Source organism: Nuphar pumila, chromosome 7, assembly GCF_984573655.1.
Source record: "Nuphar pumila chromosome 7, dmNupPumi1.hap1.1, whole genome shotgun sequence".
Classification (NCBI taxonomy): domain Eukaryota; kingdom Viridiplantae; phylum Streptophyta; class Magnoliopsida; order Nymphaeales; family Nymphaeaceae; genus Nuphar; species Nuphar pumila.
Genome location: NC_143255.1, coordinates 88,774,147 through 88,846,235, shown reverse-complemented (window position 1 = coordinate 88,846,235; position 72,089 = coordinate 88,774,147). Strand labels below are relative to the sequence as shown.

The following is a 72,089-nucleotide window of genomic DNA, read 5'->3' as shown; positions in this document are numbered from 1 at the left end:
TTTATTAGTAGTTTATTTGATGTCCTTAAGATTCGTATTAAAACTTGTAGATGTTAATTTCAGCATAAGTTGCAGTCATTATTTTACATAGATTTTCGTTTCAAAAAATCCAAAAAAAAATATTTACAGTTATATTTATTTGTCCATGATCTCATATTAAAAATATAGATCCGTTTGAGTTTCGGAACCCTATCAAAAAAATCAAACCCTAAATAGGGTTTTCTGTCATCCAGAAATTTCAATTCCTGCTTTAGCAGACAAAAACCTTCGAATTCACACTTTTGTGGGATTTGAATCATTCTCTAAAAATCACAGTAGATTCATGATTGAATCTACTAATGATCTAGAAATTTTGAGTTTTTTCCAATTAGTTTTGACCTCTGTAAAAAATCAGATTTCTCAGACCTCTGGGAAAATATCGATTTTCTTTTGTCAGGGTATAGATAGACCTTAATGCACCAAGTCCATACAATCTGTAATCCGTCTGCAAAAACTTTCAACATGAAAGTTTTTCCTAACATATTTCCCTATCATTTTCCAAAATTTGGAGATTTTTGGATCTGTTTCATTATTTTTTCCGGATTTTCTGTTTCTGTCTAACAGATTCCAATGTCCAGAAATTCCAGAGATTTAGGTCTCTGATAACAGTGTGGCCTTTTCCAAACCATAACCCTAATCCCAATGGTGTTAAAATATCAAATATTCCTCTGTTTATCAGAGACATTTTACCACAATTTCAGCTATTTTTGAATCTGTCTGCTATTTTTCCCATATTTTCTACAAAAACCTATCTGTTTCCTTCATTTACTAGAGTCGCCGGATTCCGATCCGACTTGCCAGAGTGGTACAGCTCCGACCATAGGTCAAAACCAGAAAGTGTAAAAGGCAAAAATCCTTTCCCTACTGTCCTCTGTCCCCCCATAAAATTTGGGAAATTTGTATGGAAATTTGATATCCTAAATCCTCTTTGGAATCAATATTTTAGGCAAAAATCATAAAATTTAGGGTTTTTATTTGAATTTTCATATTTAAAAATACAAAAAAATAGATTTTCGAGCTCCATTCCGTTTTTAGGGTTATTTTAGGTGTCCATGCCAAATTTGGTTTAATTCCAAGTTCATTTGCTCCATGTGTTAGTTTATCTTTAAATTCAGAAGCGAAAATCAGGTTAAATTCGATATTTTATGATATTTTCGCCATTTTAGGATTTTTATCATGTACATAAGCATGTATAATCATTATAGGGTTAATTTAAATCTCCTTTGCAATTTATATTTTTCAATTTTGCAAAATTTATTTCAGAAAACCCTGGTTTCAAGTCCATAGTCTTGTTATCGGGGGTATTTTGGTCATTTTTACCTAAATTTCGAAATTTCAATTTCCAATTCTCCAAAATTTCATGCATATCATCATATTTCATCATATTATGTTTGATTTATTTCATTTGATTTTCAAAATTCCAAAATTTACATAAATTCTTTCTGAAAACCCTGATTTCAAGGTCATTAGGGGTATTTTGGTCATTTTGACCACAATTTCGAATTTTCAAGTTTATTTTCAAAATTTATTCATTATTTCTCATGTTTATATCAAAGGGGGTATGATTATGGGTTTATATCTGAATAATATCCGATAATTTTCCATATTTTCGGATAAATTCAGAAAAACCTACATTTTTGTGCTAACTTTGTTTTCCAGTTTTGCAGGAATATTAAAGAAGAAGACTTAGCCATTTTATTTATTTATTTTATTCAATTCAATGTAAAAATCAATGTAATATTTGGAATAAGAGTTACTTTTCTGCTTAGAATAGGGCTGCATTGCATATAGTTTAATTTATGCAAATTTTAATATGTGATGTATGATTCATGCACATTATTTCAAATTCACTATGATTTACACGAATGGCACGTGCACAAGTTTTTATGGAGTTTATAAACTCGGTGGGATTCGTATTTATGGCCATAGTCAGAATACGAAGAAAACCAAGATTTATGATCTTTATATCAGTCACATTCAGCCTACACTCTTAGGCTAACTTCAAAAATGCACTGCATTTCTCAAAGTTTCAAAAGAATTTCTCAATTCCTCAATGAAATTCCCTTTTCAAATTCATGTTCATTCATTCATATAATTCAAATTGCATTATTTTCAAATTCATTTTCCAATTTCAATTTAAAAAAAAAATCAGTTTTCTCAAGAATTTCCAAGTCTTTCTCAGGATCTGATTTTCTCAAAATCCTAAGTTTTCAAATGACATTTCAAAGCATTTCCCAGGTTCAAATCAAGATTTTCCTATGTTTTCAAATTCTCAAATTTCAAAATCCCAAGTTTTCAGAAATCGATTTTCTCATATTTTCCAGTTTTCCTGAGAATCCATTTTCCATTTCAAAAATCCTTTTCCAATAAATTTCTTAGATTTTCATAGAATTCTCAAATCCATTTTCTCAGAAAAGCAATTCCAAATTTCAAAATCGATTTTCCAAAGTTCAAATTTTCCTGAGAAATCATTTTACAATGCAAATTTCTGATTTCCAAACCTGTTATCATCGCAAAATTTCTGGTTATTAGACAAAAAAGCTAAAAAAAAAAAGAAACCTATGGCTGAACACAGCTCCCATTCAACGCCTCTTCTCTACCCATTCTCACGTCTCTCCCTCTCTCTCTCCTTCCCTCCCCTTGGCTGCTGCAGCCACAACAGCCACAGCAGCTCTCCCCTTGGCTGCAACTTCCAGCCATTGAAACTCCACCAAGCATCTTCAGCCAGCACCTACCACCACAGCCCACCTTGCCATCTTCAGCCAACACCTACCATCACAGCCCACCTTGCTGCATCTTCAGCTAGCTTCCCCTTTGAAGCTCCATGCCCAGCAGCAAGACCTTCACAACCATCTCCTTTGAAGCAGACCCTCTTCAGGTCACATCTTCAACAAGAACCTCCAAGGAAGCTCCCTCTTTCATCGGTGCAGCAGCCTCCCTCAAGCCATAGCTCCAGCCGGTGCCACCTCTTCCAAAGGCTCCCACAGCAGCCATTGCTGCCATCGCTCCAGCTCACCAACAGTGCCGCCCTATTGCCATTCTCACGCCCAGATCCCTCTTGCAGCCCCTTCAAGTCCAAGATTTCAAATCTTCATCAGCAAAAGTTTCAGCACCCGTTCCAACACTTGCAGACGCCAACCAGCGTTCCAGGTCTCCATAGCTGCAACTGCTCCCAAGGAATATTCAAGAAGAAGACTTAGCCATTTTATTTCTTTTATTTCAATTCAATGTAAAAAATCAATGTAATATTTGGAATAAGAGTTACATTTCTGCTTAGAATAGGGTTGCATTGCATATAGTTTAATTTCTGCAAAATTTTAATATGTGATGTATGATTCATGCACATTATTTCAAATTCACTATGGTTTACACGAATGGCACGTGCACAAGCTTTTATGGAGTTTATAAACTCGGTGGGATTCGTATTTATGGCCATAGTCAGAATACGAAGAAAACCAAGATTTATGATCTTCGTATTAGCCACATTCAGCCTACACACTTAGGCTAACTTCAAAATGCACTGCATTTTTTAAAGTTTTAAAAGGATTTCCCAATTCCTCAATGAAATTCCCTTTTCAAATTCATATTCATTCATTCATATAATTCAAATTGCATTATTCTCAAATTCATTTTCCAATTTCAATTTCAGAAAATTCAGCTTTCTCAAGAATTTCCAAGTCTTTCTCAGGATCTAATTTTCTCAAAATCCTGAGTTTTCAAAAGAGATTTCAAAGCATTTCCCAAGTTCAAACCAAGATTTTCCAATGTTTTAAAATTCTAAAATTTCAAAATCCCAAGTTTTCAAAAATCGATTTTATCAGATTTCCTATTTTTCTGAGAACCCAGTTTTCCTGAGAATTCATTCTCCTTTTCAGAAATCCTTTTCCAATGAATTTCTTGATTTTCCCAGCATTTCTCAAATTCATTTTCTCATAAAATCAATTCCAAGTTTCCAATCTCAAAACCAATTTTCTCAGATTTTTAAGCTTTCCTGAGAAATCACTTTCCAATGCAAATTTCTGATTGTCAATGAACTTCAATGATTTTCCCAGGAATCCCAATTTCAAGTACTTTTCCAATCATTTTTCCAGCATATTTCAATTTTCCAAAGCAAACATTATGTTTCTCAAACTTGCATTATTTTCAAAATTTCATAGCACAAGCCTGATTCTTTGTGCATTCTAGGAAAAATAGAGCATAATTTAGATATTTGAGTCAAGTTAAAGCATGTAATTGATCCTTGGTTCAATTACCCTTGGTAAAGGCGCCAGGAACGGTTGAACCTCGTACCGACAGGCGGATCCCATTCCACGGAATTTTCCCGCAAATTTTCAAAACGGAGGCGAGTAATTTTCAAAACAATTTTCAAAACTTTGGTCGAGTTTGACTCGCGAAATTCGTTTCTCTCTCGCAAGGGAGGGGAAAATTTTTTGCGATGATAACAGGTTTGGCAACCGAGATGGGACCTGTCTTCGTCTGATCAAGTATGTGCTTTAACTTAGCTTAATTATCAAAATTAGGCTCTATGGAATGTCAGCTTTTAATTTCTGATATCATGTGAACCTAGGAGCCTAGACTTGAACCCAGCTGACATGGATTGCATGTAGACTAGGCATGGTTTGGTAGGACCATATTGAGGAGAATTATGCATGCTCACTTAGACTTAGGTCTGAAATACAACACTCCTCAATCTAGGACTTGTGTGAAAACAATGTTTGCTTCTTCAAAAAAATTCAAAATTCTATCTCTTTAGGATTTAGAGCCTTCTGTTTGTCTGCATGTGATCATATTTCAGAAACCACCCCACCTATGTCTACCCGGTCTTCACGTTGCTGGGCTCTTTTCCAGAACCATAGTTCGGGACAGAGCCTCACAACTGGGCCACTTATTTGGGCTAATGCCCCCCTGCCACGTACCAAGGGCCATAGTCCAACGTATATCGGCAGGCGCTCAAGGATGTTGGGAAAACACAAGCCTAGAACCGGAGATGAATTTTTATGCCACGTACATCGAGCCTCGGTTCGAGTATATCGGCATAGCATGGTTGGACACAGATGATCTGAGCCTAGAGTCAGGATTAGGGTCCTACAGATCTTTCAAAATTGATGCATTTAGAGTCAGCTTCTTAGGGAATGTTGTATGTGCATAATTGTTTGTGTAGGATGTGATTAAATGCATTCTTCTTTTATTTCTCAATTCTCTTTTATTTTCCTTTTACAAATTTCATCTATTTTTCTTCAACAATTTTATCAAAAACCCTGGACGATTTTCAAAACCTCATATTTTTTCTCAAAAGTCCAGGCGATTTTCCTTTTCCTACCTTTCCTCTGGACTTCGAATTTCTAACCTTATTTTGATCCTGCCTGCAATTTTTCAAATGTTCAAATCTTGTCAAACTTCTCTTCTTCATATATGTCTTCCAAATTCTATTCAGAATTTTTGTCTCTTTCCAAGTCCTTAGACATCTCCTTCATCATCTCTATTTTTCCCAAAAATCCTTCAGTCTAAACTATTCCTTTATTCTGCAGAAAGTATTGGTATTTCACTATAGTTCAAACAAGGTCGGGAAAGAGAACAACACCAAGCAGTATCGAAGAGATGAGTTCTTCAAGGCCAGTCAAGAAGCAGGACAAGACAAGTGAAGATGAGATTGATCCAGTCATGTACAAAATGTTTCAAAAAAATGATGACAAAGATGCTATTAGAGCTACCCGAGTCAAGCACCAGAAAGGAACCAGCCAAGCGGAATGATCAACCTCTCCAGTCCAGTACCCAGCATAAAGGGAAGGAGAAAGAAAAACCAAAACACAAAGACTGGAGCGCTGATCGAAAGTTCACCCCTCTGGATCAGAAGCTCGAGACTATTTTAGAAAATTTGCTTGCAAAAGGCATGGTCCATTTACCAAAAGTCGTTGATCCTCCGTCAATCATGGGCAGATTCAAAGAGCAATTTTGCAAGTTTCACCGTGCAATAGGACACGATACAAAAAATTGTTTTGTCTTCAAGAATATCGTTCAGGATCATGTTGATAAGAATATTTTAGGGGAAAGCAAAATAGTAGACTAGCCGGCTGTCCTAGCCAAACCCCTTCAATCCCGCTCCCAGCAGAAAGCAAGCAGTCAAAAGAAGCCAAAACATGACAGTTGGGGTTACGATCGCGAATTTACCCCTCTAGATCAGCCCCTCGAAGAGGTCCTTGAATACATGCTGAGCAAAGGAATGGTTAAACTTCCAAGAATTGCTAATCCTCTGGTCGCCCTAGGGAAATGGAAAGATCGCTTCTGCAAATTCCACCGAGCTATAGGGCATGATACTGAGCGATGTTTCATCTTCAAAAATATCGTTCAAGACTGCGTTGACAAGAATCTTCCTATTAAAGAGGAAGACCAGTCGGCCGTTCTGACCGAGCCTTTCCTTGATCATTCATGAAGACGACAAATGCCAATGCTTTCTCATTTCCATCATTTCTGCTTTTTGCTTCTCTGAATAAATGTAGTCTCCAGTTGCTTTCTTTAAATTTGTCATCCTTCCTCCATGACATCAATAAAATCATCAGTTTTCCTTATATTTGGAGGTCATTTTCTTCATAATGTTATTTTCTGAACTCTCCTGCAATATGCCCTTTGGGATGAATGCTTTTCCCTGAAAAAATTCTTCCTTCTCAGATAACCTCCCAAGTTCGTAGGGAAGCTCATTACCAATTATGCATTACTTTGTTATATTCCTTTAAAAATGTCTTTTTCTTCATGGTTGACGGCCTCTCCTAGGTAACAAGACATATCTCGGTTGTTTATTTCCTCTCATGGAATAACAATGCAATTGTCGCAATCCCAGCAATAATCCCATCCCTGGTAAAGGGATATCCTTCAAACTGTCCACCCAATTTCAGATCTTCATCCATTATTTTCATTCTATTCTCCAAGTCATTGCCTTCAAGAATTTTCTATCATTCTAATCATCCTATTTGTCTTACAGAGAGTTTCAGCATCGTGGAATGGTTCAGACCAGATCCAAGAAGAAAATAGTGTTGCTTCAGTACCCTAACAGTAGCAGCGAGCAAGAGATGGATTCTCCGCAATCTGCTAGGAACCAAAGTCAACAAGCCAATGATAATATCGATCCTCAGATGTATGCCATGTTTCAAAAGATGTTGAATAAGATAATGGCAGATCAAACAGGGGACAGTTCCGACAAGATTCCTACCAAGAAAAAGATCAAGGGCCGAACATTAGAGAAACAACTGAAGATATCCAAGAAGTGTATCCAACATAAGGATACATCTGATGAAGCAGAATCAGGAGGTGGCACCGATGAAGAGTGTGAGGTTCAGCAAGCTTTTCAGAAGATGACACAGGAGCAGGGGTCAGACAATAAGCTAAAAGATCATTCTGCTAATAACTCTGACCAGTCGCAACTCAGAGATGTGGTCAAAATGGTTAAGGATCTGCAAGCCCGCGACAAGGGCAAAAGGATTTTTACAAGCAAAGATTTCTATGATGGTTTAGATGGGGATGACAGCCTAGAAGATCTCCCCCGTAAATTTGTCAAATTTGATGGGACTGGCGATCCCAAGGCTCACCTGTCTATGTTCTTTGCCGAGTGCAATCGATTCAAGAGAGACAATCGTGCTTTGTTCAGATGTTTTCCTCACAGTCTGGAGGGCACCGCCGCCAAGTGGTACTCAGAGCATATCAATCCCATCGAATTGAAGGAATTTGATAAAGTGGTTAATCTGTTCATTGAACGATTCCTTTTAAACACCAAAGCGTCGCCAACGCTAAACCATCTCTATAATACAAAGCAAAGAGATAATGAGAAAGCCATAAACTTCATCTGCAGATGGAGGGGCACTTGCAATAAAATGAGAAATCCCATCTTAGAGGAGCACGCACTCCAGATTATTCTAAACAATTTCTCACAACCTTTGAGAGGTCTTATCTCCACCTCACCCTCCAAATCTTTTATTGAGCTTACTGAACGGGCCGAGTGGCTCGAGATGGGAATAGAGAATGGGGTCTATGATGGCATCACCCTTGTTAAGAATAATCAAGATTCAAAGAAGAAGGTAAATTTCATCTTCTCTGCCAATGTCGGCCGCAGTGGCCACAAAAATAGCAAGAGCAATCATGCAGGTCAGAAAGAAAAGTCTTCAAAGAAGAATGAAAAATTGAGTCAGCAGAAAGAAAAGATAAAACGGGATGGTTGGGGTGACGATCGTCAGTTTACTCCTCTTGAGCAACCTCTCGATGAAATCCTTGAATATATGTTGACCAAAGAAATGGTAAAGCTCCCAAGAGCCACAGATCCTCCCACGATCATGGGAAGGTTCATGGACCAATTCTGCAAATTCCATCGGGCAGTAGGACACGATACTGACCACTGTTTTGTCTTCAAGAACATTATTCAAGATTGCATTGATAAGAATATCCTCATTGAAGATAAAAAGAAGGACTAGCCATCTTTCCTCGATTACTCAAAAAGCCGACGATGCTAGCATTTTCCCATTTCTCATTTTGCCTTCAAAGGATGATGTAATCCTGTCTATCTTTCCTTGATTTGTCATTTTCCTTCAATGCATCAATAAAATTATCAATTTCTCCTTCTCTGCACCATGTCCTTCTGCGAGAAGTGATATTTTTCAGAGTCTCTCCTGAATCAATCAAAAGTCAGAAAGTATTCTTCAAATATCAATTACTTATCCTTTCATCCAACTTCTCACTCCCCAGTTATACTGGGGCATTATTTTGAAAATTGTCTTCAAAACATCCTGTATGCAGGTAGGGTCAAATAAATCTCTCATTTTGCATGCATTTGCATTCATTTATATACATTTGCATTTGCATGCATTCATTCGCATTCATTTGCATCCATATGTACCATTTTCATTTTCCCCTTCAGGTTAAGGGATAAACCTGAGTTACCCCTTCAGGATAAGGGATAAACCTGAGTTTCCCCTTCAGGTTAAGGGATAAACCTGAACTACCCATTCACGATAATGGATAAATCCTGAGACCCCGACAGTTGTCTAAGTCATTGTGAGGATGAAGATTGAAAATCTCTCATCAGAATCAGTTGGGTAAATTTTCAAAATCCAGTGTTCGTGCTGGTAAGATTTTCAAAAACCAGTGTTCGTGCTGGTAAAATTTTCAAAAAAAAAAAAAAAAAACCAATGTTCGTGCTGGTAAATTTTCAAAAACCAATGTTCGTGCTGGTAAGATTTTCAAAAACCAGTGTTCGTGCTGGTAAAATTTTCTAAATTCAGTGTTTGTATTGGTAATCTCTCAAAATCCAGTGCTCGTACTGGTAATTTTCCAAAACCCAGTATTCGTACTGGTAATCTTTCAAAACATAATGCTTGTACTGGTACGTTTTCAAAATCCAGTGCTCGTACTGGTACCCTTTAAAAATCTAACACTCGTGTTGGTGTCTTGCTCATTGGTCGTGTTATTCAATCTCTTAGGTGCAGTCTTCACGCTGACCTTTCATCAGAATTCAAGTTCAATATCAATTATGTCAATTTCGACCTTCGGGTCATCCAATTTCTAATTTCCAAATTTCTAATTTTGACCTCCGGGTCACCCAATTCTCTATTTCAACCTTTGGGACATCCAATTTGATCAATCAGGCCTCTGGGCCGCCCACTCTATCAGATTCTCAATTCAAGCCTTCGGGTTACGATCTTACCAACATCAATCATTCTCCTGCCTTCGGTTTACAACTTTGTCAATATCTATTACTTTCCAAGCCTTCGGGTTACAATTTCATTAATGTCAATCATTTTTAAATCAACAAAATCCTGCTTTCGAGCTGGTAAATCAAAACAAATCCTGCTTTCGAGCTGGTCGGTCATCAAATCCAGCTTCCAAGCTAGTAAGTCAAGACAAATCTTGCTTTCGAGCTGGTCGGTCATCAAATCCTGCTTTCGAGCTGGTCGGTCAACAAATCCTGCTTTCGAGCTGGTCGGTCAACAAATCCTGCTTTCGAGCTGGTCGGTCAACAAATCCTGCTTTCGAGCTGGTAAGTCAAAACAAATCCTGCTTTCGAGCTGGTCGGTCAACAAATCCTGCTTTCGAGCTGGTAAGTCAAAACAAATCCTGCTTTCGAGCTGGTCGGTCAACAAATCCTGCTTTCGAGCTGGTAAATCAAAACCAAACCTAACCTTTGAGTTGATCTCTTACTAAGTCTTTTCAGGATTCAATTTAGTCATGGATGTGTTGCGTTGCACCTCAAATGCTCACTTTCACAAGGGATTTCAAGAAAATTTTGCCAATTTGCCATTAAATATTTGTTGATTTCAAAAATTTTATTGCACAAAAACATTACCTCAGAATACCTTCAATATTATTTTCGAAAGGTCAAAGCTTTTGTGAAAAAGGATTCAAAATTCAAATTCTTTCTATTGGCCAACCAAAAGGATGAAGAATAAATCCTCGATATGGCCAGCAAAGGAAATTCAATGTTGTTGCAAAGCCATGAGTGATTGATATTGATCGCAGTCAATGGCACATTTTTAAAGATCATTCTTGGAAAATAAAGCAGTCGAAATATCCTGGGTGATACAGAAAAAGTCATTCAATCCCTATATCTCCTCAATCACCTAAAGCTGCAATTAAATATCTGCAAAAGGGATCTCTCAACTGTCGTCAAGATGAAGGCGAATTAGGCGAGTAGACCCCCGGGGCCAAAGAAGATTTGGATCATCTCCAAGATGAAGGAGTTTGTGACGGATCCTTCCAGGGAAAGTTCAGAGCACCGTCAAGATGAAGGCGACTGTGATGAGCCTCCCGACAAACCCTAAAGGATATTTAATTTCTGCTATCATCAAGAGACTTCCAACCAAAGAGCCAATAACTGTCAATATAATCCCTGAGAGAAAAGAAGGATCGAAACATCTCCAAGATGAAGGAGTTTGTGTCGTACCCTTCCCAAAAAAAAAAAAAGAGAGAAAAGTCAGGACATCTCCAAAATGAAGGATGATGTAATAAAATCCCCAAAAACCTAAGAGAGCTCTAATTCTGCCAAAAAAGAAAAAAAAAAGTGGGCAGAAAGATCATCATGAGAAAAGAATCCCAGGATATCAAACTGTCAAATTTGCCAAAGAATCTTCTTTAATTTTGTGAAATTCTATTATCAATATTCTTTCACCAATTGCTCTCACAATATCAAGAATACTCTCTTTTCCGCTCATGTCAAGGAAATTGATAGCTTCCTTGAAAGAAAGCCAATTGCAAGCAATTTGAATTCGAATCTTGATTCTACGAAGTTAAGCCCAGTCGGAGGTAATACTTCAGGTAGAAAAGAGGAAAGATTTTCATACCAATATACATCAATTTCAAGCATTTTGAATCAACAAACAATTTTTAACATTTTGGCAATATTTTCTTACTATCTTGACATGAAGTGAAGAGCTCGATGTCTATCTTGACACATCCTGATATCACCTTTTACCTCCTTGAGAGAGTAACCTTTTTCCATCTTTCGCGTTGTCGAAAGAATTCATCTTTTGCGTTGTCAAAAGAATCGCCTTACTCCTTTGGATCGCCTTGTCATCTTTCGCGTTGTTGAAAGAATCGCCTTGATCCTCTGGATCGCCTTGTCATCTTTCGCGTTGTCGAAAGAATTCATCTTTTGCGTTGTCAAAAGGATCGCCTTACTCCTTTGGATCGCCTTATCATCTTTCGCGTTGTTGAAAGAATCGCCTTGTTCCTTTGGATCGCCTTTTTCCATCTTTCGCGTTGTCGAAAGAATTCATCTTTTGCGTTGTCAAAAGAATCGCCTTACTCCTTTGGATCGCCTTGTCATCTTTTGCGTTGTCAAAAGAATCGCCTTGTTCCTTTGGATCGCCTTTTCCCATCTTTCACGTTGTCGAAAGAATTCATCTTTTGCGTTGTCAAAAGAATCGCCTTACTCCTTTGGATCGCCTTATCATCTTTCGCGTTGTTGAAAGAATCTCCTTGCTCCTTTGGATCGCCTTTTTCCATCTTTCGCGTTGTCGAAAGAATTCATCTTTGCGTTGTCAAAAGAATCGCCTTACTCCTTTGGATTGCCTTGTCATCTTTCGCGTTGTTGAAAGAATCGCCTTGCTCCTCTGGATCGCCTTGTCATCTTTCGCGTTGTCGAAAGAATTCATCTTTTGCGTTGTCAAAAGGATCGCCTTGCTCCTCTGGATCGCCTTGTCATCTTTCGCTTTGTTGAAAGAATCGCCTTGTTCCTTTGGATCGCCTTGTTATCTTTCGCGTTGTCGAAAGAATTCATCTTTCGTGTTGTTGAAAGAGTCACCTTATTCCTCTTCAAGGAAATTGTCTTATTCACCATCCAACTTACCATTTTCATTTTCTTCCCAATCAGGATAAGGGTACAAACCTCAGCCTCCTTTGATGAGGTATTTCATTTTCTTCCCAATCAGGATAAGGGTACAAACCTGAGCCTCCTTTGATGAGGTATTTCATTTTCTTCCCGATCAGGATAAGGGTACAAACCTGAGCCTCCTTTGATGAGGTATTTCATTTTCTGCCCAATCAGGATAAGGGTACAAACCTGAGCCTCCTTTGATGAGGTATTTCATTTTCCCCGCCCAATCAGGATAAGGGTATAAACCTGAGCCTCCTTTGATGAGGTATTTCATTTTCTGCCCAATCAGGATAAGGGTACAAACCTGAGCCTCCTTTGCTGAGGTATTTCATTTTCTGCCCAATCAGGATAAGGGTACAAACCTGAGCCTCCTTTGATGAGGTATTTCATTTTCCGCCCAATCAGGATAAGGGTACAAACCTAAGCCTCCTTTGATGAGGTATTTCATTTTCCGCCCAATCAGGATAAGGGTATAAACCTGAGCCTCCTTTGATGAGGTATTTCATTTCCCCGCCCAATCAAGATAAGGGTATAAACCTAAGCCTCCTTTGATGAGGTATTTCATTTTCTGCCCAATTAGGATAAGGGTACAAACCTGAGCCTCCTCGGATGAGGTATTTTATTTTCCGCCCAATCAGGATAAGGGTACAAACCTGAGTCTCATTTTGATGAGGTATTTCATTTTCCGGTCAGGTTAAGGGTTAAACCTGAGCTTCGTTTCTACACGAGGTATTTCATGTCCCATCCAGGTTAAGGGAAATAAACCTGAATCTCACTCCTTTGAAGTAAATTTCTCTTCTTCATTCTTTATTTCATATCTACCATTTTCATTAAGGCTAATCTCTTCATACCCAGTCAGATCCATCAAACTGGGGCATTTTTATGGCCAAATTTGGTGTTTTTCTTTGCCACTAAGCTCGTCTTCAAGCCGGCTTAGTAGCAAAGAGGGGCATCTGTAAACACCCCAAATTTTCCACATCCATTCTCAAACAATCCTTCTCAGGCAGTGCCAACCCTGTTAGGTCAATGTAGGAGTCAAACCCCGAGTCAGTTGAGCTAGTGTTTGAGCTTTGATTTTAGTTCACCTCAGTATTACTAACCTTTGTTTCAGCTCAAACCCAGCTCAGATTCGTAATTCATTTTGCTTCAGTGACCATTCCGTACTATTTCTCTGAAAATGGCAGCTTTTCTTGAAAATTTAGCCGGAAAGGTCAGTGAGTCAATGTCTGGTTAGTTCACTTGAGTTCTGAAACTCTAAAACCCAGCTGAATCCAGCTCATTTCAGTTTAATTTAGCTCGAACCCCAATTTTCAGTGTCACTCTAACCCAATAGAGTCTCGAAAACCATTTCTTAAGCTATTTTGCAAATTTTATCAATTTTAATGTTTTTTGAACTGGTATAAGTGTCAATCAGGGTCTAACATCCAAAATTCTTCATTCAGGGTCTGCATTTTGCATGTCATTTCTCATCATTTCATATCATTTCTCATCATTTCATAACATTTCATCACATTTCATTCCATTTTCGAAGTCCAGAACTCCAGTTTTATAAATTTCAATCAAGATCATGTTTCAAAAGCTTTCAGAAATCAATTTCAAACTCCGGGTTTCCAAAATTGACATTTTTACCCCCGGGAGTCTAAATTTGGAAATATTTTCTCAAGAAAAATAATCTGGATTTATTTCAAACTCAAAATTTTGAATTCTACACTGGATTTGCTTCGCAACGGGGTATTGAACTTCAAAATCCGAGCTCGTTTAAAAAAACTGCCAAAAATAGCTCGTTTCGTCTGGAAACCTTCTGAAAAGACTATTTTACCCCTCTAATCTTCAAAATGAATTTCAAAATTGAAATTTGGACCCGCTCTGAGATGGCCCATTCATTTGCATTTTTATTTTATTAAAAAAAAAAAGATGCTTCTTTTTATTTGTTTATTTTTGTTTTTATTGATTTTTATTTATTTTATATTTTTATTTTTTTAGAGAGGAGGTGGGACCCACAAGGTGGTCACCCAAGCCTCCAGCCCCACTTTTCATTTTCTCATTTTTTTTTCCTTTTTCCTTTTTCCCTCCTTTTCTTTCTTTCCTTTCTTTTTCCCTTTTCTTTCTTTTTCTTCTTCCTCTTCTTTCCTTCTTCCCTTCCTTCCTCCCTTCTTTTCCCTCTTGCCCAGCCATTCACGTAAAGGCTGTTTCCCTTTCCTTCCCTAATTAAAACTAAAACTTAGGGAAAGATAGGATCTTTCCCTAAGTTAAGAAAACCAAAAAAAAGAAAACAAAGGAGGAAGCTACGGCTGCTCCTCTCTCTCTCTCTCTCTCTCTCTCTCTCTCTCTCTCTTTGGAAGCCATCTTCCACCTTCACTAAGGGTAGCCACATCCAGTTGCAGCCTCCTTCAGCAGCATACCAGCCGGTGCATCATCAACTCCTTCTACTTTCAGCCAAGCCTTCTCCATTGCTTCAACCACCACCCAAGGTGGTAACCGGTCCAGCCACATCAACTCCATCCGGTAACCTCAACCTCCAGCCACCTGTCCAGTCTTTCACAGCAACAAAGTCCTTGCAGCAACCTTCCACTATTCCAAAGTCATCAGCCCACAACCGTTCCAGCAGCTGCATCTTCTTTGTGGCAAAGGACGCCTAACAAAGGGCACCGTACCATCTTACGGTTCCTGCAGCAAGGAGCAACCCCTTTGATCTAGCTTCAGTCACCTCCAAGTTGCAGCTACGTCTCCAACGTGCATCAAGATCCCAAGGTAAGACCCCAATCATCATTATTTTATGCTAAATCTATAGGTTAACGTTTTGATTGTCTCATGTTATGAGGCTATATCGAGGAAAAGGATCCGTCCGATCTATGGATCGGATCCTTTCCCATCAATAGCCAATATCAAGCCAACTTCGTATATCCCTGTTTTTCTTCATTTTAAACATTATTTTTATGTTAAATATGCATTTTAGGCATCTCATTAATTTAGTTTTATTGTTTTATTAGTAGTTTATTTGATGTCCTTAAGATTCGTATTAAAACTTGTAGATGTTAATTTCAGCATAAGTTGCAGTCATTATTTTACATAGATTTTCGTTTCAAAAAATCCAAAAAAAAATATTTATAGTTATATTTATTTGTCCATGATCTCATATTAAAAATATAGATCCGTTTGAGTTTCGAAACCCTATCAAAAAAATCAAACCCTAAATAGGGTTTTCTATCATCCAGAAATTTCAATTCCTGCTTTAGCAGACAAAAACCTTCGGATTCACACTTTTGTGGGATTTGAATCATTCTCTAAAAATCACAGTAGATTTATGATTGAATATACTAATGATCTAGAAATTTTGAGTTTTTTCCAATTAGTTTTGACCTCTGTAAAAAATCGGATTTCTCAGACCCCTAGGGAAATATCGATTTTCTTTTGTCAGGGTATAGATAGACCTTAATGCACCAAGTCCATACAATCTGTAATCCGTCTGCAAAACCTTTCAACATAAAAGTTTTTTCTAACATATTTCCCTATCATTTTCCAAAATTTGGAGATTTTTGGATCTGTTTCATTATTTTTCCCGGATTTTCTCTTTCTGTCTAACAGATTCCAATGTCCAGAAGTTCCAGAGATTTAGGTCTCTGATAACAGTGTGGCCTTTTCCAAACCGTAACCCTAATCCCAATGGTGTTAAAATATCAAATATTCCTCTGTTTGTCAGAGACATTTTACCACAATTTCAGCTATTTTCGAATCTGTCTGCCATTTTTGCCATATTTTCTACCAAAACCTATCTGTTTCCTTCATTTACTAGAGTCGCCGGATTCCGATCCGACTTGCCAGAGTGGTACAGCTCCGACCATAGGTCAAAACCAGAAAGTGTAAAAGGAAAAAATCCTTTCCCTACTGTCCTCTGTCTCCCCATAAAATTTGGGAAATTTGTATGGAAATTTGATATCCTAAATCCTCTTTAGAATCAATATTTTAGGCAAAAATCATAAAATTTAGGGTTTTTATTTGAATTTTCATATTTAAAAATACAAAAAAATAGATTTTCGAGCTCCATTCCATTTTTAGGGTTATTTTAGGTGTCCATGCCAAATTTGGTTTAATTCCAAGTTCATTTGCTCCATGTGTTAGTTTATCTTTAAATTCAGAAGCGAAAATCAGGTTAAATTCGATATTTTATGATATTTTCGCCATTTTAGGGTTTTTATCATGTACATAAGCATGTAGAATCATTATAGGGTTAATTTAAATCTCCTTTGCAATTTATATTTTTCAATTTTGCAAAATTTATTTCAGAAAACCCTGGTTTCAAGGCCATAGTCTTGTTATCGGGGGTATTTTGGTCATTTTTACCTAAATTTCGAAATTTCAATTTCCAATTCTCCAAAATTTCATGCATATCATCATATTTCATCATATTATGTTTGATTTATTTCATTTGATTTTCAAAATTCCAAAATTTACAAAAATTCTTTCTGAAAACCCTGATTTCAAGGTCATTAGGGGTATTTTGGTCATTTTGACCACAATTTCGAATTTTCAAGTTTATTTTCAAAATTTATTCATTATTTCTCATGTTTATATCAAAGGGGGTATGATTATGGGTTTATATCTGAATAATATCCGATAATTTTCCATATTTTCGGATAAATTCAGAAAAACCTACATTTTTGTGCTAACTTTGTTTTCCAGTTTTGCAGGAATATTAAAGAAGAAGACTTAGCCATTTTATTTATTTATTTTATTCAATTCAATGTAAAAATCAATGTAATATTTGGAATAAGAGTTACTTTTCTGCTTAGAATAGGGTTGCATTGCATATAGTTTAATTTATGCAAATTTTAATATGTGATGTATGATTCATGCACATTATTTCAAATTCACTATGATTTACACGAATGGCACGTGCACAAGCTTTTATGGAGTTTATAAACTCGGTGGGATTCGTATTTATGGCCATAGTCAGAATACGAAGAAAACCAAGATTTATGATCTTTATATCAGTCACATTCAGCCTACACTCTTAGGCTAACTTCAAAAATGCACTGCATTTCTCAAAGTTTCAAAAGAATTTCTCAATTCCTCAATGAAATTCCCTTTTCAAATTCATGTTCATTCATTCATATAATTCAAATTGCATTATTTTCAAATTCATTTTCCAATTTCAATTTAAAAAAAAAAAATCAGTTTTCTCAAGAATTTCCAAGTCTTTCTCAGGATCTGATTTTCTCAAAATCCTAAGTTTTCAAATGACATTTCAAAGCATTTCCCAGGTTCAAATCAAGATTTTCCTATGTTTTCAAATTCTCAAATTTCAAAATCCCAAGTTTTCAGAAATCGATTTTCTCATATTTTCCAGTTTTCCTGAGAATTCATTTTCCATTTCAAAAATCCTTTTCCAATAAATTTCTTAGATTTTCATAGAATTCTCAAATCCATTTTCTCAGAAAAGCAATTCCAAATTTCAAAATCGATTTTCCAAAGTTCAAATTTTCCTGAGAAATCATTTTACAATGCAAATTTCTGATTTCCAATGAATTTCAATGATTTTCCAAGGAATTCAATTTTCAAGTACTTTTTCAATCAATTTTCAAGCACATTTCAATTTTCCAAAGCAAACATCATATTTTCTCAAACTTGCATTTTTCAAAATTCCATAGCACAAGCCTGATTCTTTGTGCATTCTAGGAAAAATAGAGCATAATTTAGATATTTGAGTCAAGTTAAAGCACATAATTGGTCCTTGGTTCAATTACCCCTGGTAAAGGCGCCAGGAACGGTTGAACCTCGTACCGACAGGCGGATCCCATTCCATGGAATTTTCCCGCAAATTTTTAAAATGGAGGCGAGTAAATTTTCAAAACAATTTTCAAAACTTTGGTCGAGTTTGACTCGCGAAATTCGTTTCTCTCTCGCAAGGGAGGGGAAAAAATTTTGCGATGATAACACTTACCCTTGAATTTTCAGAGGTTAATTCATCCAGAATTGGGCTCTTCTTACTTATATACTGTATTTACGCAATTTTGGGTCGCACGCATAAAGCTGAAACATAAAGCATAATCAATTTATATCTAATTACGTGCTACCATCATAAACACACGAAAGTGTACATATATGAACTCTATGCAACAGTGAATTCCTCAGAAAATTTCACGGGTCTTACATTTGTAATCATGATGATCGTTTAACAAATGGGATAATTTGTATTATTAATGTGTTGTGCAGGTTAGCAATGTCTGCGACTCATCAGAGAAGAAATACCTCATTGTTCTATGGGTTGTGTATTAGATAAGTGATCCGCCAGTCCCATCTATCTGAGTTTTTTGAAAGGTACCAAAATATACTTAAGATTGAGAATGATAAAGACAAGGAAAAAGCATTGGAATTATATTATGCGGAGAATTATCCATCAGATATTGAGGTTGCGGACCAAAGGTAGAATGTTGATGAACTAAAGATGCAGAAGAACGATGACCAAGAGAAGGCAAAGCAAAGAAATAAGGAGGAGAATGAAAAGAAAAGGCAAAGGAAGAAGGAAGAGGAGATGAAAAGGCAAAAAAAGAATGAGGAGGAGAGCGAAAGGCAATTGAAAAATCTAAAGGAGGAGGCTATGAGGGAAATGCCAAAGATGTTCATGAAGCATAAAGTTATGCGAATGAGGGTAAAGCAAATGAAGGAGGCGGAGGAGAGGTGAAGGCAATTGAATAAGGAGGAGGAAGAAAAGGAAAGGCAAAGGAGGGAAAAGGAGTTTGAGGAAGAGAAGGAAAGTCAAAGGAAGAAGAAGGAGTTTGATGAAGAGAAGGAAAGGCAAAGAAAGGAGAAGGAGGATAAGGAAAAGAAGGAAAGAGAAAGGAAGGGGAAGGAGGAGGAGGAAGAAAGGGAAAGAGAAAGGAAGAAGCAAGAGGAGGAAGTGGAGGTAAGTAGGAAACAATATGAGGAAGAGAAGGAAAGACGACAGAAGGAGAAGGAGGATGAGGAAAAGAAGGAAAGAGAAAGGAAGGAGAAGGAGAAAGAAAATGAAAGAGAAAGGAAGAAGCAGAAGGAGCAAGTGGAGGAAACAAGGAAACAACATGAGGAAGAGAAAGAAAGGCGACAGAAGGAGAAGGAGGACAACGAAAAGAAGGAAAGAGAAAGGAAGGAGAAGGAGGAGGAGGAAGAGAAGGAAAGGAAAAGGAAGGAACAAATTGAAAATCAGATGATATCGGTGATAGAGCTAGGGACGGTAGAAGTGGAAAAGCAGTGGGAGGCAGTGGACCAACCAGAAAGGCCTAGGTTGGAGGGATTGGTTGAATAGAAGAAAAGTGTGACCAAGGTAAATAAATTTGTCCTGTCTGTAAAGATTTAATACAATGTTTAGCGATTACTGTGATAGGTATTAATATGTATAGCGATTATTGTGATAGTGTGTGTGCAACCAATATTATTTATAGCGATTAGTAGAATATTATTTATAAGTATAAATGAGACTAATTTACAATTGGTACAAATAATATGTTATTGTGTGTTACAGGGAGGTCAGAAGAGAAGTAGAGCATCAGGTGAAAAGCTCAGAGGTCGGTGTCAGTGGTTTGTAGTTCTGTCGTGGTATGGTCAGCTGAGTGCATATCAGAAGGACCGATTACGAAATATGCACTTCGGTGGCCTTTTGGACCAACAATATTTTGAAACTTACTGGAAGACCATGACCCACCTGGTAAATAAGTGGAATGATAAGACAAACACATTCCAGTTTGATTTTTTTGAGATCACCATGACCCTACAAGATGTGCCGCAGATAACTGGCCTTAATTGCGTTGGCAGTGCTGTCCTATTACGGAATTCAAACTATAACGCAAGGAAAAAATGCACGGCCCTTCTAGGAATGTCGATGGATGAATAAAGTCAATGTATTTCTGGTGGAATCAATTCCACATCAATGAAAGTCTCATCTTTTTGTAATAAATGGGAAGGCCGCTCCGCTACTTGTGCATCTGAAAGAGCTGACCAAGAGTTGCGCGACTTCCTTCTTTATTTTTTTGGTCTTACTTTATTTTCTGTTTGTTCTAGTTCGAGAATAAGTTACATGTGGCTGCAGTACCTTGAAGACTTAGACGTAGTCAACAACTATGCATGGGGTGATACTATGCTCGCACACTTATACAGTCAACTCTACCATGCGAGTAAGGGTATGAAAACAGTCGGGGGATTTTGGCAATTTGTTCAGGTATTTGTTTATTACTACTTGTAGACTAAGCTCATTGAAGGTTGTAGTGTTACTAATATATTGTTTTTGTTAGGCTTGGGCGTGGGAACATATTATCCAATTGCGTCCTCATTGTGGCCCTGCGATTTGTGGTTTTTCAAAGATCGGTCATTGGGCTAGAATAAATGTCACAATTCATAATGCTAAGTCCATTTTAGATGAGCTGCAACTAAATGAGGTAAATGTCCTAAAATTGTTTACAATCGGTTCAGCATTTATCATTCAGTATTATAAATCGTTGAAATGTTTAACATTCTTAAGTAATTATCACTGCAGGATTTTGTCTTTCTTAGTACAAATGGTTGTCGCCATAGCATTCTTAAGTAAATTGTAATATATTTTTCACTCATTATTAAATAGAATTACCAATGTACAGGTGTGAACACCCCAAATTTTTCAAAATCTTTTAAATATTCCCTTCTTGCCCCTAAATCCATCTTTGAGTAAATGAGTCATTTCAAATCTAAATTCCAGTTCATTTCTCAAATTTTACTGAATCTAAATTCATTTCATATGTTTAAATTGATTTTGGATCAGGATCCATTGTCCAGATCTAAATCTGAATCTCCTTGTTCAAATTTTAAATTAAAATTATAGAAAATACCAAAAATAGCCTTTAAATAACTCACATAGACCATTCGACATCCGTTTGGATCCATCACATTGAATTTCTCGATTCGAGTGTCAAAACTCGAACATTTTCTCAAAACCTGGGTCAAAATTTTTTTTTTCTAAAGAAATTTCCCCGAAATGGTTCGAAATTCTCAGAAAAATGCTTTTGTAAATATTTCTCAGAAAAATACAAAAATTAGTGTATAATCTTTGTTTTCTCGTAAAGTCTTAGATTTTCATTCCGAAAATACAAAAAAAAAATAAAAATATTGAGAAAAGAACGAAAAATTTCAGAAATAAATGATGGAAATTGCAAAAAAATAGTTTTTGAAAACCCATTTTAGAAAAAACTTTTTAAAGAAGCCCTTTTTTGGAAAAAGCTTATATTTGATGTTAAGAGTCAAGTTAGGGTTTTTTTGAAAACCCTAACTCTCGCCCTTCTCCTCCCTCAGCCGCCGCTCTCCTTCCCTCTCCATGGCTGAACCCCCCTTCTCTCCACCCTTCATCTCTAACAAAAGAGGCTTCTGGAGCTTCTTCTCCTGCTTTAAAAAGAGAGCCATCCCTTACACTCGGGGGGGGGGGGGGAGATTCATCATCCATCGGCATCGATCGTCCAGGCACTTCCTCTCTCCTTCATCACTGAGCTCCCTCCTGCAAGATCCCAAGCAATCCCCTGATCCCCTCCTCTCCTCCAGCGGCAGTAGGCCTCAAGAGTAGAAGAAAAGAGACCGGTCTTCACCTCCTCGGATCCTCCTTCACGATCCCGCAATCTGGTAAAACCCCCCTCTCTCTCTGCTGTGTTTACACTTTTTTTTTTCTTTCTTTTTTTTTTGTTGTTGTTTCCTTGCTTTAAAATCCATCAAAGCATACCTTGTAAACCCGATTTGCATATAGCAACATCGGTTTACATAATGCTATATCAACTGAATATCGATATTCCGACACTTCTTTTTTTTCTTTTTTTTGTTTGTTTTGTTTGTTCGTTCCCCTCCTGTGTTTTGCTGTTTGTATGATATCCTAGTCTAATGTTGCTTTTATTTTGTAAAAACTTGAAAATCGAAGGGGGGGTCCTTTGCAAAACTCTTGTTTAGGGTTTTAAAACCCTTCATAAGCAAAAATAGGCCACCACCTCTTACCTGTTGCACCTTCTTCTCACTGAAACCCTCTCCAAAACCTTCCCCTTCTGCCCAACTGCCTCCACCTTCTCTCCATTTTTGTACTCCATCGCCCGGCTATCCTCCCTAAGCCATCCATCTTCAATAACCCATTCCCCTTCCCGAACCTTCGTCCCCCTCCTTAAGAGGGGCACGATGAGAAAACCCAAAAAGGTCATCTGTTATCACCCCACCATCCCTCTACGTATACACTTTCCTCTTCTTCTTCTTCTCCTTCTCTCTGAGAGCCGCCCCCTCTAAGCGATTGAAGGAGCCGCAACCTCCTCCCTCGGAACCCCTGCCATTATAGGGTCAAGAAGAGAGTGGATCTCATCCTATAGCAGTAGATAAGAAGACAAGTCTTATTTCTCCCGATTGAAGCAGACTCACGGTAAAAAAAAAAACCTGTCTATTCTTCCTCTGTTCCGTTTTCTGTAAATTTATATTTTCTTTTTTTTTTTAGATTTTGATTCTCCGATTATTGGAGCAATGTATGCAATGTTGATCTGCTTATGGCAGTATCAACTTGCATTTTGCCATAGAAATCTGACCCTCTTCGAGGTTACAAGCCTTTCCTTGTTGGTTTATACGCTCTTGATTTATCGTATTCTCATTTTTCATTTTATTATGTATTGAACTTTCTGCGTTTCATCCAATATATTTGCCCGTTCCATCACCCTCCTGCGTATCATAGGTTATTCCTATTTTTCTGACTTTGTGTTTAATTTACATATTTTTTTTTAGTCCCAATTTATGTTTGATTCTGGTTTGTGATGGCATTCGGTCGTCTTTCTGACTGCATCTTCGTTCATACCATCCTCTGGGTTTCATTCATATTAAGTTACGTTGTGTTTCATTGCATCTAACTGTGTTCATAGCATAATTTTGTTTTTATTACATGCACAATGGTGTCTATCTGTACATCTCGGCAATGGCATCCCACCTTATTCATCATCGTGATTTAGAATATCATCCACATTCATGTCGCTTGCTACTTTGGAACCCATACTGGAGCTGTAGTAAAAGCCCAAACACTTAATTTAAAGATATTTTATTCTGATCTACAGCTGAGCTTATCCCTCAGCCATTCATGAAAGCTCTCCTAGCAGGGGATCTGAGATCAGATCTAGATTTGCTGCAAAAAAAAAATGTCTGTTATGCAATTCGCCCCTCCGTTACCTTCCATTTTTTTTTTTTTGTGTTTTGTGTAAAGTTGATGTTTGGTTCTGCATCATTATTCTTTCAGTTAATGGCTTATAGATTCACATGATATATTTTCATCGCCATTAGTTTCCCCTTTTGGAAATTAATGAATTCCTTTAGCTGTGCTTAATTTCCTGTGGTATTTTAAATTTTTTTTATCTTCCAACTAATAATGTTGGAATTAAGAGGTCATGAGGTGCTGTTTAAAACAGCAACAAGCTATTAGATATAATGTCTTCGGGTTCTGTTATTTAAATCTACCGTAGCAGATTTACTTCTCCCATAATTTTTGAATGGGGAGGAAGGACGAATGGTTGTTTAATGTCTTAAGAAGTTTCAATCCATGACAGGCCATTGGACCCTTTTATAATATCTCCTTTCTCAGCATTTATAGTTTACTGTGAATTATTTGTTGGATTTAGATCCATGTTCTGGACTGACTGTAGAACTTTATTATGATCCCCTAATATATTGTTCACTCTATTCATTGAAATTGAGAATTCTCAAAGGCTAATTATTGTGTTATGCTTTTACCTTTAACAGAAACTTCGTTTCTTTCTTTATTTTATGTTATAGCATACTTTCCAACGTCTTGATAGCAAAAGAGGTCTCATTATTGCAGGACGTCCAGGATCCCTCAATCATTTTTTATTGTGAGGCAGTCATAACAATTGTCTTGAAAGTTCTTGTTTGCAGCCTTCAGCATGACGTTCACTGGTTTAACAAAAGGTTCAGCTCTCTGAAAAGCTCTGAAGAGCATCTTCCCATGCATCCACCTCCTGTATTTCACCTGCTGGTTACCTGCACAATTTTTGTTAACAGCATTAATCACATCCCTACCACGTGAGTATCCCTTTTTACAGAATTTTTTTTTTTACTGATTATGTTAATTCTCTTAATTTTCTAAGATTATAACTGTTTTATTGGCTTACTTCGTGATTGGAATCCTTACATTTGTGCCTATAGCCATCTCTGTGATTATAACAAATGCCCTGTTTATATCTACTTTCATTTCTTTCTATTTTTCCTGCTATTAGTTTCCCCCTTTGCTTTACCATGTGCATATCAGCTGCCAAGGATGTGTTCGTTAGCTAAATTCTGGGCGTGTATATCTGTGTTTACATTGCAAAAACCCCACAAGCATTAGACCCATATTAGGTTTCCATTATATTAATAGTATCACATCCCATCACAATCACCTGTCTGTCATTGTTACAAAACATATTGTTCACTTCATTAATACCTTCACACCTCTACTTTGGAAAAGGAGGGGTGTTTGACAATATCAAGTTTGTGAGGGAGCCCAATCAAAGTACTAGTGTTCCATAAGCCTCATCCCATGCTGTTCACCTTCCTGTTTCAAGAAACACAAAGAAGCTTCCTTGTTCAAAATATGACATCCTGAGCAATATGAGTTGTCAGTAGCTTCGAGTAAAGTCCGAGATGCCTTAAAGAGTGAAAAACTTTGGAAAATCATATGCAGAATCAACTCCTCTGTAAATGGAAAGAATGAACTAAAGAAAGCCATGGAAGGAGAACTAGTCAGAGAGTTCACAAACAAGGTTTTGTCTATTGTTAGTTGACCAAAGACAAAATGGTTGCCTGTATATTCCCTGCAACAGAAAACTTACAAATTTTGTCTTTTGGTTTGCATGTGATCAGGACCAATTTATTATCTAAATATGGCATGGCATACATGATTTTGCATCCATTTCTTTTTTCTTACTCATGCTATGTTTGGCATCAGGTAGGTAGAAACGGCAGTATCTGTTACATTTAGCTACTATCAACCAGGCGTTTGCTCCATTTTGTAAACCATACCCCTTACAACACCTCCTGTTATAACAGCCCCAACAGCATGACACCCACTTCCCTAGTCCCCAATAGTGTGCAGCCATCACCTCACGGCAACTTATTGCTGTTGTGTGTTCTCTTCCCCTGCACTTTAGTCTACCCCATGATTGCTGCCATCATTATATCGATACCAGCAGGTACTCTTCTGCTAGAAACACTGCTCATTACCCAATCACCATCATCTTTTTATCATTCTTTTACAGTCGTTCACAGGGAACCACTGTAACTTCTTCTCTTTTTTTTTTATGATAGTTCATTCTTGAACTATCATAACTATCATTTTTTGTTATCATTCTTTTATAGTGGTTCACAGGGAACCACTGTAACTTCTTCTCTCTTTATGATAGTTCATTCTTGAACTATCATAACTATTATTTTTATTTTTTATAGTGGTTCACAGGGAACCACTGTAACTTCTTCTCTCTTTATGATAGTTCATTCTTGAACTATCATAACTATTATTTTTACTTTTTATAGTGGTTCATAGGGAACCACTATAACTTCTTCTCTCTTTATGATAGTTCATTCCTGAACTATCATAACTATTATTTTTATAGTGGTTCACAGGGAACCACTGTACCTTCTTCTCTCTTTGTTATGATAGTTCATTCTTGAACTATCATAACTATCATTTTTATCTTTCATCATTCTTTTACAGTGGTTCACAGAGAACCACTGTAACTTTTCTCTCTTTGTCATGATAGTTCATTCTTGAACTATCATAACTATCATTTTACCATTCTTTTGCAGTGGTTCACAAGGAACCACTGTAAATTTCTCTCTCTTTGTCATGATAATCCCTTTTAAGAGTTATCATTCTTTGTCATTCTTTTACTGTAAACCACAAGAAGTCAGTATTCCCATAATAGTTCGTCATGAGCTGCTATGGCCATGTTATTACATGATGATTCATTTCGGGTTACCCTGGCCCTTGCCTTCATTCATTGCATACAGATGTTCATTTAACTATGGCATCGCCCATATATATATATATATATATATATATATATATATATATACATGCTCCTATATATATGTGCATCTTTTAACAAATGCAGGGTAGGCCATGAGCCTTTCTCATTCAAATATGAGTAAAGCATCTTGTGTAAGACTTGGAATAGTCATCTACATTCACATTTTTAAATTTTCTTTTTGTGCTAATTCTATCTTGCAGGAATATGAGAAAAGCTTGAATTAGAAATTTTCGATGTTTTCAAGTGTTGTAACAAGCTAGATATTAAAAATTCTACATTTCCAGTCTTAGATTAGAATGGATGAGCATGTGAATAACATTTGTTTCATTATTCTCCTTTATTTCTGAAAATTCACGAATGGCATGTGCACCATTTCATAAAAGGTGATTGATCCTAAGTTGATGATTTACATCAATGGTCATAGTCAGGATGTAAACAAAACTTAGGATTTTCATCTTTTATGAAATAACATTGGATCCACACTGAGTCTCTTTCTAAAAATTCATCATATTTTCTTATTTAATGACCATAGTCAGGAGTGTATTATATCATTAATCTTATTTACATTCATTTAGAGAATGAAATATGATCTTCAAATCCAATTTTAAGATTATTTGAATTCATTTCATCATTTAGGATAGAATTGCATCATATTTTCAGAATTTCTTTTCTAAAATCCAAGTGATCTCAAATATTTTTCTTCAATCTCTATTTTAATTCATCCTTCTATCTTATTTCAAAGATTTAAATTTCAATTTCAAAGTCCAATTTGACTTTAAAATTTCAAAATCCAATCTTTATATTCAAAATCCCATTTCCAAATTCAAGTCCAATTTCAAAATTCAATTTAAATTTTGAGATTTCTGATCCATCTTCTGATTCAAAATTCGAATTTGAAGTCCAATTTGACTTCGAAATTCATTTGTATATCCCAAAAATTCTAAATTCTAAATCAAACTTCAAAAGTTCAATTTAACTTTGAAGTCATCTTCTGTTTCAAAATCAAGTTTAATTTTAAATCAAAGTTTGAGATTGATTCTAAATCTCAAAACTTGACCCTTCTTAAATTCTAATCTGGGCTTTCAAAACCCAGATCCATCTCCAAAAGTCCCATTTGGACTTCCAAAAAACCAAATCCAAAGTTAGAATCCAATCTCATCTTAGATTTTAGGTCTTGGATCCAACTCCACTTTAGGATCCAGAATTCAATTTCACTTTGGATCTCAGACTCCAGATCCAAAACCCATTTTAGGATCCAGAATTCGATTCCATCTTGGATCTCAGACTTCAGATTCAAATCCATTTTAGGATCCAGAAATCAACTTCTACTTTAGATCTCAGACTTCAGATCCAAAATCCATCTTAGGGTCTAGAGTCCAACTCTATTTTGGATCTCAGATTTCATATTTCAGATCCTAAATCCATTTTGAGATCCAAAATCCATTTTAGGATTCGAAATCCAATTCCATCTTGGATTCCAGATCTTGGATCTAATTCTATTCAGGATCCAGAATCTAATTCCATTCCCAATTCTAGATTTCAAATCCAATTCTGTTTTTTTTAGATCTCATCTGAACTTCCTAAATCCATTTCTATTTTTAAATACCATTTGATTTTCTCAAATCCATCCTGACTTCAAATTTTAAATCTAGAATTCAATATCACTTCAAATTTCATCTCCTTCTCTTAAAACCAGGTTCAAAATTTAAATTCAAAGTCAATTTCTGATTTTGAAAATTCATTCCTTTTTCCTTTTATCTCAGCTTCAAAAATCATTCTTTTCAAATCAAGATTTATTTTCCCAACCTTGATTATTTCAAAGACTTAGAACTTCTCTGATCTATCTCAAGTTCTAAGTTAAATTCTACTATTCAAAAACCATTTCTTCACTCCATTATCAAGTTCATCTCAGAACACTTGGAAATTTTCAAAACATCTTTCAAAAGAGCATACATCCTTGCATTGCACAAGCATGATTCTTTGTGCATTTAGACTTAGGATAAATTTTTAGATAATATTTAGGCAAAACAAAAGGCATAAATTCGATCCTTGGTTCGATTACCCGTGGTAAAGGCGCCAGGAACGGTCGAACCTCGTACCGACGAGCGAATCCTGTCTCTCCATTTTTCCCGCAAATTTTCAAAACAGAGGCGAGTAATTTTCTAAATATTTTCAAATCCAGGTCAAGTGAGACCCCGCAAAAGAGTTCCTCTCCCTCTCCCTCTTCTCTTTCTTTTCTTTTCTCTTCTCTCTTCTTTTCTGTCTTTTATTGTCTCCCTTCAAAAAGGAGGAAATAAAGGATAGAAAGCAAAAGAGAAGGAAGAGAGAGAAAGATACAAGAGAGGAAAAATTTTGCGATGATCCCAGTTTTGGCGACCGTGATGGGACTCGTCTCCGTCTGGTCGAATTTTTGCCTTTTGCTTTGCTTTGATATTATCTAAGTCTTTATTCTTCGAATGTCAGCTTCATTTCCATGCAAACCTTAGGAGCCTAGACTCTGTCCTAAAGCTGACATCATTGCATATAGGATTTAAGTATGGTTTGGTAGGACCATATTGAGGAGATTATTCCATGCTCACATTAGACTTATGTCTGAAATACAACTCTCCTCAATTCTAGGGATTGAATGTAAAACAATGTATGTAAGTGTATGCTCCTCTTCATTTTAAATCTATCTCTTTAGGACTTGCATTAGAGATATCTAATTTCTTGCATGTTGAGCATATTTTGAAAACATCCCTACCTATATTGTCCCAGTCTTCACGTTGCTAGGCTGTCTCACTGAACCATAGTTCGGGAGAGAGCCTCACAACTGGACCACTTATTTGGGTTCGTGCCCCCTACCACGTACCTAAGGGCCATAGTCTGAGGTATATCGGTAGGTACCCAAGGATGTTGAGAAACCATTACCTTAGAACCAGAGAAATATTTCTATGCCACGTACTTTGAGCTTCGGCTTGGGTATATCGGCGTATCTTGATTGAAATCAGATGATCTGAACCTCAGTGTTAGGATTAAGATCCTACGAGCCATTTCAAATTATTGCATTTTAAAGTCAGCTTCTAGGGAGTGTCATTCTGTGCATTATTGCTTGTATAAATTGATTCTTTTATAGATATTATCTTGAAAATTCTTATTTTTCAAAACCCTGGATATTTATTTTCATAAAAAATTCTTTTATTTTCTCAAATCCATGATTATATATTTCTCATTTCTTTATTCCTTCATTTCTTAAAAACCTGGACATGTCTTTTTAAGTCTTCCTATCTTTCAAAAAGTCCAGGCATATTTCTTTCTTTTTTTTTGATTTATTTTAAATCTTTTGATCTCGCGTGCAATTTTGCAAAATATTCAAGGTCTTGTCATCCATCTTCAAGATACTCTTCTTCATACATTCTTTCTTCTCCATATAAAATCATTTTTTTATCAAGAGATCTTTTAAAAATTCTCTTTCACTATCCCTCTTCCTTTCAAAAAATTCTTTGTCCTGAACCTTTCATTTATTTCTTCAAAAAATGTCAACATTTCATCATGGTTCAAACAAGAGCGGGAAGAAGGGCAGCTTAGCGGCACAATGACAGCGAAGTGGAAGAAATAAACTCTTCCAGATTGTCCCAAAAACATAATTCAGAGAAAGATGATGTTGACCCGATAATGTATAAGATCTTTCAAAAAATGATGGCAAAAATGATGTTCGAGCAAGTTGGGGCAAGTTCAAAGAAGACATCCTCTAAAAGCAAGACCAAGAGAAAGCCAGTAAAGAAGCATGTCAGGATTAACAAGAAGAGGGTCCAGCAGGACAACACATCTGAGGGCACAAAATCAGCAGAAGAGGATTCCGAGGAAGAACAGTTTGTGTTCATCCCAAAACATCTACGACAGCCCAAGAAAGTGGCAGAAGAACCTGAATCAGTTAACAAACCTAAAGATGGGGTCTCGACAGAAGATTCAGTTCAAGTATTGACTAAGATGGTCAAAGATCTGCAGATTCGAGATAAGGGAAAGAGGGTATATACCAGACAGGACTTCTACCTTGGCTTAGATGGGGACAGCAGCTTGGAAGATCTCCCCCGAAAGTTTATTAAGTTTGATGGGTCCGGCAACCCAAAGGCCCATCTTGCAATGTTCTTCGTCAAATGTGCCAGGTTCAGTGAAGACAATCAGACCCTCTTCTTGTGCTTTCCCCGTAGTTTAGAAGGCATAGCAGCAAAATGGTACGCAGAGCATATCAACCCTGTCGAGCTGTGTGATTTTGATAAGGTTGTCAACCTGTTTATAGAGAGATTCATGTTCAATACTGAGGCACCGCCAACCCTCAATCACTTATGCAATTTGAGGCAAGATGACAAGGAAAAGACCATAGATTTCATCTGTAGGTGGAGAGATACTTGCAACAAGATGAGAACCCCCATTTCAGAGGAGCATGCCCTTCAACTCATCCTCAATAACTTCTCTCAACCCCTGAAAAGCCTCATTTTCCCATACCCTTCCAAGTCATTTATTGAGTTGACTGAGCGAGCTGAATGGCTCGAGATGGGAATAAATAACGGAGTCTATGACGGTACCACCCTGGCAAGGGGCAATCAAGATACAAAGAAGAAAGCCCATTTCACTCTTTCCGCTGGTCCCTCATCCGACAACAAAGGTAACAAGGATGATCATGTCAGCAGTTCAGAAGGATTCAAAGGTCAAAAAGGAAGGTCTTCCAGCAACAATAAGCCTTCCCAACCCAATTCTCAGCAACGGGAAAAGGATCAGGAAAAATCAAAGTGCAAGGATTGGGGTGCTGACCGCAAATTCACCCCTTTGGAGCAGACACTCGAGGAGGTTCTGGAATATATGCTCACAAAGAAAATGATTCGTCTGCCAAAAGCTGTTGATCCTTCAGTAGTCTTGGGCAACTTCAAAGAGCAGTTCTGCAAGTATCACCGAGCAATGGGGCACAACACAGAGTACTGCTTCGTTCTGAAAAATATCGTCCAGGACTGCATCGATAAACACCTTCTGATAGAAGAGAAAATTGAAGAGCAGCCCGCCGTCCGGACATAGCCTTTTCCAGATCATTCAAAAAGCCGATGATACTAGTCTTTTCTATTATCCTCCCTTTTCTTTACCAAACCATCCTATAAGGGCAAGTCAGCTCGAGTCTTTTGTGACCTTTTTGGTAAAAAATACCTGTAAATATTTCAGTCTTTGCTATCAATTTTGCTTATAAATGAAATGTCAATTTTTATTCCTATCTTTGAGGTTCAATTCTTACTTCTCTTCGCAATATTGGGGCATCTTTTATTGTTTAAATTTTCATTTACACTTCAAAATATTCTTTTGCCATCAGATTCCTATTCTTTTCCAAGACAATCCTGACATCATTCATGAGAGAAATGATATTGCCTATGAGGGTCTTTCAAAAATCATGAAATTTTTTCATATTTTAGTCTGACCTTTTTCGAGGATCAACCCTTGTGTTGATCATATTTTCCAAAATTTGGTTTCGAACCATTACATTCAAAGATCAACCCTCGTGTTGATCATATTTTTCTAAAAATTGATTTTCAAACCATTGCATTCAAAGATCAACCCTCGTGTTGATCATATTTTCTAAAAATTGATTTTCGAATCATTACATTCAAAGATCAACCCTCGTGTTGATCATATTTTCTAAAAATTGGTTTCGAACCATTGTATTCAAAGATCAACCCTTGTGTTGATCATATTTTCCAAAATTGGTTTTTTTAAGCCATCACATTCAAAGATCAACCCTTGTGTTGATCATATTTTCCAAAATTGGTTTTTTTAAGCCATCACATTCAAAGATCAACCCTTGTGTTGATCATATTTTCTAAAAATTGATTTTGAATCATTGCATTCAAAGATCAACCCTTGTGTTGATCATATTTTCGAAAAATTGGTTTCGAATCATTACATTCAAAGATCAACCCTTGTGTTGATCATATTTTCTAAAATTTGATTTCGAATCATTACATTCAAAGGTTAACCCTTTTGTTGATCATATTTTCTAAAAATTGGTTTCGAACCTTCAAACATCAACCCTTGTGTTGATCATATCTTCTAAAAAAAAATTGATTTCGAATCATTGCATTCAAAGATCAACTCTCATGTTGATCATATTTCCTAAAACATTGGTTTTCAAATCATTGCTTCAAAAAATTAACCCTCATGATGATCTCTCGTGAATGATCCCCTTTCAAAGATCAGCTCTCGCGGATGATTTTTCTTTCCAAAAATGATTTTCTCATATTCTTCTCTCATTTTAAAGATCCCACATGCAGGCAGGAACAAACTCTTTTTCTTAATTTTTATAAACTTTTTGTTTATCAATCTTTATCAGTTTTATCAGCTTTTATTCATTTTTATTGATTATTCATCCATTTTATTAATTCTTCTTGTCAATTCTTATTTCAAAAATTCCCTTTCAGGTTAAGGGATAAATCTGATGCCTCTTTCCCATGAGGTATTACTTTTTCCTTCTTTGCCCCCCCCCTTCAGGATAAGGGATAAACCTGAAACCTCGTCCTACGAGGTCCTTCTTTCTTCAGGATAAGGGATAGTCCTGAATGTCTTTCTTCCTCTTTTAAAGCTTCATTAATCTATGCCAAAATCTTTTTCTTTATCCAATTTTATTTCCAATTTTGTCGATTCTTTCGATTCTTTATCAAAACCCCTTATCAATTTTTGTCAAAATTTTATTCCTTTCTCATTCAGGATAAGGGATAATCCTGAAACCACTCATAGGAGCAACAATGCTACCTGTGAGAATTCTGTTATAAAGATAATTCCCATAAAATCTCCTTGATTCTCCTCTTTAGTCAAATCTTCCATAAATTTCTATCTTTTCTCGCCAGTTCTTCGCAAATCTTATTTCTTCCCCGTTCAGGATAAGGGGTTAATCCAAAAAAATCAGACCGTATACAGCCAAGTATGATGGTCTATCCACAAGTTGAATCCTTCTTAAATTGAGATCTTTAGGTTGAAATCCTATAGAATCGAAAGCCCGTAGGTTGAACCCCTATCAAACCAATCTGGCTCACAGGGTAAATCCCTCTTGAACCAAAATTCCTTCTCAAACCAGTCAATCTTTAGGATGAACTCCTATTGATCAACAAGCTTTAGGTTGAAATCCTACTGATTCGCAGTCCTTAGGTTGAAATCCTTTAGGACCTTTTCTTCCATCTATCTTTAGGCTGAACTCCTACTGATCAGCGAACTTTAGGTTGGAATCCTACTGATTCGCAGTCCTTAGGTTGAAATCCTTTAGGACCTTTCCTTCCATCGATCTTTAGGCTGAACGCCTACTGATCAGCAAACTTTAGGTTGAAATTCTACTAATTCGTAGTCCTTAGGTTGAAATCCTTTAGGACCTTTTCTTCCATCGATCTTTAGGCTGAACTCCTATTGATCAACAAGCTTTAGGTTGAAATCCTACTGATTCGCAGTCCTTAGGTTGAAATCCTTTAGGACTTTTTCTTCCATCGATCTTTAGGCCGAACTCCTACTGATCAACGAGTTTTAGGTTGAAATCCTATTGATTCACAGCCCTTAGGTTGAAATCCTTTAAGACCTTTTCTTCCATCAATCTTTAGGCTGAACTCCTATTGATCAACAAGCTTTAGGTTGAAATCCTACTGATTCGCAGTCCTTAGGTTGAAATCCTTTAGGACCTTTTCTTCCATTGATCTTTAGGCTGAACTCCTACTGATCAGCGAGCTTTAGGTTGAAATCCTACTGATTCGCAGTCCTTAGGTTGAAATCCTTTAGGACCTTTTCTTCCATCGATCTTTAGGCTGAACTCCTACTCATCAGCGAGCTTTAGGTTGAAATCCTACTGATTCGCAGTCCTTAGGTTGAAATCCTTTAGGACCTTTTCTTCCATCAATCTTTAGGCTGAACTCATACTGATCAACGAGCTTTAGGTTAAAATCCTACTGATTCGCAGTCCTTAGGTTGAAATCCTTTAGGACCTTTTCTTCCATCGATCTTTAGGCTGAACTCCTACTGATCAGCGATGCTTTAGGTTGAAATCCTACTGATTCGCAGTCCTTAGGTTGAAATCCTTTAGGACCATTCCTTCAGTTGATCTTTAGGTTGAACCCCTACTGATCCGCGATCTTTGGGTTGAACTCCTACTGATTCACTGTTCTCATTTTGAATCCCCTTCAGACCATTCATAAGTCAATTTGTAGGTTGAATTCCTACTAATCTACACTCTTCTGCGGTTCTTAGGTTGAATTCCTATTGAACTAAATTCATCTTTCAAAAAGTAAATCTGTAGGTTGAAATCCTACTGATCTATATTCTTTGACGGTTCTTAGGTCAAATTCCTACTGAACCAAAAATCATTTCTTTCCAAAATTTCAGTCTGTAGGTTGATATCTTACCGATATATATTCTTTTGTTGTTCTTAGGTTGAACTCCTATATTCGTTTTTCCAAATTTTAATCTCTAGGTTGAATTCCTACTAATCCATATTCTTTTACGGTTCTTAGGCTGAATTCCTATCGAACCATATTCATTCTTCAAAAAGTAAATTTGTAGGTTGAAATCTTACTAATCTATGTTCTTTTACGGTTCTTAGGTTGAACTCCTATTAAACCAAAATTCATTTTTTAAAAAAAAAAAATTCAGTCTGTAGGTCAAATTCCTACCGATCAAATATTCTTTTACAGTTCTTAGGTTGAATTCCTATTTAACCAAACTCATTCTTCAAACATTTAGTCTATAGATAAATTCTTATTAGTCAAAAATTCTTTTACAAATTCTTAGGTTGAATTCCTATTAAATTAACTTCATTTTTCAAAAATTCAATCTGTAGGATGAATCCCTACGGATCCAATATTCTTTACGGCTTTTAGGTTGAGTCCCTGTTGAGCCAACGTTGTGTGATAAAACCCAATATTTTTCATGTTATTTCTTCCAAAAATTTCAGCTAAAGGATGTATCAAAATTCATATTGAGTGATTATTTCACAAAGAATTCTCGAAAACCTTGCCAATTTGCTAAAATGGGTGTTGATTCCAATATTTTATTACACAAAAGAATCACCTCAGACTACCTCTAGTTTTCTTTTCAGAAGGGTGAAGCCCTTGCGAAAAAGAGTAAAATTCAAATCTTCTCTCTGTTGATCAACCAAAAGGATGTAAGAAATATCCTCGGTATGATTAGCGAAAGAAATATTCAATGATGTTGAAAAGCTAGAAGTGAATTGATATTGATCATGACTATGGCGCATGTTTAAAAATAGCTTTCTAGCAATCAGGCGTGGATCAAAACCTATTCCTAAATTCAAATTTCTCAAAAGGATTCAAGAATTCAATTTCAAGGTCCCATTTAACTTTGAAAACTTTAGAATCAGCTTATATCCAAAATTCAAATTCTAACTTCAAATTCAAAGTCCAAATTGACTTTGAAATTCATTTTATATTCAAAACTCCAATCAAATCCAAAGTTCAAATTAACTTTGAGATTCTCTTCATCTTCTAAATTTCAAATTCAAAACTTCAAATTTAAAGTTTAACTTGACTTTGAAATTCATTTGTATATTCAAGATTCAATTCCTAAATTTTATTCAAAATTGGAAATATGGATTCATCTTCTAAATTCCAGATTCAAGCTTCGAAGTCCAATTTGACTTTGAAATTCATTTACATATTCAAAATTGAAATTCTCAAATCAATTTTGGAAATTCCAAAACTAAAATCGGATCAACTTGGATCCAGTCTTCTAAATACAATTCTCATATTGAATCTCAGACTTCAGATCCAATGCCTCCTTAGGATCCAGACTCCAATTTCACTTTTGGATCTTAGACTTCAGATCCAAATCCATCTTAGGATCCAGAGTCCAACTCTACATTAGATCTTAGACTTCAGATCCAAATCCATCTTAGGATCCAGAGTCCAACTCTATATTAGATCTCAGACTTCAGATCCAAATCCCTCTTAGGATCCAGAGTCCAACTCTACATTGGATCTCAGACTTCGGATCCAAATCCATATTAGGATCCGGAATCCAATTCCAATTTTAGATTTCAATTCCATTTTTGGATCTAATCCGAATCTCTTAAATCAATTTCTATTCTTAAATACCGTTTGAGTTTCTCAATCCATTCAAATTTCAAATTTCAAAATCTAAATCCAATTCCAGCTCAAGTATTCATTTCCTTTCCTAAAATCAAATTCAAAATTCAAAGTCCATTTCTGACTTTAAAACTTCATTTTCTTTCATTTCAAAGCTTCAAATCATTCTTTCTCAAAATCAAGATTTATTTTTTCAACTCTGATTTATTTCAAAGACTTAGAACTTCTCTGATCTATCTCAAGTTCTAAAGTTAGATTCAATCATTTCTTCACTCCCTTATCAAAGTTCATCTCAGAATACTTGGAAATTTTCAAAACATCTTTCAAAAGGAGCATACATTCTTGCATTGCACAAGCATGATTCTTTGTGCATTTAGAGTGAGAATAAATTCTTAGATTATATTTAGGCAAAGCAAAAGGCATAGATTCGATCCTTGGTTCGATTACCCCTGGTAAAGGCGCCAGGAACGGTCGAACCTCGTACCGACGAGCGAATCCCGTCTCTCCATTTTTCCCGCAATATTTTCAAAACGGAGGCGAGTAATTTTCTAAATATTTTCAAATCAAGGTCAAGTGAGACCGCGCAAAATAGTTCCTCTTCTCTCTTTCTTTCTCTTCTTTTCTTTTCTCTCTTTCTTTTTTTTCTTTTATTCTTCTCCCTTCAAAAGGAGGAGAATAGAGGTTAGAAAAGGAAAAGAGAAGGAAGAGAGAGAAACCAATGAGAGCGGAAAAATTTTGCGATGATCACAGGTTTGGCGACCGAGATGGGACCCGTCTTCGTCCGGTTGAATCTATGCCTTTGCTTTGCTTTAATATTTTCTAAGTCTTTATTCTTTTATGTCAGCTACATTTTTCATGCAAACCTTAGGAGCCTAGACTCTGTCCTAAAGCTGACATCATTGCATATAGGATCTAAGTATGGTTTGGTAGGACCATATTGAGGAGACTATATCCTTGTTCACATTAGATTTAGGTTGAAATACAACTCTCCTCAATTCTAGGGATTGAATGCAAAACAATGTATGCAAGTGTATGCTTCTCTTTATTTAAATCTATCTCTTTAGGACTTGCATTAGAGCCTTCTGGTTTTATTTGCATGTTGATCATATTTTGAAAACATCCCTACCTATATTGTCTCGGTCTTCACGTTGCTGGGCTGTCTCACTGAACCATAGTGCGGGAGAGAGCCTCACAACTGGACCACTTATTTGGGTTCGCGCCCCCCTACCACGTACCTAAGGGCCATAGTCCGAGGTATATCGGTAGGCGCTCAAGGATGTTGGGAAGCCATTACCTTAGAACCGAAGAGATATCTTATATGCCACGTACTTCGAGCTTGGGCTTGAGTATATCGGCGTACCTTGATTGGAATCAGATGATCTAAATCTTAGAGTTAGGATTAAGGTCCTATTTGCCATTTCAAATATTGCATATAGAGTCAGCTTTAGGGAGTGCGGTTTGTGTATCCTTGCTTATATATCTGTGATTGTGTGATATTTTATATCTTTCTTATATTTTCTAAAACCCTGGGTATATACTTCAAAATTTCCTCTTTTGTTTCTAAAACCCAGGTGTATTTTTTTCTTCTTCTACATTTCTTCAAAAATTCTTCTGATCCTGCCTGCAAGTTCTTCAAATTTTTAATCCTTACCATTTATTCTCAAATTCCATTTTTCCTTTTATTTTCTTCTGTTTTTATTTTCTTGTTTATATTTTCATAAAAATCTCTTTCTGTCCAGAGATATCCTTTTCAAAATGGTATTTTCTTTCATATTTTAGTTGGTTACTCTCCCTCGTGGAGTAAACAACACAATTGTCACAAATTTTGTCGTGACTCAATCCCTAGTAATGGGATACAGTTGTTTAGATTTCAACCTAAATCCTCCCTCTTGTCAAAACTTCTCCAAAAGTTTCTCTGGTCTAAAAACCTCCTCTTTTCTCTACAGAGAGATCACTGATATCCGAAAATGGTTACGACAAGAGCGGAAAAAGAAACAGTTCCTCAACTTAGCGACAGTGAGGCAGAGGGGATGAGCTCTCCCAAATCAGTCAGAGGACAGGGTCAGAACAAGAAAGATGACATTGAACCCGCTATGTATGATATGTTCCAAAAGATGATGGCGAGGATGATGTCGGAACAAGCCGAGGCCAAGTTGAAAGAGGCAGTTCCTAAAAGCAAGCTGAAGAAGAAGCCTGTGAAAAAGCAAGTCAGAATCATCAGGAAGAAGGTACAGCCAGACACTATTTCTGAGGAATCGGAGTCAGTCGAGGAAGAATCGGAAGAGGAAGAGCAGATTGTCTATAAACAGAATCCTCCAAAGCAGTCCATAAAAATAGTTGTTGAAGAGCCCGAATCTGTCAACAAGCCCAAGTCTGGGGCTCCAGCAGAGGACCTGATGAGTAAGCAGATGAAGGAGATGAATCGAGCGATTAAAGATATTCAAGCCAAGGGTAAGGGCAAGCGGACCTACACTGGCGAAGATTTTTACGATGGTCTAGATGGAGACGATAACCTGGAGAATCTTCCTCGTAAATTTCTCAAATTTGACGGGACTGGCAACCCAAAAGCCCACTTGGCCACATTGTATGCAGAGTGCAGCCGTTTCAGAAAAGACAACAGGGCTCTGTTCATTTGCTTTCCCCACAGTTTGGAGGGTATAGCAGCCAGGTGGTATGCCGACCACATCAATCCTATCGAACTACGAGAGTTCGATAAAGTGGTAAATCTGTTCATTGAGCGCTTCTTATTCAACACTGAAGTTTCACCTATGCTCAATCACCTTTACAACTTAAAGCAGAATGAGACTGAAAGTGTAACGCCCCGAATTTCCAAAACAAAGCTAAGTTAAAATTTTCATGATTTTTTTTTTTTCTTTGCAGCGGAATTTAGAAAGCTTTTAGCAGCGGAATAAGACGATAATGAGTCGTCGGTTTTAGAAAACTCTGAGCACGTTGCAGGTATGTGGCCAAGCAACTCATTGACCACCAAAGTGTTCCATTTTATCGAAAACAAATGTTTATTACAACACTACTGCTTAGGAAAGCAGTGTAGGTTCAATAAAAGGAAGCAGTACAACTCTGTCTAGAGAAACCCTGGAACTCGATGCCGCCTTGCTCCGCATATCGCCACGCAGGTTCAACACCTGAAATCCCCATAAAACGGGGTCAGAACCACTGATGGTCTGGTAAGTAGGCAAACACCTATCTATTCAACTCAAGTAAATGCATAGACCACTCAGGGTCGCAGTTCGTAATACGACGCTCAAGCCTCCATGACTTAGCGTATATCGCAAAAGCCTCATCAGGGCTATGAGTTGAACATCCACGCAAGTCGTCATGACTTCGCATAAGCCTCTTCAGGGCTGTGAGTTAGAATAACCTCTTAAGTCTCTACGACTTAGCCTTGACTTCCTCAGAGTCACGAATGGATGTCTAGCTCAAGCCTTTATACTTGGCACATCCGTATCCTACGAATCTAAGGACAGCTCTCCGAGCTTCTCTTAGTCGTACGGATATCAATGGGGTTCTTTCCCAATCGGTCCAGTAGTATACCGACCATGACACCTTCACAAAGGTTATGCAGGACTGACTCAACAACGTCATCCACTCATACATTCAAAGTAGCGTTGTACCTAAGCTAATGCTTTGTTTCGATAATTGCACCTCCCCCTGGGCTTAGGGGACTCATATCTGGGCGACAACGCGATGATCTGGGGGTTGATTATTCTATGTATTTTAGATACCCTAGAGGCCTGTTGACCCCATCCCCCTAGTAGGACGGTACAATATACTGGAAGAGATCTTTACTAGGTATCCGAATGCATTCTGCTACTGCAGTAGTTGGGTTCAATCCTTAGATATTTAAGGATAACCACGACCTCCATACCTCTGAGTGACGAAGGCCATCAATGAACTCTATCAGGTTCGGGTGAAATATATGTCACTCAAGGCTGCACCATCACCGTCTTCCTCGGTGAGAAATTCTGAAAGGGGCCTGCCGGTCTTACAATTACTTGACGAACATTGCATGCCTATAGGGCAGCCTTTGAGAAGTATGTACCCGACCCCAATCAACCACACAGTTTTCACCGTGGAACAAAGGTTTTATTCATATGCATGCTTAACTCTGCTCTCGGCACTTCGGCCTTGACGAGCACTTCACCTCTTTCAGTGGAAACAACACACTCCGGCTCAGCGGCCCTTACGAGTCTGGTTGTCTGATAATTCTTAATGAGCATGCACATGACTCGATCTCTACGGATCGGCTACTCGGCGTATTTTTACGCAACGAGCTCAGGACCTTGTCAAGGCGCTACCACTACTTTGGCGCAACGGCTCTTACAAGTATGATGCCCTTGCAGGTGTCAGGGAGACGAGTCATTCTGACATCGTTCCAACAAAGGACATTATTGTGCCACTTAACTGGTTCTGGCAGCTCTTCTGCCAACCATTCTGTCAACACCTTTTTTGCTCTACCGGCAGTGGTGCGACGAACCTTTCTACATCGTAGAAGGCGTTCCATAAACTGGGTAGCACTTCTGCTACGTTCTTTCTGAGCCATTCTTTAGCTCCTTCAGGAATTTCAGCAGCACTTCCTCTCTTTTACGGAGAAAGCGTGCGTTTCTTTTATCCATTTCAGCGGCATCTCCCCTCTTTGGTGGAAAATCGCTATGCTTAACTCGTGAAATGGATGTGCACCGTTGTGCGTACTTTGCATCCATCAAGGTTGCAGGAACCTTGGGCCATACGTAATTGATTTAGTCTTTACGTAAAGAGCATTTTGCCAAAAGGCGAAGCCTTTCCAATAGGGGCTTCATTCGTCAAGCAGAATCTTGTACGAGGAGCGGTAAGGGAATCGCATGGGCGATTTTGGAGTTGATCTCCATTTGAACGCTCACTTACGCGCCATATATGTAATATAAGCAAAAGCCTGTGCTTTATACAGCGGCGGCGTAAAGGAAATGCATATACTATTGTTCAGGGTGTGTAACTGAACGAAATATTCTATATATATAATAAAACAGGAGCCTTGGCATCGTTCGACGAGACGGCGTAAGTAAATACATTGCAGAAAGCAGGTGCCTTGGCATCGTTCGACGCGACGGCGTAAGTAAATGCATAATCGGAAGTGCAGTAATCGTAAATTGCAGAAAGCAGGAGCCTTGGCATCATACGACGCGACGGCAAAGGTAAATTACATGGCCTGTGCGATATAAGATGTGTATCCAACGATAGTTACGAGGCGAGCGAGTGAACACCGAAGTGTCCTAGAGGGCTCAACCAAGAACTAGGGTGAGATACTATTTTAAAGAACGCATATACTTCATATTCGAACATATATATCCGACGATAGTTACGAAGCGAGCGCGTGAACACCGAAGCGTCCTAGAGGGCTCAACCAAGAACTAAAGCAAGATACTACTTCAGAAAGTATATGCTATATACAAACAATCAAATACTTGAGAGAGATGGTTTAATGAAGCGAACTTACTTCAATTTGAGGAAGAAACGACTCCGATTGCTTCAAACGCTTCGAACGAGGCTCGACTTCGAAAAAGGATCAACTTCGAACTTCGGACGAAAAAAGACTTGGACGAAATTCAGCTAAGAGTACAAGGTGAAGAGTTCAGGATATTTATCCGGCATATCCGATTCGGGCTCCCAAGTGGAATCATCGAGTCCGTGATGTTGCCATCTCACTTTGACAAGTGGAATGACCTTTGTCCTTAGCACTTACTCTCGTCGGTCCATGATCTCTACTGGCCTTTCTTCCACCATCATATCCTCCTAGATGTCAATATCTTCATGTTGGATGACGTGGGAAGGGTCGTGAACGTATTTTCTAAGCATTGACACGTGAAATACATTGTGTATCTGTGTATACTGCAGTGGCAATGCTACTCTATAGGTGGTCTCTCCTATCCGGCTCAAAACCTCGAAGGGACCAACGAATCTGGGGCTGAGCTTCCCCTTCTTTCCGAAACGAAACACACTCTTGGTTGGGGAGACCTTGATAAAAACCTTATCTCCAACCGCAAAAGTGAGTTCCCTACGCCGCTGATCAGCGTAGCTTTTCTGTCGACTCTGAGCAATCAGTAGCTTCTTCCTGATCATGTGGACCTGCTCAGTATAATGCTGCAACACTATGGGCGAGTCCAAGGTTCGCTCACCCACTTCACCCCAATGGATTGGTGATCGACAGGGTCGCCCGTACAAGGCTTCATACGGTGTCATCCCAATGCTAGCGTGGTGGCTATTATTATAAGCAAATTCAACCAACGCTAGGTGGGAATCCCAATCACCTTTCCATTCTAGCATACAGGCTCTTAGCATATCTTCAAGAGTCTGTATGGTTCGTTCTGATTGCCCATCTGTTTGGGGATGGAATGCTGTACTGAACTTGAGTTTCATCCCTAGGGCTCTTTGAAGCTGCTCCCAAAAGTGAGAGGTGAACTTACTGTTATGAGCCTCCTGGAGTACTTCTTGTCTTAGCTCAGGGTTATTTGGAACCCAAATCCTTTCTTCCATCCATATTCCTCCATCTTCTTTTAAATGGAAGAAAGTGTCATCTCTTTCAGCACGAGCTTTTAATTCCAAGTACTGGGGGTCCTTGAACTGTTCGGCTACAATGCGATCGAGGATCTCGATATGGATTGTCAGGCATGACAATCGAATCTTTCCTGGGTCAGCCAGAAATGGCTTCCAACTGACAAAATCCTCCATCAGCTTCCATTGTCTGGTGAGGCTGGCTAGAGTGCCAACAGTCTTGCGACTAAGGGCATCTGCTACAACATTCGCTTTTCCAGGGTGATAAGAAAGCGTGAATTCATAGTCTTTGAGGAATTCCAGCCATCGCTGTTGCCGCATATTGAGTTCCTTTTGAGAAAAGAGGTATTTTAGGCTTTTATGGTCCGACATGACCTCAAATTTCTCTCCATAAAGGTAGTGTCGCCATATTTTAAGTGCGAACACTACCGCGGCAAGCTCAAGATCGTGGGTTGGATAGTTTTTCTCATGAATTCTTAACTGACGGGATACATAGGCGATTACTTTGCCATGCTGCATCAATACGCAACCCAGACCTGTTCCTGAGGCATCGGTATAAGCCACGAAGCCTCCCTGACCAGCAGGTAAGGTAAGGACAGGGGCAGTGGTAAGCCTCTGTTTGAGAACCTCAAAGCACTCCTTACACTGGTCAGTCCATTCGAACTTGACTCCCTTTTTCAACAATTTTGTCATCGGTACGGCGATTCGGGAGAAGTCTTGTATGAACTTCCGATAATATCCGGCAAGTCCAAGGAAGCTGCGGACCTCAGTGATATTTTCTGGCTGCTTCCAGTCTATCACAGCTTCGACCTTCGCAGGATCTACTGCAATTCCATCTTTGGAGATCACATGGCCAAGGAACATTACTTTGTCTAGCCAGAATTCACATTTTGAAAACTTGGCATATAACTGATTATCTTAAAGGGTTTTTAAGACGATTCTCAAGTGCTCCTTGTGTTGTTCCTTATTCTCTGAATACACGAGAATGTCATCAATGAAGACGATGACAAAAGTGTCTAAGTATGGCTTGAACACTCGGTTCATCAGGTCCATAAAGACAGCAGGCGCATTAGTAAGTCCGAAGGGCATTACTACGAACTCATAATGGCCATATCTCGTTCTGAAGGCAGTCTTAGGTATATCCTCCTCCTTAACTCTGAGCTGATGGTATCCAGACCTGAGGTCGATCTTGGAGAACACTCTCGCTGTTCTGAGCTGATCGAATAAGTCCTCAATCCGAGGCAACGGGTACTTATTTTTAACGGTTGCCTGGTTAAGCATCCGATAATTGATGCATAACCGAAGGGATCCATCCTTCTTCTTTACAAACATCACTGGGGCTCCTCATGGTGACATACTTGGTCGGATGAACCCTTGTTCCATCAGTTCTTCCAACTGACATTTCAACTCACTGAGTTCAGCTGATGCCATACGATAAGGGGCTTTGGATATCGGCGCTGTTCCAGGTAAGGATTGAATTCCAAATTCAACCTCACGAAGTGGCGGAAGTCCTGGCAATTCCTCAGGAAACAGATCGGGAAACTCCCGCACTACTTCCAAACTCTCAAGGGGTTGGTCGTTGGATTTTTCCACCGAGAGACTCAACAGGAAGGCCACACAACCCTTCCTAAGGTATTTTTGTACCTTAAGTGCTGATATGAGCCTTTTTTGTGGAACTGGTTTGGATAACCGGTATTCCATCTTAGGCAATCCGGGTCGAGATAGAATTAATCTGCCCTCGCGGCACAGAATCTTGGCATTATTCTGAGCCAACCAATTCATTCCCAGAATGACATCGTACTGTATCATATCGATCAGGATGGCGTCAGTAGGCAAGTGTTGCCCTGCTATCTCAATATCCAAATTTTTCACACACCGGATACATTTGGTGCATGAACCCAACGGGTTATATACTTCGATCATTTTATCAATCGGTTGCACCGAGGCGTGGAGTTGTTCGGTGAAATCGTCAGAGATAAACGTATGAGTAGCACCACAATCAAACAAGACGTAAGCTGCATGTCCATTAACAGGTACGGTGCCTTCAATGAGGTCACCGGTTTCGACTTGTTCAGTCGTTACAGCGTATACACGACCTGCAGCAGGCCTTTGTTCTACTCTAGGTGGGGGTCATTGGACTAGTGTTCGTTGTGGTACTTGTTGAGAGGGTCCGGCAGATCCGGCATTCCTCCTCTGCTCATCAATAAGCTTCTTCCTGCATTGTCTTGCAATGTGGCCCACTTTGCCACAGTAGAAGCATCCCCCTGTGTCACGTGGACATGGTCCTCTTGCGTGATTAACATGGCATTTTGGGCAGTTTGGGTTGGACTGCAGGTTGTTTGGAGCCATGTTCTGCCTTGGCCTTACAACTTGTTGAGTGTTGTTCCCACCTTGGAACCTTTTCTTCTGAAAGGGTTGTCGTGAACCCTGGCCACTTGGAAACATTCTCTTCTTGTTCCCACCATCAACTATGGGCCTTTTTGCTATGATCACTTTTGATCGCTCCCAATCCACTTGTATTTTTGAAGCTGCTGCCACAGCCGTTTGAAACGTTTGGGGCATGCTGGTGATAACCCGTGACCTTAGCCCTTCTCGCAGTCCATTGATGTACTTGTCGGCCCTTTCTTGGTCGGTCTCAAATAACCGGGAGCAGTACCGTTCAAGATTTTGAAATTTGGTGGTATAGTCAATCAGATTCATGCCACCCTGCTCCAATTCCAGAAACTCCATCTTCTTCTTGTTTCTGGAGTGTAATGGAAAGTAATTATCCATGAAAGCTTTCCGGAAGTCAGTCCAAGGAATGACTTCAACTTCCGAGAACTGAATAATCTTAGTGGTATCCCACCACTTTCGTGCGTTGTCTTTCAGCCTGTACGTGTCAAAGTTGGTCTTCTTTTCTTCTGGTACTCCCAGCACCAGGAAGGCACGTTCGGTCTCTTCGACCCAACTTTCTGCCAGTTCAGGATTGGCTCTACCAGCGAAGACTGGTGGATCGAGCTTGAGGAATTTTTCATAGGTTATTCAACCAAGGTTTTCGCTTCGAGGTGCGACTGGTTCTGGCCTTGTTTCTCGAATGGCAGTAACCAAATTGTTGAGTGTTTCCAGCAGAAATCCTTGAGTATGGGACTCCTCGCTTGGTATGGTTCTCCTCGTCGTAGGAGCCATTTATCTACCACATACAAGCAACGTGTTTTAGTTTCACAATGTATATATCGAAGCAAAGTTTTATTTACTTAATATACATCACATTTACACAAACATCGCCTTAAACAAAACGTCATGCCGCACTGGCAGACTTTTAGGCGTCGAGAAACTAGGTACATGAGTCTATTGACTCCAAAACACTACCAGTCTCTTCTAGGAACTGGATTTCTTTCTTGACCCAGAGAACCTGAAGTATCGTTTACTTCCACATTACCTTGGTGCAGGCACAACTAGCTTTGGCTTGGGCGACACTTCCGCACTCTCAAGCGACTATTGTGGATAGATCAGTGATGCCTGTCCACTTGCCCATTCAGTGGCATCATGGCTCGGAGAATACGAGACCATAACGGGATGATATAGGTTGTATCCCTCTTCCTGGCCATTCAGACTCGGCGTTGGTGTAGCCGCTTTGTTCCCCCATATAATAGTACTTTGATTCGAGGAATCTGAAATCATAATGGGATTATAGAAGGAGTTGTTGCATCCCTCCTCCCAACTGTGCAAGCTAGGCGTACATGATGCCTGTTGATAGCCTTGCGATTGACCAAATCCCTCAAGGAAGTTCAAGTCAAATCCTACCAGAGACGGTAGTTCATCAGAAGTTGCTGGAGTACGGCTACTCCCTCTACTGGAGTAATGTGGCCCACTAACACGCGAGGTCTCATCCCTAAGACCAAGCGATCCCCGCCGACCCATATCGGCGGTATGTTTCATTTGGCATTCGTTGGCGGAATGCCCTCCTTCGCCACAATATTGACAGTCTTGGACTTCATATGGGCATACCCACTCATCGTGCATGATCCCTCAACGATAGCAGTATCCTCGGGAGTCGTGAGTTGCCATCTATACAAAGATGCACCCAGATCAGAACAAGAAGTACAAAATATACTTACAATGCGATATGGTGGACAAGACGGATCTCGAACCAGGTTTCTCAGACTCTTGCTCTGATACCAATTCTGTAACGCCCCGGATTTCCAAAACAAAGCTAAGTTAAAATTTTCATGAATTTTTTTTTTCTTTGCAGCGGAATTTAGAAAGCTTTTAGCAGCGGAATAAGACAATAATGAGTCGTCGGTTTTAGAAAACTCCGAGCACGTTGCAGGTATGTGGCCAAGCAACTCATTAACCACCAAAGTGTTCCATTTTATCGAAAACATATGTTTATTACAACACTACTGCTTAGGAAAGCAATGTAGGTTCAATAAAAGGAAGCAGTACAACTCTGTCTAGAGAAACCCTGGAACTCGATGCCGCCTTGCTCCGCATATCGCCACGCAGGTTCAACACTTGAAATCCCCATAAAACGGGGTCAGAACCACTGATGGTCTGCTAAGTAGGCAAACACCTATCTATTCAACTCAAGTAAATGCATAGACCACTCAGGGTCGCAGTTCGTAATACGACGCTCAAGCCTCCATGACTTAGCGTATATCGCAAAAGCCTCATCAGGGCTATGAGTTGAACATCCATGCAAGTCGTCATGACTTCGCATAAGCCTCTTCAGGACTGTGAGTTAGAATAACCTCTTAAGTCTCTACGACTTAGCCTTGACTTCCTCAGAGTCACGAATGGATGTCTAGCTCAAGCCTTTATGCTTGGCACATCCGTATCCTACGAATCTAAGGACAGCTCTCCGAGCTTCTCTTAGTCGTACGGATATCAATGGGGTTCTTTCCCAATCGGTCCAGTAGTATACCGACCATGACACCTTCACAAAGGTTATGCAAGACTGACTCAACAACGTCATCCACTCATACATTCAAAGTAGCGCTGTACCTAAGCCAATGCTTTGTTTCGATAATTGCACCTCCCCCTGGGCTTAGGGGACTCATATCTGGGTGACAACGCAACGATCTGGGGGTTGATTATTCTATGTATTTTAGATACCCCAGAGGCCTGTTGACCCCATCCCCCTAGTAGGACGGTACAGCATACGGGAAGAGATCCTTACTAGGTATCCGAATGCATTCTGCTACTGCAGTAGTTGGGTTCAATCCTTAGATATTTAAGGATAACCACGACCTCCATACCTCTGAGTGACGAAGGCCGTCAATGAACTCTATCAGGTTCGGGTGAAATATATGTCACTCAAGGCTGCGCCATCACCGTCTTCCTCGGTGAGAAATTTTGAAAGGGGCCTGCCGGTCTTACAATTACTTGATGAACATTGCATGCCTATAGGGCAGCCTTTGAGAAGTATGTACCCGACCCCAATCAACCACACGGTTTTCACCGTGGAACAAAGGTTTTATTCATATGCATGCTTAACTCTGCTCTCGGCACTTCGGCCTTGACGAACACTTCACCTCTTTCGGTGGAAACAACACACTCCGGCTCAGCGGCCCTTACGAGTCTGGTTGTCTGATAATTCTTAATGAGCATGCACATGACTCGATCTCTACGGATCGGCTACTCGGCATATTTTTACGCAACGAGCTCAGGACCTTGTCAAGGCGCTACCACTACTTTGGCGCAACGGCTCTTACAAGTATGATGCCCTTGCAGGTGTCAGGGAGACGAGTCATTCTGACATCGTTCCAACAAAGGACATTATTGTGCCACTTAACTGGTTCTGGCAGCTCTTCTGCCAACCATTCTGTCAACACCTTTTTTGCTCTACCGGCAGTGGTGCGACGAACCTTTCTACATCGTAGAAGGCGTTCCATAAACTGGGTAGCACTTCTGCTACGTTCTTTCTGAGCCATTCTTTAGCTCCTTCAGGAATTTCAGCAGCACTTCCTCTCTTTTACGGAGAAAGCGTGCGTTTCTTTTATCCATTTCAGCGGCATCTCCCCTCTTTGGTGGGAAATCGCTTTGCTTAACTCGGGAAATGGATGCGCACCGTTGTGCGTACTTTGCATCCATCAAGGTTGCAGGAACCTTGGGCCATAGCCAGGCCATACGTAATTGATTTAGTCTTTATGTAAAGAGCATTTTGCCAAAAGGCGAAGCCTTTCCAATAGGGGCTTCATTCGTCAAGCAGAATCTTGTACGAGGAGCGGTAAGGGAATCGCATGGGCGATTTTGGAGTTGATCTCCTCGCGATCTCCTCCACGAAGCTCAGGGGGGGCATCATGCTCTCCCGAAGGCCCATCGACTCGTAGTACGCCTCCCCGCTGTGGTTCTCAATCATGTTGGAGACCTGCGAGAACGAGACAAACAATTGGCAACGACTTGCGTGGTCGCCGGCGATGTACACCTTGAAGATGACCCCGCCGTGGTTCATGAACTCCTGCATCACCACTGGGGGCTTTAGCTTAGCAATCCCCACCGGGTTGAAGACGAGCGACATCTTGTGCGACTTTGCGCTCCCGTCGGCCACCAGAGGCTTTGTGATCACCGGGTACTCGAGGTCGGCGAGCGTCTTTAGTGTCTCGACATCGTAAATGATGATCTGCTTGGGGATGCCGAAGGTCTCGCTCTCTTGCCGGATCCGGAGCTCGGAGACCGTCTGTAGCATGGAGATCCTATTGTGGAGCCGCTCGATCACCTCCAGCGGGTCGATCACGCAGGCGTCAGGGTTCCTTGCGGCGAATTCGCGCAGCTGGTTCTGCCATTCATCACCGTAGATCTTGCGGATGACGCAGTCGAAGTGCCCCTGCTCCGCCAGTGGCTTATCGGCGTCGATGTCGACTAGATCGATGCCCCGCGCAGTCGATCAGAGACTCATGGATGAAGCTATCCTGCTTCTTCGGTGCGAGGGTGTAGTCGTACCTCCTCTCCGCCTCCCCACCTGCCATCAGAATTCTCCAAATGGATCTCCTTGAAAACCAAATGGATCTCAGTGGCATCATGGCTCGGAGAATCCGAGACCATAACGGGATGATATAGGTTGTATCCCTCTTCCTGGCCATTCAGACTCGGCGTTGGTGTAGCCGCTTTGTTCCCCCATATAATAGTACTTTGATTCGAGGAATCTGAAATCATAATGGGATTATAGAAGGAGTTGTTGCATCCCTCCTCCCAACTGTGCAAGCTAGGCGTACATGATGCCTGTTGATAGCCTTGCGATTGACCAAATCCCTCAAGGAAGTTCAAGTCAAATCCTACCAGAGACGGTAGTTCATCAGAAGTTGCTGGAGTACGGCTACTCCCTCTACTGGAGTAATGTGGCCCACTAACACGCGAGGTCTCATCCCTAAGACCAAGCGATCCCCACCGACCCATATCGGCGGTATGTTTCATTTGGCATTCGTTGGCGGAATGCCCTCCTTCGCCACAATATTGACAGTCTTGGACTTCATATGGGCATACCCACTCATCGTGCATGATCCCTCAACGATAGCAGTATCCTCGGGAGTCGTGAGTTGCCATCTATACAAAGATGCACCCAGATCAGAACAAGAAGTACAAAATATACTTACAGTGCGATATGGTGGACAAGACGGATCTCGAACCAGGTTTCTCAGACTCTTGCTCTGATACCAATTCTGTAACGCCCCGGATTTCCAAAACAAAGCTAAGTTAAAATTTTCATGAATTTTTTTTTTCTTTGCAGCGGAATTTAGAAAGCTTTTAGCAGCGGAATAAGACAATAATGAGTCGTCGGTTTTAGAAAACTCCGAGCACGTTGCAGATATGTGGCCAAGCAACTCATTGACCACCAAAGTGTTCCATTTTATCGAAAACATATGTTTATTACAACACTACTGCTTAGGAAAGCAATGTAGGTTCAATAAAAGGAAGCAGTACAACTCTGTCTAGAGAAACCCTGGAACTCGATGCCGCCTTGCTCCGCATATCGCCACGCAGGTTCAACACCTGAAATCCCCATAAAACGGGGTCAGAACCACTGATGGTCTGGTAAGTAGGCAAACACCTATCTATTCAACTCAAGTAAATGCATAGACCACTCAGGGTCGCAGTTCGTAATACGACGCTCAAGCCTCCATGACTTAGCGTATATCGCAAAAGCCTCATCAGGGCTATGAGTTGAACATCCATGCAAGTCGTCATGACTTCGCATAAGCCTCTTCAGGACTGTGAGTTAGAATAACCTCTTAAGTCTCTACGACTTAGCCTTGACTTCCTCAGAGTCACGAATGGATGTCTAGCTCAAGCCTTTATGCTTGGCACATCCGTATCCTACGAATCTAAGGACAGCTCTCCGAGCTTCTCTTAGTCGTACGGATATCAATGGGGTTCTTTCCCAATCGGTCCAGTAGTATACCGACCATGACACCTTCACAAAGGTTATGCAGGACTGACTCAACAACGTCATCCACTCATACATTCAAAGTAGCGCTGTACCTAAGCTAATGCTTTGTTTCGATAATTGCACCTCCCCCTGGGCTTAGGGGACTCATATCTGGGTGACAACGCAACGATCTGGGGGTTGATTATTCTATGTATTTTAGATACCCCAGAGGCCTGTTGACCCCATCCCCCTAGTAGGACGGTACAGCATACCGGAAGAGATCCTTACTAGGTATCCGAATGCATTCTGCTACTGCAGTAGTTGGGTTCAATCCTTAGATATTTAAGGATAACCACGACCTCCATACCTCTGAGTGACGAAGGCCGTCAATGAACTCTATCAGGTTCGGGTGAAATATATGTCACTCAAGGCTGCGCCATCACCGTCTTCCTCGGTGAGAAATTTTGAAAGGGGCCTGTCGGTCTTACAATTACTTGACGAACATTGCATGCCTATAGGGCAGCCTTTGAGAAGTATGTACCCGACCCCAATCAACCACACGGTTTTCACCGTGGAACAAAGGTTTTATTCATATGCATGCTTAACTCTGCTCTCGGCACTTCGGCCTTGACGAGCACTTCACCTCTTTCGGTGGAAACAACACACTCCGGCTCAGCGGCCCTTACGAGTCTGGTTGTCTGATAATTCTTAATGAGCATGCACATGACTCGATCTCTACGGATCGGCTACTCGGCATATTTTTACGCAACGAGCTCAGGACCTTGTCAAGGCGCTACCACTACTTTGGCGCAACGGCTCTTACAAGTATGATGCCCTTGCAGGTGTCAGGGAGACGAGTCATTCTGACATCGTTCCAACAAAAGACATTATTGTGCCACTTAACTGGTTCTGGCAGCTCTTCTGCCAACCATTTTGTCAACACCTTTTTTGCTCTACCGGCAGTGGTGCGACGAACCTTTCTACATCGTAGAAGGCGTTCCATAAACTGGGTAGCACTTCTGCTACGTTCTTTCTGAGCCATTCTTTAGCTCCTTCAGGAATTTCAGCAGCACTTCCTCTCTTTTACGGAGAAAGCGTGCGTTTCTTTTATCCATTTCAGCGGCATCTCCCCTCTTTGGTGGGAAATCGCTTTGCTTAACTCAGGAAATGGATGCGCACCGTTGTGCGTACTTTGCATCCATCAAGGTTGCAGGAACCTTGGGCCATAGCCAGGCCATACGTAATTGATTTAGTCTTTATGTAAAGAGCATTTTGCCAAAAGGCGAAGACTTTCCAATAGGGGCTTCATTCGTCAAGCAGAATCTTGTACGAGGAGCGGTAAGGGAATCGCATGGGCGATTTTGGAGTTGATCTCCATTTGAACGCTCACTTACGCGCCATATATGTAATATAAGCAAAAGCCTGTGCTTTATACAGCGGCGGCGTAAAGGAAATGCATATACTATTGTTCAGGGTGTGTAACTGAACGAAATATTCTACATATATAACAAAACAGGAGCCTTGGCATCGTTCGACGCGACGGCGTAAGTAAATGCATAATCGGAAGTGCAGTAATCGTAAATTGCAGAAAGCAGGAGCCTTGGCATCATACAACGCGACGGCAAAGGTAAATTACGTGGCCTGTGCGATATAAGATGTGTCGGCAGTATCAGCAGATATACACCTAGATCTGTATCCAACGATAGTTACGAGGCGAGCGAGTGAACACCGAAGTGTCCTAGAGGGCTCAACCAAGAACTAGGGTGAGATACTATTTTGAAGAACGCATATACTGCGTATTCGAACATATATATCCGACGATAGTTACGAGGCGAGCGCGTGAACACCGAAGCGTCCTAGAGGGCTCAACCAAGAACTAAAGCAAGATACTACTTTAGAAAGTATATGCTATATACAAACAATCAAATACTTGAGAGAGATGGTTTAATGAAGCGAACTTACTTCAATTTGAGGAAGAAACGACTCTGATTGCTTCAAACGCTTCGATCGAGGCTCGACTTCGAAAAAGGATCAACTTTGAACTTCGAACGAAAAAGGACTTGGACTTTGACTTTGAACCAAACCAGGTTCAAGTCAAGTCAACTGGGTTCAGACTTAGGTCAAGTAGGTTCAGACCTAGGTCAGGTGGGTTAGGACCAGGTCAGGCAGGCTCAGACCAGGTCAAGCAGGCTCAAGCTAAGTCAGGCAGGCTCAGACCAGGTTAGGTGGGCTCAGGTGGGCTAGGCTAGGTAGGAGAGGTTTGGAAAATGAGGAGAGAGAGAGGGGTTGGCGATTTTTAGAGAGAGGGGGGCTCCTCTATTTATAGGTTCTGAAACTTGGGCCCGAAGTTTCAGATTCCCCTCTTTACCCCTTGGCTTTTCAGAAATCCCTTCCATGGAAGGTGCTGGAAGGAGCTGGAAGGCTCTGGAAGGTGCTGGAATATTCTAGAATCTTCTAGAATATTTTTTGAGAAATATTTCTGTGGGTCCCACCCATATTTTTGTGGGTCCTGCAAGAATTTCGGGTTTTCGGCGATTTTTTTCTGAAAAATTCTGAGTACGCCATTATCTTCGTATTGATGCCACTAAGAAAGTTGGCTCGCAGGAATCCTTTGATTTATTTCAGATAGGAAGTTATGGCTTCCAGAGTGTTTGAGCATATATTCGCGATTCGACGAATATCCTAAGTGTAACTGGCTCACAGGAATTGATTCGTTTCGCATTCTAAGAAAAATGCCATTTTTAGCTGTAAATGCCTCATGAATTTTATTCAGATATTTTCTGAAAAATTGCGGGTCTTACAGAAAGAGCAGGAGAATTCATTCACAGGTGGAGAAGCACCTGTAATAGGATGAAAGTACCCATTCCAGAGGAGAATGCATTGCAAATAATCCTCAGCAATTTCTCTCAGCCCCTCAAAAGCCTCATTGCCACTTCTCCAGCAAAATCCTTTATCAAATTAATTGAGCGAGTCGAATGGCTCGAGGCAGGAATAGTAAGCGGGCTTTACGAGGGCATGCCTCTGACCAAAAGTATCCAAGACCAGAAGAAGAAAGCACAGTTCACTCATGCAGCTGATACCTCTGGCGATGATCTTGATAGCAGCAGAAGAAACAAAAATGACAGCAAGAATGGTCAGAACCACGGCGCAGCTCAAAGGGAGAAGTCTTCCAAGAAGAATAACAATCTGTCTCAGTCTAACTTTCCGCAAAAGGAAAAGATAAAGCGCGAAGGTTGGAGTAATGATCATGAGTTCACTCCTCTGAAGCAGACGCTCGAAGAAGCCCTTGAATTCATGCTGGCCAAAGGATTGGTTAAACTCCCAAAAGTCATGGATCCTCCTACGGTCATGGGAAGGTTCACAAATCAATTCTGCAAGTTCCATCGAGCAGTGGGGCATGACACTGATCACTGCTTTGTCTTCAAAAATATTGGTTAGGATTGCGTCGACAAGAGTCTCTTTGTTGAAGACGAAGAGGAAGATGACCTAGCCGTCATGACCAAGTCTCTCCCCAGCTACTCAGAAGACTAAAGATGTTAGAATTCCCCTACTTTTTCCCTTTTTGCCAAGTCACCTTGTAGGGGGCCAGTCAGTCCAGTCCTTTTGTGACCTTTTGGTCAAAATACTTGTAAATATTTCATTTCTTTGTTATCAATTTTGCTCGTCAAATTAAATGACAATTTTTCTTTATATCTCTAATATCACAATACTTTCTTCCTCTGCCACATAGGGGCATTTGCTTTTGAAAATCTATATTTCAAAAATCTCTTCATCGGCTTCTATTAAAACCGCATTTAAATTCCTGTTCTTTTCAGAATGCGGGACTAATCCTGACATCATTCATGAGAGGAATGATATTACCTATGAGGGCCTTTTCAAAAAATCATGAAATTTCAAAAAGTCTTCGTTATGACCAAAGAGTTCAAATATTCTTCTGTCCAAGCTTTGTCAAAAAATCAACCCTCGTGTTGATCATGTTTTCAAAAATAGGTTTTCGAACCATTGCATTGAAAAATCAACCCTCGTGTTGATCATGTTTTGCAAAATAGGTTTTTGAACCATTTCATTGAAGGATAAACCCTTGTGTTGGTCTTATCTTCCAAAATAGGTCTCAAATCTTATGTTGATCATATTTTCCAAAAGTGGTTTTTCAAAACGTTATATTCAGAGATCAATTCTGGCATTGGTCTCATCTTCCAAAAAATTGATTTTAAATCATTATAGTCAAAGATCAACCCCTGTGTTGGTCTTGTCTTCCAAGTTTGGTTTTTCGAACCGTCATATTCAAAGATCAATCCTTGCATTGATCTTATCTTCCAAAAATGGGTTTTAAATCATTATATTCAAAGATCAATCCCTGTGATTGATCTTATCTTCCAAGGTTGATTTTTAAACATTATCTTCAAAGATCAACCCTTGTATTGATCTTGTTATCAGTTTCAAACTGTTATTTTTAGAAATCAATTTTGTTGTTGATTTTCTTTTTCAAAAATTAGATTTTCAAAACCATTGCCTTCAAAATTTGACCCTCATGATGATCTCTCATTTTTTATTTGAAGGATCAGTTCTCGCACTGATCATTCTTCTTATGGTAGATTTTCTTCCCAAAATGATTTTTCACTTACCTTTAAATGAACATTTTTCTTTCAAGATCCCATATGCAGGCAGGATCAGAAAAACTCCTTTTCCTCTTAAATCTTATAAAATTTCAGTTAAATTTTATATTTTTATCAGTTTCATTCATTTTATTCATATTTTTGTCAAGTTTATATCAATTTTATCAAGTTTTATCAAGTTTATCAAATATTTTCTCGAATTCCATTAAAATTTTATCAATTCTTCTACCCTTTCAGGTTAAGGGATAAACCTGATGCCTCTTTCCCATGAGGTATTTCCTTTATTCTTATTTTCCCCCTCAGGTTAAGGGATAAACCTGACCCTCGTTGTCCGAGGTGTTCCCATTCAGGATAAGGGATAATCCTGAAACCCCTCGTAAGAGCCACAATGCTACCTATGAGGATTCTTTTGTAAATACAGGTTTTGCCAATCTTTATTGATTTTCTAGATTTATATCAATTTCCCTTCATTACAATTTTCTTAAATTCTATCCTTTTTTTTTTCATTCAGGATAAGGGATAATCCTGAAACCCCTCATAGGAGCAACAATGCTACCTGTGAAAATTCTTTTCCAAAATAAATTTTCAAAATTTCTTTCCTTTCTTCTTCCCCATTTTTATAAATTTTATTCTTTTTCCCTTTCAGGTTAAGGGGTAAACCTGAATCATTCCTTTCTAAATTTTCATCAAATGTCTGTTCCATTTCCCCTTTCAGGTTAAGGGATAAACCTGACCCTCGTTGTCCGAGGTGTACCCTTTCAGGTTAAGGGAAAAACCTGACCCTCGTTGTCCGAGGTGTTTCCCGCTCAGGTTAAGGGATAAACCTGACCCTCGTTGTCCGAGGTGCTCCCATTCAGGATAAGGGAAAATCCTGAGACCCCTTGTAGGAGCAATAACGCTACCTATGAGGATTCTTTTGTAAATATAAGTTTCGTAAACTTTCATTGATTTTCTAAATTTATATTGATTTCTCTTTATTTAAATTCTTTAAAATTCTTTTTCCCATTCAGGATAAGGGATAATCCTGAAGACCCCTCGTAGGGGCAACAACGCTACCTATGAGGATTCTTTTGTAAATACAAGTTTTGTTAATCTTTATCGATTTTCTAGATTTATATCAATTTGCCTGCGCTAAATTTTCTTAAATTCTATTCTTTTCCCATTCAGGATAAGGGATAATCCTGAGACCCCTCGTAGGAGCAATAACGCTACCGATGAGGATTCTTTTGTAAATACAAGTTTTTTCAATCTTTGTTAATTTTTTAGATTTATATCAATTTTCCTTCATTAAATTTTCTTAAATTCTATTCTTTTTCCCCTTCAGGATAAGGGAAAATCCTGAAAACACCGACAATCATTCTCGCTCAAATCTCAAGTATCTTAAAGAATGTCGGTGTCCCGTTTTTCTTCAAATCTCCATCAGAAAACCTAGTACTTACACTGGGGCATTTTTTTGAAAATTTCAGTACTCATACATGTAAGCCTATCACTCATGCTAGTGTTTGGCTGACCGATCAGTTAGACCTCAGGTCACAATCTTTCGTCAATTTTCCTCAAATTTTGTCAATCTTCCATCAATTTCTATCCAATTCTCCTTTGAGATTCGAGTTTCGATTCAAACTTCCAACTTTTTTCTCAAGGTTCGAGCCTTGACCCAAACTTTCCAACTCTCCTTCAAAGATCTGGTTTTAACTCGAGTCTTCTTTTCCTTTGAAATCTAAAACTTTCAAGTTTCCCTTTGAGATTCGAGCCCTGACTCGAATTTTCCAGCTTTCCTTTGAAGATTTGGGTCTTAGCTCGAGTCTTCTTTCCTTCAAAAATCTGAACTTCCAAGTTTTCCTTCAAGATTCGAGCCCTGACTCGAACTTTCCTGCTTTCCTTTGAAAATTTGGGTTTTATCTCGAGTTTTCTTGCCTTCAATAAATGAACCTTCAAGTTTTGATTCGAGCACTGACTCGAACTTTTCTACTTTCCTTCAAAAATTTGGATTTTATCTCGAGTTTTCTTGCCTTCAATAAATGAACCTTCAAGTTTTGATTCGAGCCCTGGCTTGAACTTTCCTGCTTTCCTTCGAAAATTTGGGTTTTATCTCAAGTTTTCTTGCCTTCAATAAATGAATTTTCAAGGTTTTCCTTTGAGATTCGAGCCCCGACTCGAACCTACCAGTTTTCCTTTGAAAAATCGAGTTTTTACTCGAATTTCCTTGTTTTCCTTGTAGAATCCGAGTCCTAATTCGGATACTCTTTCAAAAGCTTACCTTCAAAATCCAGTTTGATATCAAGCTTACCTTCAGAACTTTAAATTTACATTTACCTTCAGAATTCAACCTCATGTTGGATTCTTCCCCAGAATCCCACTGATATGTCAAAATTTGATGTTAAGCAAAGGTTTCGTCATCAAGGATTTCAGGAATATCTTGCCAAATTGCCATAAAATAGTTGGTGATCTCAAACTTTTATTACATAAAGAATTTCCTCAAATCTCCTTAGTATTCCTTCCAAAAGGGTGAAACTTCTGTGAAGAAAGGCTCAAACTTCAAATTTTCTGTTGGTCAACCAAGAGGATGAAGAAAAATCTTCGACATGACCGGTAAAGGAAAGATTCAATGATGCTAAAGAGCCATAAATGAGCTGATATTGATCATAGCTATGGCACATTCTTAAAGATTATTCTTTGGCAGTAAGACAGTGGAAATATCCTGGGCAGTCAGAAAAGAACCTACCTAATTCATGTCTCCTCAAGTCATCTAAGCTGCAAATCAAATATCCGCAAAAGGAATCTCTCAATTGTCGTCAAGATGAAGGCGAATTAAGCGAGTAGACCCCCGGGGCCAAAGAAGATTTGAAACATCTCCAAGATGACGGAGTTTGTGACGGATCCTTCCAGGGAAAGTTCGGATCACCGTCGAGATGAAGGCGGATGTGATGGACCTACCGACAAATCCTAAAAGATATTTGATTTCTGCTATCATCTAAAGACCTTTGAGCCAATACCATCATATATAATCCCTGAGATAAATGAAGGATCGGAACATCTCCAAGATGAAGGAGTTTGTGACGTACCCTTCCCTGAAAAAGAGAGAAAAGTCAGGACATCTCCAAAATGAAGGATGATGTAAAAGCCCAAGAAAGCCCCATGACTTAAAAGAGTGCAAAAAGATCATCACGGGAAAATGCCCAGGATATCAAACGGCCCAAACTGCAAAGAATCTTCTTTACCTATGAGAAATTCTTCTATCAATATCCTTTCATTTAATTGCTTTTATGAAGTTAAGAATATCTCCTCTCCTTTCATATCAAGGAAATTGATAGCATCTTTGAAGGAGAACAACAACAAAAATTTGGCTTTGATTCTGAATTCTATAGAGTTAACCTAGTTGGGGGAATACTCTAGGTGGAAGAGGGAACATCTTTCAAAAGTGCTTACCTTCAATTACCTTGAAACAACTATAAATGTTATCATTTTGGCAAAAAATTTCAGCTTTCCTGATAAAGAAATAAAGAACTTAACATCTGTTTTGACGCATTTTGGTGTTGCCTTCTTCGTCTTTCGCTTTGTCGAGAGACTTGCCTTCTCCTTGATAAAAGGATTGCCTTCCCCATCTTTCGCTTTGTCGAGAGACTCGCCTTCTCCTTGATAAAAGGATTGCCTTCCCCGTCTTTCGCTTTGTCGAGAGACTCGCCTTCTCCTTGATAAAAGGATTGCCTTCTTCGTCTTTCGCTTTGTCGAGAGACTCGCCTTCCTTGTCTTTCGCTTTGTCGAGAGACTCACCTTCTCCTTGATAAAAAGGATTGCCTTTTTCGTCTTTCGCTTTGTCGAAAGACTTGCCTTCTCCTTCTCTAAAAATGATTGCCTTCTCTGTCTTTCGCTTTGTCGAGAGACTCGCCTTCTCCTTGATAAAAGGATTGCCTTCTCCGTCTTTCGCTTTGTCGAGAGACTCGCCTTCTCCTTAATCAAAGGATTTCCTTCTCTGTCTTTCACTTTGTCGAGAGACTCGCCTTCTCCTTGATAAAAGGATCGCCTTCCCTATCTTTTTGCGTTGTCAAAAGATTTGCCTTTCTCCTTGATAAAAGGATCGCCTTCCCTGTCTTCTTGCGTTGTCAAAAGATTTGCCTCTCTCCTTGATAAAAGGATCGCCTTCCTTGTCTTCTTGCGTTGTCAAAAGATTTGCCTTTCAACTTGATAAAAGGATCGCCTTCCTTATCTTTTTGAGTTGTCAAAAGATTTGCCTTTCTCCTTGATTAAATGATCGCCTTTCTTGTCTTTCGCTTTGTCAAGAGACTTGCCTTCTCCTTGTTAAAAGGATTGCCTTCTTCATATCTTACATTTTGCCTTCTCCTTGTTAAAAGGATTGCCTTCTTCATATTTCACATCCTACATTCTCCTTGTTAAAAGGATTGCCTTCTTCATATTTTATATCTTACATTCTCCTTGTTAAAAGCATTACCTTCTTCATATTTCACATTTCTCCTTTTCTTACTATTGCCATCTTCATATCTTCATATTTTACCTTCTCCTTGCTAAAAGGATTGCCATCTTCATATTTTCGCTCTCACCTTCTCCTGTCCAAAGGATTTGTCTTGTTCCGTCTTTCGCCTTGTCAAGAGATTCATCTCCTTGATAAGAGGTTTGCCTTATTCATCTTTTACCCCATCGAAAGATTCGCCTCCTGTTACCTTATTCATCGTTCATTTTGTCTCACATCTCCTTACCTTCCATCTCTCACATTTCTAGAAGAGTTGCCTCATTCAGCTGAAGTATCTCTCCAGTCCCATCATGGTTCTTCCCATCGAAGGCTCCATGCTTCATATATCCATCCAGGACAGGATCCTACTTGAGCTTTATCTCATGAGGCTTTTTTTTCAAAATGTCCCATCAAGGTCCTCACATATTCCTTTCCCCATTTCAGGTTATTTTGAGATATATTCGTCCCATCCAGGTTAAGGGCAAAAACTGAGTCATTTTGAAAAGCTGATTTTGTCTCACCCATGAGACTTGATCAAAATTCTTATCTTTCATCATTTCGGGATCTTCACCCAAAGCCTCATCATGATTTCCTCATTTTCTTCTCAATCATATCATTTTCGAGGATTTCGTCTTCCCCAAACCATTCAAGGATAAAGTTTTAAATTTGAAAAACATGTCTTTTAAATCAAATTCTTCCACACCCAGTTCAGATCTGCTGACTGGGGCATTTTTCAAAATTTGGAGTGTTTTCTTTGCCACTAAGCTCGGCTTTCAACCGGCTTAGTAGCAAAGAGGGGCATCTGTGAACACCCCAAATTTTTCAAATTCTTTTAAATATTTCCTTCTTGCCCCTAAATCCATCTTTGAGCAAAATGAGTCATTTTTAAATCTAAATTCCAGTTCATTTCTCAAATTTTACTAAATTTAAATTCATTCTATATGTTTCCGGATCTGGATCCATTGTCCAGATCCAAATCTGAGTCTCATTGTCCAAATTTTAAATTAAAATTATAGAAAATACCAAAAATAGCCTTTAAATAGCTCGGATAATCCATCTGACATCCGTTTAGATCCATCACGTTGTATTTCTCGATTCGAGTGTCAAAACTCGAACATTTTCTCAAAACCTGGGTCCAAACCCACCCTTTTGAAGAAATTTTCCCAAAATGGACTGAAATTCTCAGAAGAACACTTTTTGTAAATATTTCTCAGAAAAATACAAAAAAAAAAATTACCTTTCTCATAAAATCTTAGATTTTATTTCAAAAAATACAAAAAAATGAAAATACAAATAGAAAAGAAACAAAAAAATTGGTTTTGAAAAAAACACTTTTAAAAACCATTCTTTTACAAAAACCTTTTGGAAAACACCTTTTTCAAGTTTTATGAAAACATGTTTGTTAAAAAACCCCTCTTTTGTAAAATCCCAAAAATAAAAGGGGCTCTTTTGAAGATCAGTTTTTAGGGTTTCTTTGAAAAGCCCTTCGTGAGAAAAAAAAGGGGAGGGCGCCTCTTTCGCAAACCGTCCTTCTAGAGGGATCCTTTTCGCTCCCCTTCTGAACCCTCCTGCTCAGCCACCCGATCACCATCGAGCTTTCTTTTACTCCTACCCTCCATCTTCAACAATTTCTCCTTCGGACAGCCTTCCATCTTCAACAAACAGCCCAACGACTCTCTTTAAAGGAGAGGCATCCCAGCCTCTTGAGAGGGGGAAGCATCAATGGACGCCATCCACCTTCGGCCTCTCCGCTTTCCTTCTCTCTTCATTGGAAAAGAGTTGTAGAAGAAAGCAAAGAAGAAGCTCTCTTCATCTCCGGAATTCCCCCAAAACCAAGGGCCCGAATCTATCCAGCATTCACAGGTTTCTTCCTTCCAAGGCTCCATTTCGACTCTTCCCCTTTCTTCAAAAGCTCCAGCTTCGATCAACAAATCCGGTAAGCATTCTTTACCTGTATTTTTCTTTTGTTCATTTCCTTTTAGTTTTCTTCGTTTTTTTTGTTTTGTCCCCCCATTTATGCATCGTTGATGGCGTTAGATTGCTTGTGCAATCCCAACCCACCCCTGTGCAAAATTAATGGAATACTCGTATTCCTACACCTTCTTTCCTTCCTTTCTGTTCAATTAATTCCTTTCTTTTGTTTCCATGTTTTCTGATTCTATACTTCGATGGCATCTAGCATTGTAATCTGCTCACTTTTATCCACTGTAACGGTATTACCCACATGATTATCACACGATTTGCACCTAATTGCCTGTTTGCATTTTTCAGTTTTGATGACACTCGATTACATTTTGCTTATTTTGTTCATTTCTTTTTTTTTGTTTTTGTTCTTTTTGTTTTTTTTCCTTTTTCTGTTTACCTTCGTTTTTAGGAATGGCTTCCGTAATGATATCTGATCTCATCTAGCATCAAATTGGGTTCATTCTACAGAAATCGCCAAGTGATTTTATATTTCCCCCTATGATTAACTCTTGGCATTTGATTTTTTTTTTTAAATGTTGACGTCCTGGGATGGCATCAGTTTACGACATTCCAGCCACTTTGTGCATTCTGCCCCCTTAAATTCCCTGTAATCCATTTTTATCATTTGGTTTTATTTATCGTATCAGTCGTGCGATCGTTCATTCTGTTTCGTTTTCCTTTCTCTGTTACCTTGGACAATCGTTTATCGCCAGAATTATCAAGAATCAACTTGATTGACGATCTCTGTGTTTGACCTCTGCAGTCTTGTTTAGGAGGGAGGGGCATTGGTCATGATTCTATGATCACAGCCCCATGGTCCCTCGTTCCTCTGTTACATCAGACTCCTTATAATATAGTCTTACTTGGCATCAATTCATTCATGCATTTCTGTTTTCATAAGCATGGGTATTAATATTTTTGTTTCGTTCACATTACGCCAATGTTCAGCAAATGCATTCATAATGCGGGAATTCTGATAGCATGGTTTATATTGTGAGATACTGGGTAGTGGTTCATATCAGATATATACCGACTATCTGTCATGCACAACCAATTGCTGAAAGTGAGGCAGCCATACGAAGGGCAGTTGAAGGATTTGACCAGTATCAGGGTCATTTTCCTTTTACCATAAGAGTTTTGAAGATCATTGAGTAACCTTGCAGAGAAAATCCCATTCGTCAGATGCAGTATGGAGTTACTGCAATCTGTAGCCCATTTTGTTAATAAACTTCCTAGTTTGTCTCAAGGAACATTGGAGACTATGAACTGTTTACCACACTACATTTGAGAATAGCGTTGAAAATGTCTTAGTGATGCTCTGAGAAGATTCTTTTTCTTTTTTTTTTTACTCAAGGCATTTGTCATGTTAATTGAATTTATGAGAGAGTCAAAAGCTTGATGAGAACACAAGAACAAACGGTTGGGGTGGAATGTAGAAATCTCAAAAAGGCTCCATTACAGTGGGTGGTCCCTCCATCTGATTGTCCAAAGGATGAGCATAAGCATCGATCAAGTGATGACGCCAGATCAGTTCAATTTAAAGTAGGGTGAATGTACAAGGAAATTCCAGGAGGCAATGTTAACTAGGAAGCATTTCTTCAGTTCGACATGGGCAAAAGATTTAGCTTGCAACCAAGCTTCACTTATGTTGCTGATGGAATTCTTTTTTTATAATGAACTGGGATATTGAGTTTGTTTTTTTTCTTGCTTTATCAGGTGCAGCCCAAGTCGCAGCAAACAAGAAGATTCTACAACTATTGAAAGCCATTATGAATGTTGGAAACACGAGGCTCTGGATTTCCAGAATTAGTGTCAACAGAATACATCTTTATCCTCATCTGCAACGTCACTAACAGCATTCCTAGCATTTACCCTCATTTCCATCTCTTGAGCATATATTCCTCCCAACTCATGAAGATACTATGCAGAGTCAACTCGTATGCTATCGATCTGACTAAACTTTTTTTTTTTACAGGGGCTAAGCCGCAAATCAGGTGGTGGTGGTTAGGTTGAACTCTCCAAGCACTTCTGTAATTAGTTTTGATGTTATAGTCCAGCATCTACTATTCTGGCAGGTATTACCTTAGCATTTTTTTTTTTTTGAGTCCAAGTGTTTCTTTTTAAATATTTAGGTGTTCAAGGCGTGTTTACATGGTTTGATAGAACATATAACAGACACATGCTTTGACACTTGCCTAGGGTTTCATCATCAGTTTTCCTCACCAATCTTTCTCCTGCGAGCAGAAAATTTGAAATAAGTAGGCATTGTCTGCTAAATCGTGAAGTACACATGCAACTATAATTATCAATATGGTCGAACTGTCAATCTTGCCTCTGTCTGCAAAGCATGCTTTTATAATTTTAACTTGGTTCATATCCTATGCTGCAAGCATGGGACACAAGTAACTGCATACCTAGTAGAACCAGTTATGGATCTGTGATGTTTTGAAGACTACAGGTCTCATCAGCTGAATAAGTTTCAGAATATGATATGAGTTCTATATTTCAGTGACATGATTGCTCTTCATATTGACTAAGTTTTGTATACCTGAATGCCTATCAAACTCATCAAATGTTAGATCTAGTTGTAGACATGATGCAAAATGTAGTGGAATCTTATCGTTATAATCCTGTGAATATGCTCCAATATATTGCACAAGTTACCTACTTCTGTAACATGTGGGTTGCTGTTGTATCAACTGATTTTTTTTTTGCCCAAATCCAAAGTAAGCTTGTCACTTGGTTGTCTGATAAAACTAGCAAGACTAAAACTGCAGAAATAAACGAGTGCCAATTTAATTTTGTCCTTACTCATCATAGCTGCTTTTCTATTGTCTTATTATGGTGGGTGAATATTAATGAAAGCTGGACCATTTTCCATGCTTGACATGTGTTCAATATACAAGTTCATATGACATCAGTGCCAGAACCTATGGTACCTGGACACTCCCTTTTTTTTTCTCCATACCCTTGCCTCCACCCATTATATATGCCTTCCTACCTATAGGTCTTCGGTATATATATATATATATATATATGTATATATGCGCATTTTTCTCATGAATACAGAATATGTCATTGCCCCTCATACATGCATTCTTTTTTTTTTATTTAGGCATGTCCACCTAGTTATCAGTATCCTTAGATTCAATGTGAATATTTTTCCATTTCCATTTTCCTCTCACTTTACACCAACTAAGCGTTTTGCAGGGAACATTGGAAAATATCATTACTTGGAGTTGTAAATTCAATTTTATATGTAATAAGTCTTAATGAGAATTTACATTTCCTGTTATAGATAGAATGAATGAGCATATAGATATCAGGAATTATCCATTGTCATATCGTTCTTCCCTTTTTCAAATTCTCACAATGGTGAAACACGAATGGCACGCGCACCATTTGATAAGAGGTAATTAATCCTAAGTTGATGATTTACATCAATGGCCATAGTCAGGATGTAAACAAAACTTAGGATTTTTATCTTTTATAAAATAACACTGATCCACATTAGATCCTCTTCAAAAATCATCATATTTTCGAATATTTCCTTCTTTTATTAGAGTTTAACTTAGAATTGGCTCAAAATATATACCAATGGCCATAGTCAGGGTATATTGAGAGTTAATTTCATTTTAAATTCTATAAAAGCACCAAATGTGTTTCATTCTTCACCTGAATTTAAATATAGATTATTATATAATACATTCAATGACCATAATCAAGGATGTATTATATTTTCAATCTTATTTTAATTCATCTAAAGAATGGAATAGCTTTTCAAAATCCAATTCTAAAAATTTAAATTCATTCATCATTTAGGATAGAATTGCATCATGTTTATAAAATTCTTTTTCATAAATCCAAGTGATTCTTTCCTTCATTTCTCAGATCAAAACCTATTCATAAATTCAAATTTCTCAAAAGGATTCAAGAATTCAATTTCAAGGTCCCATTTAACTTTGAAAACTTTAGAATCAGCTTATATCCAAAATTCAAATTCTAACTTCAAATTCAAAGTCCAAATTGACTTTGAAATTCACTTTATATTCAAAACTCCAATCAAATCCAAAGTTCAAATTAACTTTGAGATTCTCTTCATCTTCTAAATTTCAAATTCAAAACTTCAAATTTAAAGTTTAACTTGACTTTGAAATTCATTTGTATATTCAAGATTCAATTCCTAAATTTCATTCAAAATTGGAAATATGGATTCATCTTCTAAATTCCAGATTCAAGCTTCGAAGTCCAATTTGACTTTGAAATTCATTTACATATTCAAAATTCAAATTCTCAAATCAATTTTGGAAATTCCAAAACCAAAATCAGATCAACTTAGATCCAGTCTTCTAAATACAATTCTCATATTGGATCTCAGACTTCAGATCCAATGCCTCCTTAGGATCGAGACTCCAATTTCACTTTTGGATCTTAGACTTCAGATCCAAATCCATCTTAGGATCCAGAGTCCAACTCTACATTAGATCTTAGACTTCAGATCCAAATCCATCTTAGGATCCAGAGTCCAACTCTACATTAGATCTCAGACTTCAGATCCAAATCCATCTTAGGATCCAGAGTCCAACTGTACATTGGATCTCAGACTTCAGATCCAAATCCATATTAGGATCCGGAATCCAATTCCAATTTTAGATTTCAATTCCATTTTCGGATCTAATCCGAATCTCTTAAATCAATTTCTATTCTTAAATACCGTTTGAGTTTCTCAATCCATTCCAATTTCAAATTTCAAAATCTAAATCCAATTCCAGCTCAAGTATTCATTTCCTTTCCTAAAATCAAATTCAAAATTCAAAGTCCATTTCTGACTTTGAAACTTCATTTCCTTTCATTTCAAAGCTTCAAATCATTCTTTCTCAAAATCAAGATTTATTTTTTCAACTCTGATTTATTTCAAAGACTTAGAACTTCTCTGATCTATCTCAAGTTCTAAAGTTAGATTCAATCATTTCTTCACTCCCTTATCAAAGTTCATCTCAGAATACTTGGAAATTTTCAAAACATCTTTCAAAAAAAGCATACATTCTTGCATTACATAAGCATGATTCTTTGTGCATTTAGAGTGAGAATAAATTCTTAGATTATATTTAGGCAAAGCAAAAGGCATAGATTCGATCCTTGATTCGATTACCCCTGGTAAAGGCGCCAGGAACGGTCGAACCTCGTACCGACGAGCGAATCCCGTCTCTCCATTTTTCCCGCAATATTTTCAAAATGGAGGCGAGTAATTTTCTAAATATTTTCAAATCAAGGTCAAGTGAGACCGCGCAAAATAGTTCCTCTTCTCTCTTTCTTTCTCTTCTTTTCTTTTCTCTCTTTCTTTTCTTTCTTTTATTCTTCTCCCTTCAAAAGGAGGAGAATAGAGGTTAGAAAAGGAAAAGAGAAGGAAGAGAAAGAAACCAACGAGAGAGGAAAAATTTTGCGATGATCACACCTACCGACAAACCTTAAAAGATATTTGATTTCTGCTATCATCTAAAGACCCTTTGAGCCTATATAATACCTGAAACAAAAGAAGGATCGAAACATCTTCAAGATGAAGGAGTTTGTGACGTACCCTTCCCTGAAAAAGAGAGAAAAATCAGAACACATCCAAATGAAGGATGATGTAAAAACCCGAGAAAGTTCAATGACTCAAAAAGAATGCAAAAAGATCATGGGAAAACATCCAGATATCAAGCTGTCAAAATTGCCAGAAATCATCTTTTCTCATGTAATTTTTTTTTATCAATATCTCTTCATTACTTGTTTTTATGAAATTAAGAATATTTTTTTCTCTTCTTATATCAAGGAAATGGATAACTTCCTTGAAGAAAATCATCAGCGCTAAAATTTTGAATCTAACTCTTAGAACTGAGAAGTTAACCTCATTGGAGGAAATACTCTAGGTAAAAGAGGGAATATCTTTGCACATACGTGCACATTTCCAAGCGTTTGAATCAACTATAATTTTATCTTATTGGCAAAATTTTCTAGCTATTCCAAGAATGAAATAAATATTCAATATCCATTTTGATGCAACCTAGCATTGTTTATATTTTCCAGAAGAGTTGCCTCCTTCAAAAGAAGTATCTCTTCATGTCCCATCACAGTTTCTTCATCCAAAGATTCTGCATGGTCGTTCCCACTTAGGTTAAGGGTCAAACCTGAACCCTCTGCGAGAGGTCATTTATTTCAAAAGCTATTTCAGTCTCAGCAATGAGATGCCCAATTTCTTTCCCTTTTCAAAGCTTTAGGGAACCCTATATTTTCCTCCTTTCGCAAAACCTCTTTCGGATTTGTTCGTCCAAATTCCAAAGGTCTCATTATGGTTTCTCCATTTAAGAAACCCTTATGGTAGATTTCCTATTCGGGTTAAGAGTTAACCCGGAACCTCGCTTCGCGAGGTATCTTCCTTGCAGGTTTGGGTTAAACCTGAGTCTCGTTCCAACGAGATTCCTCGTTCTGACGAGATGTTTCCTTCCAGTCCCATCATGGTTTTTCCCATCAAGGAACCCATGCTTTGTATATCCATCCAGGATAGGATCCTACTTGAGTTTCATTTCACGAGATATTTTCCAAAAATGTCCCATCAAGGTCCTCATGTATTCCTTTCCTCATTCAATAAATTTTTGATATATCTTCGTCCCATCCAGGTTAAGGGCTAAACCTGAATCATTCCAAAAAAAAGTATCTTGTCTCACCCATGAGGCCTGATCAAAATTCTGATTTTCCACCATTTCGAGATTTTAACCCAAAAGTCTCATCACGATTTTCTCATTTTCTACTTAAACATATCATCTTCGAGGATTTCGTCCTCCCAAAACCATTCAAGATAAGGTTTTATGCCTGAAGAGCCATATTTTTCAAAATAATTCTTCCACACCCAGTTCGGATCTGCTAACTGGGGCATTTTTCAAAATTTGGAGTGTTATCTTTGCCACTAAGCTCGGCTTTCAACCGGCTTAGTAGCAAAGAGGGGCATCTGTGAATACCCCAAACTTTTTAAAGTTTTGTAGAAAAAGACCTTTTTGCCCCTGACCCCATTTTCTGAGAAAATCAAAGCTAATTTTCAGTTGTTCTTCGGATTTTCTGGATCAAATTCCATTCAAACTTGATTTTGGAGCAGAACCCAGTGCTTTAAATCCAAAATCTGAGCCTCGTTGTCCAAATTCCAAATTAAAATTACAAAAATACCAAAAAAAATGGTTTTGAAAGGCTCCGGCAGTTCATCCGGCACTCTGTCGGATCCCCAACCTTATATTTCTCAGTCCGAGCTTGAAAACCTCAAATATTTCCTAAAAATCCAGATATAAATCCATTTTATGAAGAAATTTTCTCAAAAATTGCCTTGAATTCTCAGAAAAACTCCCTTTTGTAAATACTTGGCAAAAATACCAAAAAAAAAATATTTTTAATCTTTGTCTTCTCGTGAAACTTTAGAATTTTATTCTAAAAATGCAAAAAAATGAAAATTAACACAAAAACCAAAAAAAAATGGAAAAATTACGAGAAAAACAAATAAGTTTAAAACTTTTAAAAATCATTTTTTTTCTAAAAACCTCGAGAGCCATTTTTTGTAAAAACTTTAAAATCGAAGGGAGGGTCCTTTGCAAAACTCTTGTTTAGGGTTTTAAAACCCTTCGTAAGCAAAAATAGGGCACCACCTCTTACCTGCCGCACCTTCTTCTCATCGAAACCCTCTCCAAAACCTTTCCCTCCTGCCCAACGGCCTCCACCTTCTCTCCATTTTCGTCCTCCATCGCCCGGCTATCCTCCCTAAGCCATCCATCTTCAACAACCAATTCCCCTTCCCGAACCTTCGTCTCCCTCCTTAAGAGGGGCACGATGAGAAAACCCAAAAAGATCATCTGTTATCACCCCACCATCCATCTACGTATACGCATTCCTCTTCTTCTTCTTCTTCTCCTTCTCCTTGAGAGCCGCCCCCTCTAAGCGATTGAAGGAGCCGCAACCTCCTCCCTCGGAACCCCTGCCATTACAGGGTCAAGAAGAGAGTGGATCTGATCCTATAGCAGTAGATAAGAAGACAGATCTTATTTCTCCCAATTGAAGAAGACTCACGGTAAAAAAAAAAAACTTGCCTCTTCTTCCTCTGTTCCGTTTTCTGTAAATTTATATTTTCTTTTTTTTTTTTTAGATTTTGATTCTCTGTTTATTGAAGCAATGTATGAAATGTTAATCTGCTTATGGCACTATCGACTTGCATTTTGCCATAGAAATCCGACCCTCTTTGAGGTTACAAGCCTTTCCTTGTTGGTTTATACGCTCTTGATTTATCGTATTCTCATTTTTCATTTTATTACGTATTGAACTTTCTGTGTTTCATTCAATATATTTACCCGTTCCATCACCCTCTTAAGTATCATAGGTTATTCCTATTTTTTTGACTTTGTGTTTAATTTACATTTTTTTTTAGTTCCAATTTATGTTTGATTCTGGTTTGTGATGGCGTTCGATTGTCTTTCTGACTGCATCTTCATTCATACCATCCTCTGGGTTTCATTCATATTAAGTTACGTTGTGTTTCATTGCATCTAACTGTGTTCATAGCATTTTTTTTTATTACATGCACGATGGTGTCTATCTATACATCTCGGCAATGGCATCCCATCTTATTCATCATCGTGATTTAGAATATCATCCACATTCATGTCGCTCGCTACTTTGGAACCCATACTGGAGCTGTAGTAAAAGCCCAAACACTTAATTTAAAGACATTTTGTTCTGATCTACAGCTGAGCTTATCCCTCAGCCATTCGTGAAAGCTCTCCTAGCAGGGGATCTGAGATCAGATCTAGATTTGCTGCAAAAAAAATGTCTGTTATGCAATTCGCCCCTCCGTTACCTTCCAAGTTTGTTTTTTTTTGTGTGTGTGTTCTGTGTAAAGTTGTTGTTTGGTTCTGCATCATTATTCTTTCAGTTAATGGCTTATGGATTCACATGATATATTTTCATCGCCATTAGTTTCCCCTTTTGGAAATTAATGAATCCCTTTAGCTGTGCTTAATTTCATGTGGTATTTTAATTTTTTTTTATCTTCCAACTAATAATGTTGGAATTAAGATGTCATGAGGTGCTGTTTAAAACAACAACAAGCTATTAGATATAATGTCTTTGGGTTCTGTTATTTAAATCTACCGTAGCAGATTTACTTCTCCCATAATTTTTGAATGGGGAGGAAGGACGAATGGTTGTTTAATGTCTTAAGAAGTTTCAATCCATGACAGGCCATTGGACCCCTTTATAATATCTCCTTTCTCAGCATTTATAGTTTACTGTGAATTATTTGTTAGATTTAGATCCTTGTTTTGGACTGACTGTAGAACTTTATTATGATCCACTAATACAGTGTTCACTCTGTTCATTGAAATTGAGAATTCTCAAAGGCTTATTATTGTGTTCTGCTTTTACCTTTAACAGAAACTCCGTTTCTTTCTTTATTTTATGTTATAGCATACTTTCCAACGTCTTGATAGCAAAAGAGGTCTCATTATTGGAGGACGTGCAGGAGCCCTCAATCATTTTTTATTGTGAGGGAGTCATAACAATTGTCTTGAAAGTTCTTGTTTGCAGCCTTCAGCATGATGTTCACTGGTTTAACAAAAGGTTCAGTTCTC

General features: G+C 38.6%; 1 pseudogene; it reads right to left on the bottom strand.

Annotated features, from left to right (window-relative positions):
• Nucleotides 1-24,227: 24,227 nt before the first annotated feature.
• Nucleotides 24,228-50,005, bottom strand: LOC149832436 (inositol-tetrakisphosphate 1-kinase 1 pseudogene; annotated as a pseudogene).
• Nucleotides 50,006-72,089: the final 22,084 nt, after the last annotated feature.